Here is a 72089-nt window from a genome sequence, read left to right as displayed (position 1 = left end):
GGTAACGATTCCAACCAATCTTTGGCTTCTCCCTTTAAAGTCCAGGGAAATAACATGAGATATATCTGTTCATCCTCCACTTCTCGGATTTTAAATAGTGTGCAGATCCTATTAAAGGTACGTAGATGTTCATTTGGATCTTCCTTCGTCGTACCACTAAATTGGCATTGATTAGTCACCATGTGTAGAATTTGTCCTTTGATTTCATAATCTGGTGCATTAATGTCTGGATGAGTAATTGCGTGACCTTGGCCAGTGCGTTTAGCTCTCATTCGGTCTTCCATACTTAAAGGTTCCAGATTCTCCATAATTGAATTTGTTGAATCGGTATCACTAGATGATTCTGATTTAATGGTTCGTTCCTCAACAATCTCTGTTTGAATGATTGGTGGCTCCGGAGGAAAGTTTAATGGTTCAGGATCTACGAACCGTTCCTGAATATTCTCCGGATTCTCAATTGTGAGTTCGGGTTCAAAAAATGGATTATCGGAAATTTGAACTGAAGTACTTGGTCGACTGGATGATGATTCTAAAGAAAAATCAACGGCAGTAATATTTGCTAAATGTCTTGATCTAGTTACAGGTGGTGAACGTACAAAAGGTGGTGAACGTCTTGCTCGGTGCATTCACTGAATATCCTATTAGTTTTTAAAAGGAAAGAAAAATTATAATAAGTTATCCAATCAATAGACTTTTCTGATTTTGCCCACGTTTTGAATAGCCAAAAGATGCAGCAGAGGGGCAGGATTCGTTTGGTCTCAATATAATTGAGGACTGTTTGGCTCCAATAACCCGGTCCACGTACAAATCCAACTATTACTACGAACCAGAAAATTTTGATGTCTATCAATTTAACCACTTAAAATAAATTTTCGTAATTTTAAGAAATTTAGATAAGAAGTAGAATAAAAATCTATGTCCTAAAAACTAGAATAGCGAGAAATAAGAAAGAAAAAGAGCTCGTCGGAAAAAGGTTGAAAAAAAAAATGGTTGAAAAATAAAAGGTGACGGAAAAATAAAAGAAACTTATAAAAACTTAAAAATACTTGACTAACCTAACCTTATTACTACAACTAACTTAAAATTATAATCGCAAATTGATATTACTAATTGGAATGATAATTGATACATAGGTAAAAGGTGTCTAAAAATATTAAAGCTTACAAGAAAAACTAAATCCCAAATGGAAATAACTTAAAAAGAAACTAAAACTTAAAAAGGCGTCGCAAAATTATAAAGCACCTAAATCTTAGTCTAAAGAAAAAGCACTTAAGGAATTCTACGGCAAAGCCTAAAAATCTAGGAGTAAAAATGACTATGGCAAAAACTAAGTTTAAAATTAAATATGAGCGAAAAATACAAATATTACGCTACAACGATTAAAAAGGGACAAAATATAAAAATATACAAAAAGTTGTAAAAAGTACAATTTTTATAAAAATATTATTTTTATATTATTTATTTTATTAAACTATTAATTTTACAAATTAATTAAACTAATTTAACTAAAATATAAATTAAATAAAACTTAAATTAAAAATAAACTTAATTATAATAATAATAATAATTAGGGTTAATAATAATAATAATAATTAATAATAATCCGTAATAAATGCAGGATTAGGGCTTTGTCGCCTGTCAGAAAATCTCCGCGAGTTGCGATATTTAATGCATCAAACCCCGCGAGTCGCGGGGTTTAGAATTTCAACTGACAGGTTTAATTTCAACGCGTTTTTCTTTATTTATTTATTTTATTTTCTGTTTTTAAATATGTGTATTAATAAAACTTTATATTTAAAACTTAAATAAAAATAGAATCACTTTATAATTTTATAAATAAAAATCTTAAAACTAGATTTATATATATATATATTTTTTTATATTTATATGTTTTTAAATAAAAACAAAATACTTAAATAAAACTTATGTTTTTATAAAAACAAAGAAACTTTGTAAAACTTAAATATTTATCAAACTCCTAAAAATATTTATATTTTTGTTTTTCTTTTTATATTTTCGAATATTTAAAACGTTTTTTTTTTTTTTACAAAAAAGAATTTTAATAAAAGTAAACTAAAAATCTTTTTTTTTTATATTAGCGTTGCGCTTCTGGCTTTTAAGAGAAGTCCCCGGCAGCGGCGCCAAAAATACTTGATGCGGTAGCGGAGTGGTATATAATACTATTAAATTTTACAACGAAACACTATTAAATACGATACAATTTTACACAAGATATTTATTTATTTATAGAATGGATATACTTAAACCTTGCTACAACACTTATAGGCAGTGTACCTAATCGTACAGTAGTGTAGTTTTTAGTAAGTCCGGTTCGTTCCACAGGGAATCTTTTTTAAACAAAGCTCAACGCTATATTAGTTTACTTTTATAAAAATACAAATATATATATAAGTAATATTATTATTATAAAGGGGGGTTTTTACCGTTTAATGACCGGTTTGTCGATTTTAAAACTTTAGTCGCAGTTAAAACCAAATGTAAAATAAATACAAGACTTAAATTAAAGCGTAAAGTAAATAACGATAATGAAATTGCGAATAATAAAAGTGCGATAAAATAAACTTGCGATAATTAAAAAGGACAATAATTAAAAGTGCAATTAAATAACAATAAATAAAAGTGCGATAATTAGAAGTGCAATTAAATATAAAATAAAGGAAATTAAATATGAAATAAAAGAATTATGCTTATTTAAACTTCCGTAATCATGATGTTTGACGTGTTGATTTTAGTTTTATGCCCATGGGTTAATTGTCCTTTGTCCTGGATTATTTAATATGTCCGTCTGGTTTTTGTCCATAACAGTCCATCAGTCATAAATATAAAGTGCGAGTGTCCTCGTCAAATTATTCTTATACCCGAAGTTAAATATTCCAACTAATTGGGGATTCGAATTGTAACAAGGTTTTAATACTTTGTTTAATGAATACACCAGGTTATCGACTGCGTGTAAACCAAGGTTTTACTACTTTGTTAACAATTACACCAATTACCCTTGAATGTAATTCACCCCTGTTTCAACAAGTTTATTAACTATTAATCCATTTCCGTGTCCGGTTAAATGAACGATTATTCGTATATATAAATACCCCGCCCATCGTGTCCGATTGAGTGTATATGGTAATTTATAGGGACGCCCAATTGTAAATCTTTATATTAACATTAACAAACTATCATTTAGTTAAACAAATATAAAGCCCATTAATAGCCCATAGTCTAATTTCCACAAGTGTCGTTCTTTTGTCCAAACCCCAATTATGGTACAAAGCCCAATTACCCAATTTTAGTAATTAGCCCAACATCATGATTACTTCGTTTTAAATAAGCATAATAATAACTTAGCTACGAGACATTAATGTAAAAAGGTTGAACATAACTTACAATGATTAAAAATAGCGTAGCGTTACACGGACAGAATTTCGACTTACACCCTTACAATATTCGCTAACATACCCTTATTATTAGAATTATAATTAAAATTAAAATTAAAATATAAATTATAAATATAAATATATCGTATGAATGAGGAGAAAAAAGATGATGAAAATGATCAGATTTCGGTTTGCTTTATAGGGAGTTTCAAAACTGGGGGCTCCGCGACTCGCGGCCATTTTGGCCTTCAAACTCCGCGAGTCGCGGAGTTTACTTTTACAGCTCAGAGGAGTTTGGCTCTTTGTTTACCGACGGTTTAAATATAAATATAATATATTAAATAATTATAAGAATTATTTAAATATTATATTATATTTATGTGCATAGTTGACTTGTAATTTTTAGTCCGTTGCGTCGAGCGTTGAGAGTTGACTCTGGTCCCGGTTCCGGATTTTCGAACGTCCTTGCGTACAATTTAATATCTTGTACTTTGCGTTTTGAATCTTGTACTCTTGTAATTTCGAGACGTTTCTTATCAATAATTGGAACCTCTTTGATTGTCTTTTGTACTTTTGAGCTTTTTGGTCGTTTGCGTCTTCAATTCGTCGAATCTGTCTTTTGTCTTCACCTTTTATTATTTAAACGAATATCACTTGTAAATAGAACAATTTCAACTAAAAGCTTGTCTTTCTTGAGGAATAATGCTATGAAATATATGTTCGTTTTTAGCATTATCAAGCACTTAACTTTCAAGTTAGTCTCGTTTTCAACAGCAGCTCTCCACACTTTAAAAGTAGAAAACACATCAGATTTAACTTTGAGAAAGTAAACCCATACCTTTCTTGTGGAGTCATCAATGAAGGTGACATAGTAGCGGGAACCACCATGCGACTCAACCATTTTAGGACAATAAACATCGAAATGAACAAGTTCAAACTTCTTCTTCTTTGGCGCAATTCCCGATTTCCCGAATGATACCTTCTTTTGTTTCCCCATAGTACATGGCTCACAAAACCCGATATCCACTTTCTTCAAACCCGGAATCTTCCCATTAGAAACTAGCAACTTCATCCCCTTCTCACTCATATGCCCTAATCTTCGGTTCCATAGAGTAGAATCGGCCCCTACATTACTTGTCACATTAACCTCATCATCATCATCATCATCATCATCGAATACCTCGACATGTATAAAGTTCCCCTTTTATGTCCCGAAGCCACGACTTGACCATCCTTTTGAACACGCCACTTGCAATCAGTGAAGGTAGTATGATTACCTTCTTCATCCAATTGACCTATAGAGATAAGCTTCCTTTTCAAATCCAGAATATACCCCGCATCTTTCAAAGTCCAATTGGAACCATTGGATGTCTTCAATGTCACATCTCTAATGCCTTTTATGTCTAAGCGTTTGTCGTCCGCCAATCTCACTTTCCCCCGATACGCCTTAAAATTCTTCATCATATCCTTACTAGGATTAGCATGGAATGATGCGCTCGAATCCATGATCCAAGCTTCAACCAAATTTTCAACACAATACACCAAAGTGTCATCCGTATCCTCGAAAGTGAAGTTCACCCTAGCTTTATCCACCTTTGGATTATTACATTGAGTGCTAAAGTGACCCTTTTGATTGCAATTCCAACAAACCTCAGATTCTCAGTCCTTAGAGTTATATCTCTTTTTGAATTTCTTACCCTTCTTCCTACCCTTATCGTTCTTCCTGCCCCTGTCGGTATTTAAGAGAGACCTCGATGATTCCCCAGAATTCCTCCTACGAGTTTCTTCCCCGAGAATCAAATCCTTGATCCCCTCAAGTTTGAGCTTAGTAGTTCATGTGAAACTACTAACTGCAATGACTGTACACGACCAACTTTCAGGCAAAGACGAAAGCAAAATTAGTGCCTAAAGTTCATCATCAATCACAATCTCCACCGAGGCCAATCTTGTAATGAGATTGTTGAAATCCTTGATATGATCTGCAGCACACGCACCTTCTTTCATCTTTTGGTTGAACAATTGACGCATGAGAAAAACCTTATTAGCAACGTTAGGTTTTTCATACATGTTTGTAAGTGCCTTTAAGCACCCAAACCGTCTTTTTCCGTTTACTTTCCGTTTAATTATTTTAAGTCAATTATAACATCTCCCGTTAATATGCGTATTTAAAATGATTCGTTTAGTTAATTCACGCACCCGCTTTTAAACTTGAGGGACTATTTGTGCCAAATGACCAAACTTGATCACTAGGTCAACTAGTCAACCATCTTCTCCTCCACTCATTCATCACCTCCTCACTTTTGATACTTCCACTTTTTACTCTCAACTCCCAAATCAAAGATTCATCATCCATTTTAGATCTAGCAAGCTTACATAAAAACAAATTACATATTTGGAATCCTTGCATCTTTCTCTTCAATTCCATACCAACTTCATCTCTTTTGGGTAACTTTCTAAAAACTCTAGATCTTATGTTCTTAGTGTTTTTAACTTAAAAGTGTGTTAAGTAGTGTCTATGGCTCAAGTCTAACATGAATATGTGAATTATTTGCTCGATCATGTTATTTTGAGTAACTAGCATGAACTTGAAAATGGGTGTGTTTAATCTTGAGTTTTGGTTGATTAAATGTTGTTGTTATGTTTAAGTTCATGTACTAAATGTGTTACTAGCATCACTAGCTTCAATTTGATGTGTAAGTTGACTTAAAAAGACTCTATTAACATGATTGTTGAATTTATGATTTTTGGTTAGGGTTTGATAGCCTTAAATGTGAATTTTGATGCATTAAATGCTTTGCAATATTGTTTGTAAGTGTTTAATAGTATTGTATGCATAATTACCTACGAAACGGCGTATTATATGTGTGCATTTATTTCCTGAATCACCAAATTGCATTTATGAACTTGAATGTAATTAATAAGGAACATTTAATGTGAATTATGTTGTTGTAAATGTTTAGTTTAGTTATTGTTATGAGTTCAATTGAACTACTAGTAATGGGTGTATTCAAATGACATACAATAAGCGTTTCCCATGTTTGTTGACCATAATTTGTGTTTTGGTGAAATGTGGTTCGAGACTTGACTACTTGAAACTGCCCAGAAATCTGTCCAAGTGTCTTGCCGCGGCGCAGCCAAGATTGGCGCATCGCGACTCAAAGAGTGTTTTGAAATTTTCCTTAAACCAAGGTGTGAGGCATCAGGTAAGCCGAAGTGCCGCAGCGTTTTCACGTTTAATTCTAACTATGCTACGCACCTCCGATTAACATGTAACTTGTCTTAACATGCTCATATATGATTATATAACTCAGAAAAATTGTCCGAGACCCGACCCGAACGTGTTGACTTTTTCGTTGACTTTGACTTGACCAAAGTTGACTTTTATTCAAACTTAACCAATACTTTATTTAATCGTTATAACCTTTCTCTTATACTTGATTCTTGCATGAAACTTGACAACTTGATTCACATGCTATATAATCGAGTCGTAACGAGCCATATGACTAATTGAACAACTTTGACCGACCTTGTGTTTTACCGATATTGATATGACCTATTGTTTAGGTCGAGACTAGCATTCGTTCTTGCACACGTTTACTTTGTGAAGTACATTTATATTCGTGCACTCAAGGTAAGATCATAGTCCCACTTTTACTCTTTTATACTTATACTTGGGATGAGAAAACATAAACGTTTCGTTTTACGAAGTGAACACAAGTACGAAAACAAACATTCTACGTGCGAGTTAGAACAAAAATCCTCAAATCCAATTATCATTAGTTACACTTGTAGGGTGTAAGCGAGAACTTATGTTGTGTGGCCATACGGGTTTGACGAACCCTCATTCGGACGGTTCGCTACCGTTAGCAGATGAAATATATTTTCGGGTATGGTGTAGGTTCTAACACTATGATTCAGAGGTATCATTCAGTTAAGCCTTGATAATTGGGTGCTCGTGATACAAGCAACAAACTTTTGGAATGTAAACGATTTGGATAATCACTTTATACAAAATCTTGTGGTTCAATGCAATATACTTACTAAACCTATGATTTCACCAACATTTTCATTGACAGATTTTCTATGTTTTTCTCAGGTCCTTGAATGCTAAGTGATACATGCTTCCGCACACTATTTTGATACTTGCTTGGATGTGGAGTATACATGCATATATGGAGCGTCTTTTGACTTTACTTTAAATTGTGTCGCATAGGTTTCATTTGTACTTTAAACGTTGTAACGTACCTAGTTGTTAAACTACTTTTTTAAACTTTGAATCATCTTTACAATTGAAATGAATGCAACATATTTTGGTCAAACTTTGTTTCAAAGACTTATAACCACGTTACGGGACTTAAGTTGACAGCGCCGTCAATGACGATTGTGTCGGGTCATTACATGTGGTATCAGAGCGTTGGTTGTAGGGATTTAGAGTTCATTGGTGTCAACCCCGAGTCATAGGGTGCATTAATGAGTCTCGACTACAATCGGCATATAGACTTAAGTAGGACTTGCTTGACTACTTGTACATTTATACTTGAACTCTTCTATTCGTATCTAACTCCTATTTCATCTTAATCTTACGTTGTTTAATTTGATTGACAAGCCATCTTGACCTTATGAGGTAATGTCGAATGCACATGTGAATTAGGGTAATATAATTTCCGGGATTATATTACGGTGACTCATGTGGACATTCCGACATTATGACATAAAGAATTTAGGGCGAGTCAAGGAAATTTTTCTCTCTATCCTTATTCCATATCATGATTAGTATTATTGAGAATACGAATCAACGATATTCTTGTGTCTTGAAGGAACAATGGCTCGTCGAGGTCAACACAATACTCCTCCCGAAACTCCGAACAAGCTCTTCAACGAATGATAGCCATCGCCGTAGATGCAGCCATGGCCGGTCACTCCTCCAATAACAATAACAACAACCACAACAACAACAACAACCATGGAGCCGGTAATTCAAATGAGGGATGCTCCTACAAGAACTTCATGGGGTGCAAACCTCACACTTTCGATGCAACCAGGGGACCGGTTGCTCTCACCTGATGGTTTGAGCAAACTGAAGCCGTTTTTAGCATAAGCGGTTGTCGGGACCAAGAAAAAGTTAAGTATTCTACCCACACGTTCGCCGGTATCGCTCTCACATGGTGGAATACGTATGTGCAATCGGTGGGTACCGATGAAGCCCACGCACTCTCTTGGGCCGATTTAAGGGAAAAAATGATCACCGACTACTTCCCACGTGAAGAGACTCGAAGGCTCGAAAACGAGCTAAGAAGTTTAAAAGCAGTCTGAAATGACCTTAAAGCTGATAATTAATGGTTTGCCGAGCTAGCCCTAATGTGTCCGGCCCTCGTGACTCCCGAGTCCCTAAGAGTTGAACTTTACATGGATGGCCTCCCTAAGAGCATTAAACATGGGGTAATGTTATGCAAACCCGCTAACCTACAAGAGGCTTTAAAGATGGCCCACCAATTGATAGAAACGGTGGATGAAATTGATGTGCTGGCACCAAAGGCCGAGGATAAATCGGGTGGCAACAAAATAAAGTGGGAAGCCTCTCAATCAAGCAACTACAACAACAACAACTTCACCAAGAAGTCTTACACTTTCGACGGCAAGAAAGGTTATGCCGGGAATCTACCTTATTGTAACAAGTGCCACGAACATCATTTGGGTGAATGTGGCAAGCCATTTTGCAACAAATGTCAAAGAAGTGGCCATGTGGCCAACGAGTGTAGAAATACCGCTCCCGTCTCTCAAAAGGGGTCCAATGCACCAAAACCGGGTGTTTGCTATGAATGTGGCCAACCGGGTCATTATAAGAATGCATGCCCACAGAAGAAATCTAACCCCAATGCACGCGGCCGAGCTTTCAACATTAACACTTAGGAGGCCCGAGATGACAATGAGCTAGTCACGAGTACGTTTCTTCTCAACAACTCTTATGTCTCTTGCTTATTCGATTCGGGTGCCGATAAGAGCTTTGTATCCAAGACCTTGACTCATTCTTTTTGCACTCCACCACTCTCATTAGAAACTACTTACACCTTTAAAGTGGCCAACGGAAAACTATTGAGTGCCGACAAATTTTATCGGGGGTGTACGTTAAACTTATTGGGTAAAAAGTTTTAAATTGACTTAATACCTATAGAACTAGGGAGCTTCGATGTAATAATTGGTATGGATTGGTTAGCTAAAACAAAATCTTACATCCTTTGTGATCTTAAAGCGATTCAAATTCCTATCGAGAACGGTGAACCCTTGATTGTCTATGGAGATAAGAGTTGCACCGGGCTCAACCTCGTTTCGTGCCTTAAAGTTGAAAAATATCTTCGTAAAGGTTGTTTTGTGATCCTAGCCCACGTTAAGAAAGTCAAGATCGATGAGAAGCATATCGATGATGTGCCAATTGTTAGTGACTTTTCCGATGTTTTTCCCGAAGAATTTCCGGGTCTTCCACCTCATCGACCGGTTGAATTCCAAATCGATCTTATTCCGGGAGCCGCACCTATAGCATGTGCACCGTATAGACTTGCTGCATCTGAAATGCAAGAATTACAAAGTTAAATTCAAGAACTACTTGACCGTGGTTTTATCCGACCTAGCCATTCACCATGGGGTACTCCGATTTTATTCGTTAAAAAGAAATATGGATCCCTACAAATGTGCATCGATTATCGCGAACTAAATAAATTGATGGTCAAGAACCGATATCCTCTTCCTCGCATCGATGACCTCTTTGATCAACTACAAGGGTCTTGTGTATATTCAAAAATCGATCTCCGCTTGGGTTATCATCAACTAAGGGTTAAGGGGGAAGATGTCTCCAAAACTGCTTTCCGGACTCGTTATGGTAGTTACGAATTTCTTGTAATGTCATTTGGTCTAACTAATGCACCGGCGGTGTTCATGGATCTTATGAACCGCGTGTGCAAGTCGTATCTAGATAAATTCGTCATCGTGTTCATATATGATATTTAATCTACTCAAAATGCGAAGAAGAACACGAACAACACCTCTGACTCGTGCTTGAACTCTTGAGACAAGAACGATTCTATGCCAAATTCTTCAAGTGTGAATTTTGGTTAAAGGAAGTTCAATTTCTTGGTCATATTGTAAGCGATCAAGGTATTAAAGTCGATCCCGCAAAAATAGAAGCCATTAGTAAATGGGAAACCCCCACTACTCCTACTCATATTCGTTAATTTCTAGGCATCGCCGGTTATTATCGTAGATTCATCGAAGATTTCTCCTTGGTTGCACGTCCTTTGACCGCGTTAACTCACAAAGGAAAGAAATTCGTTTGGGTAACCGAACAAGAGTCCGCATTTCAAATCTTGAAGAAAAAGTTAACCACCACTCCTATCTTGTCTCTTCCCGAAGGCAATAATAATTTTGTTGTATATTGCGATGCCTCGAAACATGGTTTTGGGTGTGTGTTGATGCAACGAAATAAAGTCATTGCTTATGCCTCTTGACAATTGAAAATCCACGAACGGAACTACACAACACATGATCTCGAACTCGAAGTCGTTGTCTTTGCACTCAAAATGTGGAGACACTATCTTTACGGAACCAAAAGTACCATCTTCACCGACCACAAAAGTCTCCAACACATCTTCGATCAAAAGAAACTAAACATGAGACAACGATGGTGGATCGAAACATTGAATGATTATGATTGTGAACTTCGTTACCATCCCGGGAAGGCAAATGTAGTTGTCGATGCCTTGATCTGAAAGGAAAGAATGGTGGCTCTTCACGTCCGGGCCTTAAACATAACCATCCACACCAATCTCAATAGTCAAATTTCGTGTAGCCCAAGATGAAGCTCTCAAAGATGAGAATATTTCACATGAACACTTGAACGTTCTCGTCCCTTGATTCGAAGTTAAGGAGACCGGACTCCGATATTTCTCTGAAAGAATTTGGGAGCCTAGTTATGGGGACTTACGAAGCCTTATCCTAGATGAAGCCCATAAGTCAAGGTATTCGATTCATCCCGGTGCCGGTAAGATGTATTACGATCTCAAAACACAATATTGGTGGCCGAACATTAAAAGGGACGTTGCTACTTATGTTGGAAAATGTTTAACTTGTTCCAAGGTCAGAGCCGAACATCAAAGGCCGTCCGGGTTACTTCAACAACCTGAAATCCCACAATGGAAGTGGGAAAGAATAACGATGGACTTTATCACAAAACTACCAAAAACGGCGGGCGGTTATGATACCATTTGAGTTATTATTGACCGTCTCACCAAATCCGCCCACTTCCTAGCCATGAAAGAAACTGACAAAATGGATAAACTTGCATAACTTTACATAAAAGAGATTGTATCCCGTCACGGTGTACCATTATCGATTATTTCCGACCGAGATGCCCGTTTCGCTTCTAGATTTTGGGGTGCCTTACAAGAGTCCTTGGGAACACGCTTAGACATGAGTACCGCATATCATCCACAAACCGACGGATAAAGCGAATGTACGATTCAAACTTTGGAAGATATGTTACGAGCTTGCGTTATCGATTTCGAAAAAGCTTGGGAAAAACATTTGCCTCTAGCCGAATTCTCTTACAACAATAGTTATCATGCGAGTATCAACACCTCACCTTTCGAAGCGTTATATGGCCACAAATGTTGTTCTCCTATTTGTTGGGCCGAAGTGGGTGACAAATAAATCACCGGACCCGAACTCATTCATGAAACAACCGAGAAGATCGTTCAAATTCGAGAAAGGCACAGGACAGCCTGTAGTCGTCAAAAGAGCAATGCCGACATTAGACGTAAGGATCTCGAGTTCCAAGTGGGCGATCGTGTGATGTTAAAAGTCACACCTTGGAAAGGTGTAATCCGTTTCGGGAAACATGGAAAGCTAAATCCTCGATATATTGGTCCTTTTGAAATCTTGGAGCGTATTGGACCCGTTGCTTACCGTTTAGATCTTCCGACCCAATTGAGCTCCGTTTATCCTACTTTCCATGTATCAAACTTGAAGAAGTACCTTGCCGAACCCGAACTCGTCATCCCCCTCGAGGAGCTTACTATTGATGACAAACTTCATTTCGTAGAAGAACCGGTTGAAATTGTGGACCACTCCATCAGGACGATAAAACAAAGTAAAATCCCGATTGTCAAAATCCGTTGGAATGCCAAAAGAGGACCCGAGTTTACTTGGGAAAGACAAGATCAAATGCAAAGAAAGTACCCTCACTTATTCATAGAGTTGGCAACACAAGATCTCGAGGAAGAAACGACGACCACTACAACTACTTTAATATCGGGACGAAATTTCTTTTAAGGAGTAGGTAATGTAATGACCCGTCTTTTTCCGTTTACTTTCCGTTTAATTATTTTAAGTCTGTTATTTAATTATAACATCTCCCATTAATATGCGTATTTAAAATGATTCATTTAGTTAATTCACGCACCCGCTTTTAAAATCGAGGGACTATTTATGCCAAATGACCAAACTTGATCACTAGGTCAACTAGTCAACCATCTTCTCCTCCACTCATTCATCACCTCCTCACTTTTGATACATCCACTTTTTACTCTCAAATCCCAAATCAAAGATTCATCATCCATTTTAGATCTAGCAAACTTACATCAAATCAAATTACATATTTGGAATCCTTGCATCTTCCTCTTCAATTCCATACCAACTTCATCTCTTTTGGATAAGTTTCTAAAAACTCTAGATTTCATGTTCTTAGTGTTTTTAACTTAAAATTGTATTAATTAGTTTCTATGGCTCAAGTGTAACATGAATATGTGAATTATTTGTTCGATCTTGTTATTTTGAGTAACTAGCATGAACTTGAAAATGGGTGTGTTTAATCTTGAGTTTTGGTTGATTAAATGTTGTTGTTATGTTCAAGTTCATGTACTAAATGTGTTACTAGCATCACTAGCTTCAATTTGATGTGTAGGTTGACTTAAAAGACTCCATTAACATGATTGTTGAATTTATGATTTTTGGTTAGGGTTTGATAGCCTTAAATGTGAATTTTTGATGCATTAAATGCTTTGCAATGTTGTTTGTAAGTGTTTAATAGTATTGTATGCATAATTACCTACGAAACGGCATTTTATATGTGTGCATTTATTTCCCGAATCACCAAATTGTATTTATGAACTTGAATGTAATTAATGAGGAACATTTAATGCGAATTATGTTGTTGTAAATGTTTAGTTTAGTTATTGTTATGAGTTCAATCGAACTACTAGTAATGCGTGTTTTCAAATGACATACAATACTCCATGTTTGTTGACCATAATTTGTGTTTTGGTGAAATTGGTTCGAGACTTGACCACTTGAAACTGCCCAGAGATCTGTCCAAGTGTCTTGCCGCGGTGCGGCCAACCTTGGCACGATGCGACTCAAAGAGTGTTTTGAAATTTTCCTTAAACCAAGGTGTGAGGCATCAGGTAAGCCGAAGTGCTGCGGCGCGGTCAATCCTTGGCGCGACGCTGCATATGCCGGGATTGGGAGCTGTCCAACTTTGCGTTTTCACGTTTAATTCTAACAATGCTACGCACCTCCGATTAACATGTAACTTGTCCTAACATGCTCATATATGAATATATAACTCAGAAAAATTGTCCGTGACCCGACCCGAACATGTTGACTTTTTTGTTGACTTTAACTTGACAAAAGTTGACTTTTATTTAAACTTAACCAATACTTTATTTAATCGTTATAACCTTTCTCTTATACTTGATTCTTGCATGAAACTTGACAACTTGATTCACATGCTATATAATCGAGTCGTAACGAGCCATATGACTAATTGAACAACTTTGACCGACTTTGTGTTTTACCGATATTGATACGACCTATTGTTTAGGTCAAGACTAGCATTCGTTCTTGCATACGTTTACTTTCTAAAGTACATTTATATTCGTGCACTCAAGGTGAGATCATAGTCCCACTTTTACTCTTTTATACTTATACATGGGATGAGAAAACACAAACATTTCGTTTTACGAAGTGAACACAAGTACGAAAACAGACATTCTACGTGCGAGTTAGAACAAAAATCCTCAAGTCCAATTATCATTAGTTACATGTAAGCGAGAACTTATGTTGTGTGGCCATACTGGTTTGACGAACCCTCATTCGGACGGTTCGCTACCGTTAGCGGATGAAATATATTTTCGGGTATAGTGTAGGTTCGAACACTATGATTCAATGGTACCATTCAGTTAAGCCTTGATAATTGGGTGCTCGTGATACAAACAACTAACTTTTGGAATGTAAACGATTTGGATAATCACTTTATACAAAATCTTGTGGTTCAATGCAATATACTTACTAAACCTATGATTTCACCAACGTTTTCATTGACAGATTTTATATATTTTTCTCAGGTCCTTAAATGTTAAGTGATACATACTTCAGCACACTATTTTGATACTTGCTTGAATGTCGAGTATACATGCATACATAGAGCGTCTTTTGACTTTACTTTAAATTGTGTCGCATATGTTTCATTTGTACTTTAAACGTTGTAACCTAACTAGTTGTTAAACTACTTATGTAAACTTTGAAACATCTTTACATTTGAAATGAATGCGACATATTTTGGTCAAACTTTGTTTTAAAGACTTATGACCACGTTACGGGACCTAAGTTGACGGCGCCGTCAATGACGATTTTGTCGGATCGTTACACAAACATAGTCTTCTCGTTAATAAAGTTGTAAGCAACATTTTTTGCAAGAGACATCCTAACCGCCCCTAAAGCTTGGCGATCTAGGAGATCCCAATCTTCATGTTTAACGCTATCCAGCTTCTTCTCTTCAAGTGGTAAGTGTAATTTTTTCTGGTACAAATAGTCTTCTATTTGCATCTTCCAAAATCCAAAATCTTTCCCATCAAACCGATCAATCCTAAACTTTCCTTCGTCTGCCATCGCGCCCAATACGAACCTTATGCTCTAGATACCAGTTAATGACCACTAATCTAAAGATTGTGATCTCATAAATGAAAGGACCCATCCTAATCCATCAGGACGAATACATTACATTTGGTTACATCACGAGGTACTTGACCTCTATATGATACATTTTACAAACATTGCATTTGTTTTTAAAAGACAAACTTTCATTTCATCGAAATTTGCCAGCATGCATACCATTTCATAATATATCCAACTATAATTGACTTAATAATAATCTTGATGAACTCAACGACTCGAATGAAACGTCTTTTGAAATATGTCATGAATGACTCCAAGTAATATCTCTAAAATGAGCAAATGCACATCGGAAGATTTCTTTCATACCTGAGAATAAACATGCTTTAAAGTGTCAACCAAAAGGTTGGTGAGTTCATTAGTTTATCATAATCGATCATTTCCATCATTTTAATAGACCACAAGATTTCTATTTTCATTTTTCATTTTTCATAAACATCATCTCATATCAGGCATTTCGGGCAAACTGCATAGAGATAAAAATCATTCATATGGTGAACACCTGGTAATCGACAATAACAAAACACGTCTAGAATATCTCCATCATTCTGGAACTCTCATCGGACATGATAAAATCGAAGTACTAAAGCATCCGTAACCCGGATGGGGTTTGTTAGGCCCAATAGATCTATCTTTAGGACACGCGTCAATTAGGGTTTCTGTTCCCTAATTCTTAGATTACCAGACTAAAAGGGTGATATTCTATTTAATAATCCATCCATAGAATGTAGTTTCGATTACTTGTGTCTATTTCGTAAAACATTTATAAAAGCAGCGCATGTATTCTCAGTCCCAAAAATAATTGCAAAAGCATTTAAAAAGGGAGCAAATGAAACTCACAATACTGTATTTTGTAGTAAAAATACATATGACGAAACTGAACAATGCAGGGTTGGCCTTGGATTCACGAACCTATATCATTTGTATATTTATTAATATACATAATTGTAATCGAATAAGTATATATATATTTATTAGTGATATAATTTTTATATTAATAGCTTATATATATTTCGTTATTTAATTAAATGTGTTCATTTTTGATATATAATAAAAAAATAAATGTATTAATATAGATAGGTTTTGTATATAACATATATTTTTTTATATGTCTCATTTGTTTGTTAAAACTAATAATTGTAATAATACTAAGATAATATTTGAAATGGTAAAATTTGATAACAATACGTAAAATGATAAACTTAATAATAATAATAAGAGTATTAGTAATACTTTAATAGTACTACTGATAATATTAAGAATAATCCTACTTAATAATAATAATAGTAATGATAGTAATATAAACTATATTAATGTTACTAATTTTAATAATCATATTGATAATAATTAATAATACCATAATACTAATCAATAATAATAATAACAATTATACTAAATAATAATACTTATTGTTAATACTTAGTGATAATAATGATGATAATGAAAATATTAATTATACATATAATCATATTCTAATATTAATACAAGAATAATTATCTTAATAATAACAATAATTAATTATCATCCTAATAATTCATTAATAATAAGAATCGTAATAATAACAATAATAATAATAATAATAATCATAATAATAATAAATATAATGATAATAATAATACTTGTAATACTCAGTGAATTTACTTAGTAATAATAAAAATGATAATAATATTGATTATATTATAATTTTTAACCTAATAACAACACTAATTAATAACAACAAAAAAAAAATAATAACAAAATAATAATAATAATAATAATAATAATAATAATAATAATAATAATAATAATAATAATAATAATAATAATAATAATAATAATAATAATAATAATAATCATAATAAAATTTGAAAGAAAAAAAAAGTACTACCTTCCAAGCTTTTATATAAAAAAAAACGTCCCGAACCGGGTTCGAACCCGCGACCTCTCGTTCACACGATCAACCCTTAACCATTAGACCAAATCTGTTTTTCTGACTTAGATTGCTACCCAGATATATATTACTCGTATCTGTCTGTTTCCCTTTCCAACATCTTCCTCACAAAATTTAATTGGCCAAAAAATCATAAACTAGCCATAAAACAAATTAAATGTTTCCTTTAGAATCCTAGACTGAAACCGAAATCAATTGTCTGTATTTGAAATCAATTAAAACAGATAAGAAATAAAACAGATGCTGTAACAGTTTGTTCATGAACCCGTATGAACTTTATATCCAATTACAAATTCTAGGACATTTTAGACAAAAAGTTCTGAATGAAATAAGTTTCAAATTGTTCCAGGAAACTTTCTGGACCTTCAATTTAATCTAAAACATCGAAACAAACTCTAATTTCTTGATGAACAAAACGTTTGACTTTTGAGAAAAATAACTTTGACTTCTAAATTCGTGCTCGATATGAAAAATTGGCACTTGAAACTTTACAGACAGTTTAAACAAAGGATTTATAACATGATAGCATTATTGCATTTTAGCTTTTCATTCGAATTTAAGGTTTTCAAAATTTTTTTGACTCGAACAGAGTCTGACCTCTATAATCTTTAAAATTTGATTTCTAATTCATGAATTGCAGAGGTGGATAAATATAATGTGAATACTTACGTGGTTTAACAGTTAATTAGATCTTAATTGATTTATGAAGTTGACATAAATCGAACAACAGACATGAAGTACATCGCTTTTCAATTAGGAGAATAAAATAAATAAACTTATAGCAAAAATTCAACTGATTATACAATTGATACAGTGAAGTAACGAATTTAGTGATACAAACCAAAAATCGAATGCAGTTTGATTTGATCCATGACACATATTCTGATTCTATATATATACAATTTTTGCATAAATGTTATTAATAATTAATAATTATAATTATATTAATAATAATAATAATTAAAATACTAATAATAATAATAATAATAATCTTAATAATAATAATAATAATAATAATAATAATAATATTTAAAGTAATAATAGTAATATGTCTCAATAACAATAATTTTAGTGAAATTTATATTAATAATATTATTAATGATAATTACAATAATAATACTAATTATATTAATATTAATAATATTATTAGTAATAATAAATTATTTATATCAAATTTCATATCTATATATTATATATTAAAATAATAACATTCATAATACTGATATTATTATTATTACTATTAATATTTATTTTAATGATAATAATAGAAGTAATAATAACAACATTAACATAATAACTATATTTTATAATTACAGATATTAATATTACATTTTATTAATTATATAATATTTAATAATCTATACATTATTATAAAGCGCGTGCTATAAATCCTACGTGTCATCTTCTCAATTAATCTTAATTAAATAATCTTACGTGTCATTCTATTAAGTAAATCTGAATTAAATAATCTTACATGTCATTTTCTAAATTAAACCAAATTTAATAATGATTGAATAATTATAGTAATAGAATAAAAAAAGATAATGGATATATATGGAAAAAAAGATCCACGTATTATAGTTAGGAGGATTTAGAAAATGGATATAATAACTGGCATGGTTTGGGATTAATAAAGCACATTTTTATAAATAAAACATCCGTATAGTAAATATAAATAAATTCATTATTTAGAGTGCAATAAATTAAGAAGGGATACGTATGAGAATTTTGAGTAAAAATTATTTTTAAAAATATGTAATACGTAATTTTTATATATATGGTAGCTATATTATAATTTTTATAGATATATCAATATCAATATTCAATATTATAATTATACATGATAGAATAGATATAGATATAGATATATTAGATATTTAGATATATACATATATAACAGAAAGTTTTTGCTGACGTGTCGGTATGTAATTAAGAGTTATTTAAGGATGTTTATACATATATATCGTATCTATCATATGGTATAAGGAAACAATTCTAAAGAATGATACAATGAAATACTCATAATTTTTTATTTTTTGTATATATAAGGAATATTTTAATTACTAATTATTTAGTTTCTTAGGTTTTTAGTCATAGAAAGAATGATACATTGATAACTAAATAAAGAATTTATTTTGTTATTTTATTTTAACATTATACAGCACATTTAAAAGAAATATGATAGACAATTAGACACGTTCTTAGTTATTTTATACTCCGTAACATGAAATGTTTAATGAGTTAAATATAATATTATCTTTAAATCTTTTTGAATTTTATTCCTCGAATGACATGGCACTAAATTTTTTTAAGAGGCTCATGACACATTGAAAAAAAGGTTATGTGTCGAAAGGAGAAGTATGCTACATATATTGTTTTATTATATAGTCTTTTAGTTATATAAAAATAGTTAATAAATATTTATTTTTAAAATAGTTAATAGATAATATTGTTTATAGTCAATACGGAATGAATTAGTTGAAGAAATGGGCCTAGGAATTCAGTTGGTAGAGAAAGTCAATTTTTTTTTCCAACAATTGTTGTAGTTGTAGTCGTATTTAAAGGATAAATGATTATGAACTTGAACAATTAAAAATATAAGCATAGTGGCTTTTTATTTTAATAATTAAAATTTTAAAATTTACTGTAATAGATAATATTATGTAGTATATAATTTATTTATATATATAATTAAAAAGATATTAATGAAGAAAAATAAAAAAAATTACCACGGATTTTTAAACTCAAAAGAATAATTGTTTGAAAAAAACAAAAACCACTTCTAAATTTTGTTAACACCACGGGTTCTTAAATTCATAAGAATTTATGTTATATAAACATATAAAGGTAGGTGATGACTCACAATTGAAACTGTTTAAAAAATTCAAAATTTCAAGCATTTTTAACTATATTTTTTAACTACCGTGTAATGTACGGGCTTCATGCACCAACTATTTTGTAAAGTGTTAGCATTTTAGTAATTTTATCTTTTATTATCATTTTACTAAAAATATTAGCTCTAATAAATACTCCGTAATTGTTTGATAAACTTAATTAATTTTGCACGGTTATTTACTCATCCGTGCAACGCACGGGCTCTAAAACCTAGTTATATAATATATATTACATATACTTAATATTTATGCATTTTATATATAGTAATAGTTACATATATTAAACTACTATGTATACTAATGTTTTAAATATCAAGTCTTATATTGAATCAAATAAACTCATAATATAACATTTAAATATTTTGTTAATATTGACAATTTATATACATTCAATTTTTTTCTTCTCTATTTTTTTAATAACAGTTTTAGATAACATGTTTTAAATTATCTTAAGTTATCCTTCATAATAACTAAATCACATAATAGTTTAATTTATAATATATAATTATTTATATATATAATTATTTATTTATATATACATTTCTATTTACAATTAAAGGTTCGTGAATCGTCGAGAATAGACAAAAGTCAAATGATTTCATAAAACAGTTCAAAATTTTTTTTGTCACTCAACATTACAGATTTTGCTTATCGTGTCGAAATAATATAAATATTAAGTTTAAATTTGGTCAGAAATTTCCGGGTCGTCACAGTACCTACCCGTTAAAGAAATTTTGTCCCCGAAATTTGATCGAGGTTGTCATGGTTAACATTAGGAATGTTTTCATGACGAATATGAGTTAATAAATAGAGTTTTATCATAACCGAGTAATATAAAAATAATTTGATTTTGTGAAGAGTACGAGTGGAGCTATCTCAAAAGAGTGAAATGAGAAAATAGTGATTTGTCTAATCTTTTAACGTCATCATGGTTGATCTATGGAGTAAAGAAAATCTTTGTAATCTATACAAGATTTGATTCTTCGGCGATTAAGGAAATTAGGATCCGCTTTAAATACGATTATCTGTTTTGATTGCTTTGCCAAATATTTTACTATAAATTCACCCCCGTCGTTTTCTTACAACTCACACCTTCTATTCTTTTCTCCCTCAACTCATACTTTAAAGCATTCATTAATATCCTCCATCCAGTACTGATTCTTGATATATTCCTAACTTTCATATCCATCATTCTTCTTTTTCATCTAACACTGGAGGATTTATTTATTTTTACTATTACCTTGGGGTTATAGTAATTTTAATTCTCCCGTGCCTTTATGTTGCAATACGTATTGATATACACGGTTTGTAATTTACGTGTTGTTGTCAAGCTTTATATTTTCTTTTATATCCAAGAGTTCCATACTTTTGTCTCCTCTTCCCGACTTCAAGTCAAGTGAATAACGGTCCAAAATTCGTAGGTATGGGTTTCGAAATGAACATAGTTAATGTTCTAAGAAAAGAATTGTAATGGCACGATCTTGATTTGTCAAATTACCAGAATACCTCGGAAAAGACCGGATCATTAAGAAAATTATTTTCTTGATATGTTTAGAGGTTAAATAGAATACAAGAGTCATGTAACATGGCACATGATGACGTTATGATCTGTGAATCATCACGTTTCAATTAAAAACTCAGCATGAATTACTGTAATATAATCACGTTGATCAATTGTCATTATATTATACTAACTCATGCTTCAGTTCCCAACACTACTTCAAAAATATTCATATTTTAAACTCGAAGGTTTCAAAATTTAGAAACAAAAACAGTTTCCTTTATGATGTGATACAGATAACGTGAGGAGATAAATGATTTCAGATAAGAATAGTTATGAAAATATCTTTAGAAATATGGTGGATATTTATAATGAAAGATACTATGATATCTTAGAATTTCTAATATCAGAGGATGATGAAGAATATTGTCCGCAAGGGTTTATAGTCAGGAGCAAGGTATTCGTTAATGACTTCAGCAGATACTGAATCATTTAGATTCTTTGAAGGCAGGTTCAGTCTTTGTGATTTATCCACAGCCTCCTTCATACTTTGCTCAATTCGTTTTTCAATTCTAAAACTTCTCTTTTTCTGAGCTTTGCCAATACATTATTCTTTATCATCAAACTTTTTACTGTTACGGTTGTTTACAGTTTTTGATGCTTCATCAGCATTTTTCAAAATTTCGAGAATTGGTTAGCAGTTTAGGGTGTTTTTCAGAAACTTCACATTCGAAGTATGTAAGTCCAGAAGATAGACGTTATATGTACACATATAACTGTTGGCGTAGACCTGCTGCGAGATTTCAAAATACTGATTGCTGAATCCAGTAATTGGCATGACAATTTTGTTACAAGATGCGGATGAGTAAATGATAGGGTTTCGATAAAATGATTTTTCGGAGGGACTTCAGTCAAATAGTAACGAAGTTGCTGGTAAGTGTACTGCTAATATGATGGAACATAAACGGTTCCCCGGTAACGATGGCGAAAGAGCAACGTATATATCAAGGTTATAATAAGGCTGTTTCGACTGAAAAGTCGAAGTTGACTTGCTGGAGCTGTGACAAAACTGACTACTTTGGGAAGGGATTGCAAGGTTATTTTAGCTAATAAATGCCAAAGGGTCTGACACGAACACGTGTTAAATTATGACTTTGGTTTCGAGAGTTTTTCAGGTGTAAGACTGTGGTTAATATGTGGTTGGATCATCATCTTGATTGTTCATCATTTGAAGTGTTTTCAGGAATTTCGAAGGGTTTGAACACAGATTGTAATCGTTAATATACATTTGATGTTCTAACATAGTTTTGAAGTCAAAGTATAGCTTCGAAAGATGTAGGAGTCTAAGAGTGATGGTACTGGTTATATCTCAAATCAAAATTTCAAAATTAGTAATTGGAGTTGAATGAATACGGTTGTTTTGATTTCTATTAAAAGAATGTATACTGTTGTGAAAGTAGGGAGTATAGTTGATGAATGTTGAATCAGATTCGAAGAATGCAACATATTAATTGTGAATTTATATATCTCTCGGGTATTACCTACTCGTTAAATTTTTTTTTTCACAATTAATATTTTGTACAAAAGAATTTTTGTTACAGTCTTTATGAAAATATATATGTGTATATTTTCTTCGGATATAACATAGATTTAATGAGTTAATATTAAATTAAACTCATTTGATTTACGGTTGAAACTAGAATTGAATAATTCCTAAAACTTTAGAAATTACATAACTTTTACGGAGTATTTCTTCAATGTAGTTGAAATTATGAATCAATACTTCGTTATTTGTTGATGCATGATGTTGGTGTTCGTGGAATTCTTGTGAACTTCGCAAGATACGAATGATGTTATCTGAAAAGTTTCGAGTACATCGATGATGAAAGTGTAAAATCAAACATATATTTGAATAATACGCTTGATTATTATGAAATGGAATTCATTGAATTGAAACAGAGATTGTAGTTAACAATGGTTAAGTCGTTGACGAAGGATGTACATCATAGCATATTAGTAGTATGAATAACCGAGTAGTTAAGATTCACACATAATAGCTTAGTACGGAATGATTTATTATGGTTTAAAAATTTATATATATAAGATATACATATAAATTCTTCAGTGGCAATGAGTTAATACTTCATAACTCGTTATTTTAATATACATATTGGTGATTGTGTTGTCGATATTGTTGGTGGTTATGTAATTAATGGAGCTTATAGTGTTACAGGTGTTGTTGGTGTTGGTAATACTGACGGTGATGCTAGCAGTACTAGCGGTGCTAGTGATGCTGACGATACTGTTGATGCTGATGGTAAACAAGTCTAGTTTGTAATTCGTGCACCATCCTTGTCAGAGTTTCTATTCTTCCCTGTATCATTTCTATCCATCCATTCATCTTGGTTTACGGCTATGATTTGAATAAATAATCTCTAAAACTTTAAAGGTTACATATTCACCGTAGAATATTTCTCTGATGAAGTTATGAATCAATACTTCATCGTTTGTTGTTGTTGGTACTCCTTGGTGTCTATGGTGTGTGTGACGTTGATGCTCGAGGAATCGATTGTGATGTTAGAGTTTGGGGTGCGGATGTTGCTGTTGGTGGTGGTGATGGTACTGTTGCTGCCGGTGCTGCTGCTGGTACTTGTAACCTTTGCACTGTATTCTCCAAAGCCACTACCCGAGCGCGAAGCTCGTTGACTTCTTCTATTACACTGGGATGATCAGTGGTTCGAACGAGCGGATGAATAAGATCTAGAATTTGAAATAATATGTAGTCGTGACGAGATACTCTGGAAATGAGAGAGAAAATGGTGTCTCGAACAGGTTCGCCGGTAAGTGCTTCAGGTTCATCGCCAAGAGGGCAATGTAGTGGATGGAAGGGATCACTTTCTTTTTTTCTCCAATGACTAAGTAGACTACGAACCCATCCCCAATTCATCCAGAATAGATGATGGCTAATTGGTTGATCAATTCCGGTCACACTGCTTTCGGAGCTCGAGTGAAACTCCACATCAGAATTCGAGGGACTTGAACTAGTGGAGAGTTCCATTTCGTACAATTGAATAAAGGATTTTTCGATATAAAATGATTTCAGGCTATCGAATGATATTCTAATTACCTAGAATATCTATATATATAGAACAAAAGATTTCGTAGATTACGAAGGAATTTACGGAATATGTCAGGCAAAGTTTATAGTAGCAGATACGCTAAGATATGAATTAATAGATACGCTAAGATATGAATTTTGTCTTTACACTATTCTTGCAATCAATGCAGTAAGATGTGTCTAGACTAAGAATGATAAGCATGTAATTTCCGACAAAAATGATAAGCAAAGCTTTTGACATGCAGACACGGTCGAAGTTCAGACTCACTAATGCATCCTAACAACTATCAGTTAGACACACTAATGCAAGACCTGGTTCGCTAAGACCACCGCTCTGATACCAACTGAAAGGACCCGTCCTAATCCATCAGGACGAATACATTACATTTGGTTACATCGCGAGGTACTTGACCTCTATATGATACATTTTACAAAAATTGCATTCGTTTTTAAAAGACAAACTTTCATTTCATCGAAAGTTGCCGGCATGCATACCATTTCATAATATATCCAACTATAATTGACTTAATAATAATCTTGATGAACTCAACGTCTCGAATGCAATGTCTTTTGAAATATGTCATGAATGACTCCAAGTAATATCTCTAAAATGAGCAAATGCACAGCGGAAGATTTCTTTCATACCTGAGAATAAACATGCTTTAAAGTGTCAACCAAAAGGTTGGTGAGTTCATTAGTTTATCATAATCGATCATTTCTATCATTTTAATAGACCACAAGATTTCTATTTTCATTTTTCATAAACATCATCTCATATCAGGCATTTCGCACAAAATGCATAGAGATAGAAATCATTCATATGGTGAACACCTGGTAATCGACATTAATAAAACACGTCTAGAATATCCCCATCATTCCGGAACTCTCATCGGACATGATAAAATCGAAGTACTAAAGCATCCGTAACCCGGATGGGGTTTGTTAGGCCCAAAAGATCTATCTTTAGGATTCGCGTCAATTAGGGTTTCTGTTTCCTAATTCTTAGATTACCAGACTAAAAGGGTGATATTCGATTTAATAATCCATCCATAGAATGTAGTTTTGATTACTTGTGTCTATTTCGTAAAACATTTATAAAAGCAGCGCATGTATTCTCAGTCCCAAAAATATATTGCAAAAGCATTTAAAAAGGGAGCAAATGAAACTCACAATACTGTATTTTGTAGTAAAAATATATATGACGAAACTGAACAATGCAGGGTTGGCCTTGAATTCACGAACCTATATCATTTGTATATTTATTAATATACATAATTGTAATCGAATAAGTATATATATATTTATTAGTGATATAATTTTTATATTAATAGCTTATATATATTTCGTTATTTAATTAAATGTGTTCATTTTTGATATATAATAAAAAAATAAATGCATTAATATAGATAGGTTTTGTATATAACATATATTTTTATATATATCTCATTTGTTTGTTAAAACTAATAATTATAATAATACTAAGATAATATTTGAAATGGTAAAATTTGATAACAATACGTAAAATGATAAACTTAATAATAATAAGAGTATTAGTAATACTTTAATAGTACTACTGATAATATTAAGAATAATCCTACTTAATAATAATACTAGTAATGATAGTAATATAAACTATATTAATGTTACTAATTTTAATAATCATATTGATAATAATTAATAATACCATAATACTAATCAATAATAATAATAACAATTATACTAAATAATAATACTTATTGTTAATACTTAGTGATAATAATGATGATAATGATAATATTAATTATACATATAATCATATTCTAATATTAGTACAATAATAATTATCTTAATAATAACAATAATTAATTATCATCCTAATAATACATTAATAATAAGAATCGTAATAATAACAATAATAATAATAATAATAATAATCATAATAATAATAAATATAATGATAATAATAATACTTGTAATACTCAGTGAATTTACTTAGTAATAATAAAAATGATAATAATATTGATTATATTATAATTTTAACCTAATAACAACACTAATTAATAACAACAAAAATATTAATAACAAAATAATAATAATAATAATAATAATAATAATAATAAAAATAATAATAATAATAATAATAATAATAATATTAATAATAATAATCATAATAAAATTTGAAAGAAAAAAAAGAACTACCTTCCAAGCTTTTATATAAAAAAAAACGTCCCGAACCGGGCTCGAACCTGCGACCTCTCGTTCACACGATCAACCCTTAACCATTAGACCAAATCTGTTTTTCTGACTTAGATTGCTACCCAGATATATATTACTCGTATCTGTCTGTTTCCCTTTCCAACATCTTCCTCACAAAATTTAATTGGCCAAAAAATCATAAACTAGCCATAAAACAAATTAAATGTTTCCTTTAGAATCCTAGACTGAAACCAAAATCAATTGTCTGTATTTGAAATCAATTAAAATAGATAAGAAATAAAACAGATGATGTAACAGTTTGTTCATGAACCCATATGAACTTTATATCCAATTAAAAATTCTAGGACATCTTAGACAAAGAGTTCTGAATGAAATAAGTTTCAAATTGTTCCAGGAAACTTTCTGGACCTTCAATTTAATCTAAAACATCGAAACAAACTCTAATTTCTTGATGAACAAAACGTTTGACTTTTGAGAAAAATAACTTTGACTTCTAAATTCGTGCTCGATATGAAAAATTGGCACTTGAAACTTTACAGACAGTTTAAACGAAAGATTTATAACATGATAGCATTATTACATTTTAGCCTTTCATTCGAATTTAAGGTTTTCAAAAAAAATTTGACTCGAACAGAGTCTGACCTCTGTAATCTTTAAAATTTGATTTCTAATTCGTGAATTGCAGAGGTGGATAAATATAATGTGAATACTTACGTGGTTTAACAGTTAATTAGATCTTAATTGATTTATGAAGTTGACATAAATCGAACAACAGACATGAAGTACATTGCTTTTCAATTTGGAGAATAAAATAAATAAACTTATAGCAAAAATTCAACTGATTGTACAATTGATACAGTGAAGTAACGAACTGAAATGTCCCGTTCTTATTGATTAAAAACGTTCCATATTAATTGATTTCGTTGCGAGGTTTTGACCTCTATATGAGACGTTTTTCAAAGACTGCATTCATTTTAAAACAAACCATAACCTTTATTTCATCAATAAAGGTTTAAAAAGCTTTACGTAGATTATCAAATAATGATAATCTAAAATATCCTGTTTACACACGACCATTACATAATGGTTTACAATACAAATATGTTATAACAAAATAAGTTTCTTGAATGCAGTTTTTACACAATATCATACAAGCATGGACTCCAAATCTCATCCTTATTTAAGTATGCGACAGCGGAAGCTCTTAATAATCACCTGAGAATAAACATGCTTAAAACGTCAACAAAAATATTGGTGAGTTATAGGTTTAACCTATATATATCAAATCATAATAATAGACCACAAGATTTCATATTTCAATACACATCCCATACATAGAGATAAAAATCATTCATATGGTGAACACCTGGTAACCGACATTAACAAGATGCATATATAAGAATATCCCCATCATTCCGGGACACCCTTCAGATACGATATAAATTTCGAAGTACTAAAGCATCCGGTATTTTGGATGGGGCTTGTTGGGCCCGATAGATCTATCTTTAGGATTCGCGTCAATTAGGGTGTCTGTTCCCTAATTCTTAGATTACCAGACTTAATAAAAAGGGGCATATTCGATTTCGATAATTCAACCATAGAATGTAGTTTCACGTACTTGTGTCTATTTTGTAAATCATTTATAAAACCTGCATGTATTCTCATCCCAAAAATATTAGATTTTAAAAGTGGGACTATAACTCACTTTCACAGATTTTTACTTCGTTGGGAAGTAAGACTTGGCCACTGGTTGATTCACGAACCTATAACAATATATACATATATATCAAAGTATGTTCAAAATATATTTACAACACTTTTAATATATTTTGATGTTTTAAGTTTATTAAGTCAGCTGTCCTCGTTAGTAACCTACAACTAGTTGTCCACAGTTAGATGTACAGAAATAAATCGATAAATATTATCTTGAATCAATCTACGACCCAGTGTATACGTATCTCAGTATTGATCACAACTCAAACTATATATATTTTGGAATCAACCTCAACCCTGTATAGCTAACTCCAACATTCACATATAGAGTGTCTATGGTTGTTCCGAAATATATATAGATGTGTCGACATGATAGGTCGAAACATTGTATACGTGTCTATGGTATCTCAAGATTACATAATATACAATACAAGTTGATTAAGTTATGGTTGGAATAGATTTGTTACCAATTTTCACGTAGCTAAAATGAGAAAAATTATCCAATCTTGTTTTACCCATAACTTCTTCATTTTAAATCCGTTTTGAGTGAATCAAATTGTTATGGTTTCATATTGAACTCTATTTTATGAATCTAAATAGAAAAAGTATAGGTTTATAGTCGGAAAAATAAGTTACAAGTCGTTTTTGTAAAGGTAGTCATTTCAGTCGAAAGAACGACGTCTAGATGACCATTTTAGAAAACATACTTCCACTTTGAGTTTAACCATAATTTTTGGATATAGTTTCATGTTCATAATAAAAATCATTTTCTCAGAATAACAACTTTTAAATCAAAGTTTATCATAGTTTTTAATTAACTAACCCAAAACAGCCCGCGGTGTTACTACGACGGCGTAAATCCGGTTTTACGGTGTTTTTCGTGTTTCCAGGTTTTAAATCATTAAGTTAGCATATCATATAGATATAGAACATGTGTTTAGATAAATCCGGTTTTACTACCTTAAGTTCCTTGGATAAACCTACTGGAAAAGAGAAAAATGGATCTAGTTTCAACGGATCCTTGGATGGCTCGAAGTTCTTGAAGCAGAATCATGACACGAAAACAAGTTCAAGTAAGATCATCACTTGAAATAAGATTGTTATAGTTATAGAAATTGAACCAAAGTTTGAATATGATTATTACCTTGTATTAGAATGATAACCTACTGTAAGAAACAAAGATTTCTTGAGGTTGGATGATCACCTTACAAGATTGGAAGTGAGCTAGCAAACTTGAAAGTATTCTTGATTTTATGAAACTAGAACTTTTGGAATTTATGAAGAACACTTAGAACTTGAAGATAGAACTTGAGAGAGATCAATTAGATGAAGAAAATTGAAGAATGAAAGTGTTTGTAGGTGTTTTTGGTCGTTGGTGTATGGATTAGATATAAAGGATATGTTATTTTGTTTTCATGTAAATAAGTCATGAATGATTACTCATATTTTTGTAATTTTATGAGATATTTCATGCTAGTTGCCAAATGATGGTTCCCACATGTGTTAGGTGACTCACATGGGCTGCTAAGATCTGATCATTGGAGTGTATATACCAATAGTACATACATCTAAAAGCTGTGTATTGTACGAGTACGAATACGGGTGCATACGAGTAGAATTGTTGATGAAACTGAACGAGGATGTAATTGTAAGCATTTTTGTTAAGTAGAAGTATTTTGATAAGTGTCTTGAAGTCTTTCAAAAGTGTATGAATACATATTAAAACACTACATGTATATACATTTTAACTGAGTCGTTAAGTCATCGTTAGTCGTTACATGTAAATGTTGTTTTGAAACCTTTAGGTTAACGATCTTAAATGTTGTTAACCCAATGTTTATAATATCAAAAGAGATTTTAAATTATTATATTATCATGATATTATGATGTACGAATATCTCTTAATATGATATATATACATTAAATGTCGTTACAACGATAATCGTTACATATATGTCTCGTTTCAAAATCATTAAGTTAGTAGTCTTGTTTTTACATATGTAGTTCATTGTTAATATAATTAATGATATGTTTACTTATCATAACATCATGTTAACTGTATATATAACCATATATATGTCATCATATAGTTTTTACAAGTTTTAACGTTCGTGAATCACCGGTCAACATGGGTGGTCAATTGTCTATATGAAACATATTTCAATTAATCAAGTCTTAACAAGTTTGATTGCTTAACATGTTGGAAAAATTTAATCATGTAAATATCAATCTCAATTAATATATATAAACATGGAAAAGTTCGGGTCACTACAGTACCTACCCGTTAAATAAATTTCGTCCCGAAATTTTAAGCTGTTGAAGGTGTTGACGAATCTTCTGGAAATAGATGCGGGTATTTCTTCTTCATCTGATCTTCATGCTCCCAAGTGAACTCGGGTCCTCTACGAGCATTCCATTGAACCTTAACAATTGGTATCTTGTTTTGCTTAAGTCTTTTAACCTCACGATCCATTATTTCGACGGGTTCTTCGATGAATTGAAGTTTTTCGTTGATTTGGATTTCATCTAACGGAATAGTGAGATCTTCTTTAGCAAAACATTTCTTCAAATTCGAGACGTGGAAAGTGTTATGTACAGTCGCGAGTTGTTGAGGTAACTCAAGTCGGTAAGCTACTGGTCCGACACGATCAATAATCTTGAATGGTCCAATATACCTTGGATTTAATTTCCCTCGTTTACCAAATCGAACAACGCCTTTCCAAGGTGCAACTTTAAGCATGACCATCTCTCCAATTTCAAATTCTATATCTTTTCTTTTAATGTCAGCGTAGCTCTATTGTCGACTTTGGGCGGTTTTCAACCGTTGTTGAATTTGGATGATCTTCTCGGTAGTTTCTTGTATAATCTCCGGACCCGTAATCTGTCTATCCCCCACTTCACTCCAACAAATCGGAGACCTGCACTTTCTACCATAAAGTGCTTCAAACGGCGCCATCTCAATGCTTGAATGGTAGCTGTTGTTGTAGGAAAATTCTACTAACGGTAGATGTCGATCCCAACTGTTTCCGAAATCAATAACACATGCTCGTAGCATGTCTTTAAGCGTTTGTATCGTCCTTTCGCTCTACCCATCAGTTTGTGGATGATAGGCAGTACTCATGTCTAGACGAGTTCCTAATGCTTGCTGTAATGTCTGCCAGAATCTTGAAATAAATCTGCCATCCCTATCAGAGATAATAGAGATTGGTATTCCATGTCTGGAGATGACTTCCTTCAAATACAGTCGTGCTAACTTCTCCATCTTGTCATCTTCTCTTATTAGCAGGAAGTGTGCTGATTTGGTGAGACGATCAACTATTACCCAAATAGTATCAGAACCACTTGCAGTCCTTGGCAATTTAGTGATGAAATCTATGGTAATGTTTTCCCATTTCCATTCCGGGATTTCGGGTTGTTGAAGTAGACCTGATGGTTTCTGATGCTCAGCTTTGACCTTAGAACACGTCAAACATTCTCCTACGTATTTAGCAACATCGGCTTTCATACCCGGCCACCAAAAATGTTTCTTGAGATCCTTGTACATCTTCCCCGTTCCAGGATGTATTGAGTATCTGGTTTTATGAGCTTCTCTAAGTACCATTTCTCTCATATCTCCAAATTTTGGTACCCAAATCCTTTCAGCCCTATACCGGGTTCCGTCTTCCCGAATATTAAGATGCTTCTCCGATCCTTTGGGTATTTCATCCTTTAAATTTCCCTCTTTTAAAACTCCTTGTTGCGCCTCCTTTATTTGAGTAGTAAGGTTATTATGAATCATTATATTCATAGATTTTACTCGAATGGGTTCTCTGTCCTTCCTGCTCAAGGCATCGGCTACCACATTTGCCTTCCCCGGGTGGTAACGAATCTCAAAGTCGTAATCATTCAACAATTCAATCCACCTACGCTGCCTCATATTCAGTTGTTTCTGATTAAATATGTGTTGAAGACTTTTGTGGTCGGTATATATAATACTTTTGACCCCATATAAGTAGTGCCTCCAAGTCTTTAATGCAAAAACAACCGCGCCTAATTCCAAATCATGCGTCGTATAATTTTGTTCGTGAATCTTCAATTGTCTAGACGCATAAGCAATCACCTTCGTTCGTTGCATTAATACACAACTGAGACCTTGCTTTGATGCGTCACAATAAATCACAAAATCATCATTCCCTTCAGGCAATGACAATATAGGTGCCGTAGTTAGCTTTTTCTTCAATAACTGAAACGCTTTCTCTTGTTCATCATTCCATTCAAATTTCTTCCCTTTATGCGTTAATGCAGTCAAGGGTTTTGCTATTCTGGAAAAGTCTTGGATGAACCTTCTGTAGTAACCAGCTAGTCCTAAAAACTGGCGTATGTGTTTCGGAGTTTTCGGGGTTTCCCACTTTTCAACAGTTTCTATCTTTGCCGGATCCACCTTAATACCTTCTTTGTTCACTATGTGACCGAGGAATTGAACTTCTTCCAACCAAAATGCACACTTTGAAAACTTAGCGTACAATTCTTCCTTCCTCAATACTTCTAACACCTTTCTCAAATGTTCACCGTGTTCTTGGTCATTCTTTGAGTAAATAAGTATGTCATCAATGAAAACAATGACAAACTTGTCAAGGTATGGTCCACACACTCGGTTCATAAGGTCCATGAACACAGCTGGTGCATTAGTTAAACCAAATGGCATGACCATAAACTCGTAATGACCGTAACGTGTTCTGAAAGAAGTCTTTGGAATATCATCTTCTTTCACCCGCATTTGATGATACCCGGAACGTAAGTCAATCTTTGAATAAACAGACGAGCCTTGTAGTTGATCAAATAAGTTGTCGATTCTCGGTAGTGGGTAGCGGTTCTTGATGGTAAGTTTGTTCAACTCTCGGTAGTCGATACACAACCTGAATGTACCATCTTTCTTCTTGACAAACAAAACAGGAGCTCCCCACGGTGATGTGCTTGGTCGAATGAAACCACGCTCTAAAAGTTCTTGTAATTGGCTTTGCAGTTCTTTCATCTCACTGGGTGCGAGTCTGTAAGGAGCACGAGCTATTGGTGCAGCTCCTGGTACAAGATCTATTTGAAATTCAACGGATCGATGTGGGGGTAATCCCGGTAATTCTTTCGGAAATACATCGGGAAATTCTTTTGCAATGGGAACATCATTGATGCTCTTTTCTTCAGTTTGTACTTTCTCGACGTGTGCTAGAACAGCATAGCAACCTTTTCTTATTAGTTTTTGTGCCTTCAAATTACTAATAAGATGTAGCTTCGTGTTGCCCTTTTCTCCGTACACCATTAAGGGTTTTCCTTTTTCTCGTATAATGCGAATTGCATTTTTGTAACAGACGATCTCTGCTTTCACTTCTTTCAACCAGTCCATATCGATTATCACATCAAAACTCCCTAACTCTACTGGTATCAAATCAATCTTAAATGTTTCGCTAACCAATTTAATTTCTCGATTCCGACATATATTATCTGCTGAAATTAATTTACCATTTGCTAATTCGAGTAAAAATTTACTATCCAAAGGCGTCAATGGACAACTTAATTTAGCATAAAAATCTCTACTCATATAGCTCCTATCCGCACCCGAATCAAATAAAACGTAAGCAGATTTATTGTCAATAAGAAACGTACCCGTAACAAGCTCCGGGTCTTCCTGTGCCTCTGCCGCATTGATATTGAAAACTCTTCCGCGGCCTTGTCCATTCGTGTTCTCCTGGTTCGGGCAATTTCTAATAATGTGGCCCGGTTTTCCACATTTATAACAAACTACATTGGCATAACTTGCTCCGACACTACTTGCTCCGCCATTACTCGTTCCGACACCATTTATTCCTTTCATTCTATTAACCCCTGGTCCGTAGACCTCACACTTCGCCGCGCTATGACCATTTCTTTTACACTTGTTGCAAAATTTGGTGCAGAACCCCGAGTGATACTTTTCACACCTTTGGCATAGCTGCTTCTGATTGTTGTTGTTGTTGCGGTTATTATTGTTGTTGGGATGATTGTTGTAGTTGCTGTTGTTGTTGTTGTTGTTGGGCCGTTTGTTGTAGTTGCGATTGATGTTGCGATTGTTGGGAAAATTGTTGCGATTATTGTTGTAATTGCCGTTGTTGTTGTATTGGTGATTCTTATCACCGTTTTCCTCGCACTTTCTTTTGACTTGCTTCACATTGGCCTCTTCAGCAGTCTGTTCTTTAATTCTTTCTTCAATCTGGTTCACTAGTTTGTGAGCCATTCTACATGCCTGTTGTATGGAGGCGGGCTCGTGTGAACTTATGTCTTCTTGGATTCTTTCCGGTAATCCTTTCACAAAAGCGTCGATCTTCTCTTCCTCATCTTCGAATGCTCCCGGACACAATAGGCACAATTCTGTGAATCGTCTTTCGTACGTGGTAATATCAAATCCTTGGGTTCGTAACCCTCTAAGTTCTGTCTTGAGCTTATTGACCTCGGTTCTGGGACGGTACTTCTCGTTCATCAAGTGCTTGAATGCTGACCACGGTAGTGCGTACGCATCGTCTTGTCCCACTTGCTCTAGATAGGTATTCCACCATGTTAACGCAGAACATGTGAAGGTATGCGTAGCGTACTTCACTTTGTCCTCTTCAGTACACTTACTTATGGCAAACACCGATTCGACCTTCTCGGTCCACCGTTTCAATCCGATCGGTCCCTCGGTTCCATCAAATTCCAAAGGTTTGCAGGCAGTAAATTCTTTGTAGGTGCATCCTACACGATTTCCTGTACTGCTAGATCCAAGGTTATTGTTGGTATGTAGCGCAGCCTGTACTGCAGCTATGTTTGAAGCTAGAAAAGTACGGAATTCCTCTTCATTCATATTCACGGTGTGTCGAGTAGTCGGTGCCATTTCCTTCAAAATAGTCAAATGGAACAAGTTAATCATACTGAATATTAAGAGTAGTTAATAGTATTTCGTAGCATAATATGAACTCATTTATAAAAGCTTTTTCTTCATAATAGCGTTTTATAAGTTTAAATTCGGGTAGTACCTACCCGTTAAGTTCATACTTAGTAGCTAATATACAATTCAACTACTACAATTCTATATGAAAAACTGATTATAATAATATTTCGCGTTCAAACTTTTACACAATATTTTACAAACTTACAATACCGCTTATTTTACATATAGCATGAAATATAGCACACAATAAATTTGATACAAGATGGTTGTGAAGATAATTCTAGCTAGTACACAAGTCGTTCAGCAAAGGCAATAAAGACACGTAATTCATACGTCCAGAAACAAGTCATGCATTCTGGTTTTACTAGGATTACTTCCCATCCTTGGTCTTGTGGAACATAACCGTTATGGCCGTTGATAAGACAGCGTGTTGTAACGTCATCAAAGGGACGAGGGTTACGTAATGTCCAACAGTCCCGTAACAATCTAAAAACCTCATTTCTTACCCCAATTACCGACTCCGTCACTTGTGGAAACGTTTTGTTTAATAGTTGTAGCCCGATGTTCTTGTTCTCACTTTGGTGAGAAGCGAACATTACTAATCTGTAAGCATAACATGCTTCTTTATGTTGCATGTTAGCCGCTTTTTCTAAATCACGAAGTTCAATATTCGGATATATTGAGTCAAAATAATTTCTTAACCCATTGCGTAAAATGTAGTGACCCGAACTTTTCCATGTTTATATATATTAATTGAGATTGATATTTACATTATTAAATGTTTCCAACATGTTAAGCAATCAAACTTGTTAAGACTTGATTAATTGAAATATGTTTCATATAGACAATTGACCACCCAAGTTGACCGGTGATTCACGAACGTTAAAACTTGTAAAAACTATATGATGACATATATATGGATATATATATATAGTTAACATGATACTATGATAAGTAAACATATCATTAAGTATATTAACAATGAACTACATATGTAAAAACAAGACTACTAACTTAATGATTTTTAAACGAGACATATATGTAACAATTATCGTTGTAAAGACATTTAATGTATATATATCATATTAAGAGATATTCATACATGATAATATCATGATAATATAATAATTTAAAATCTCATTTGATATTATAAACATTGGGTTAACAACATTTAACAAGATCGTTAACCTAAAGGTTTCAAAACAACACTTACATGTAACGACTAACGATGACTTAACGACTCAGTTAAAATGTATATACATGTAGTGTTTTAATATGTATTTATACACTTTTGAAAGACTTCAATACACTTATCAAAATACTTCTACTTAACAAAAATGCTTACAATTACATCCTCGTTCAGTTTCATCAACAATTCTACTCGTATGCACCCGTATTCGTACTCGTACAATACACAGCTTTTAGATGTATGTACTATTGGTATATACACTCCAATGATCAGCTCTTAGCAGCCCATGTGAGTCACCTAACACATGTGGGAACCATCATTTGGCAACTAGCATGAAATATCTCATAAAATTACAAAAATATGAGTAATCATTCATGACTTATTTACATGAAAACAAAATTACATATCCTTTATATCTAATCCATACACCAACGACCAAAAACACCTACAAACACTTTCATTCTTCAATTTTCTTCATCTAATTGATCTCTCTCAAGTTCTATCTTCAAGTTCTAAGTGTTCTTCATAAATTCCAAAAGTTCTAGTTTCATAAAATCAAGAATACTTTCAAGTTTGCTAGCTCACTTCCAATCTTGTAAGGTGATCATCCAACCTCAAGAAATCTTTGTTTCTTACAGTAGGTTATCATTCTAATACAAGGTAATAATCATATTCAAACTTTGGTTCAATTTCTATAACTATAACAATCTTATTTCAAGTGATGATCTTACTTGAACTTGTTTTCGTGTCATGATTCTGCTTCAAGAACTTCGAGCCATCCAAGGATCCGTTGAAGATAGATCCATTTTTCACTTTTCCAGTAGGTTTATCCAAGGAACTTAAGGTAGTAATGATGTTCATAACATCATTCAATTGATACATATAAAGCTATCTTATTCGAAGGTTTAAACTTGTAATCACTAGAACATAGTTTAGTTAATTCTAAACTTGTTCGCAAACAAAAGTTAATCCTTCTAACTTGACTTTTAAAATCAACTAAACACATGTTCTATATCTATATGATATGCTAACTTAATGATTTAAAACCTGGAGACACGAAAAACACCGTAAAACCGGATTTACGCCGTCGTAGTAACACCGCGGGCTGTTTTGGGTTAGTTAATTAAAAACTATGATAAACTTTGATTTAAAAGTTGTTATTCTGAGAAAATTATTTTTATTATGAACATGAAACTATATCCAAAAATTATGGTTAAACTCAAAGTGGAAGTATGTTTTCTAAAATGGTCATCTAGACGTCGTTCTTTCGACTGAAATGACTACCTTTACAAAAATGACTTGTAACTTATTTTCCTGACTATAAACCTATACTTTTTATGTTTAGATTCATAAAATAGAGTTAAATATGAAACTATAGCAATTTGATTCACTCAAAACGGATTTAAAATGAAGAAGTTATGGGTAAAACAAGATTGGATAATTTTTCTCATTTTAGCTACGTGAAAATTTGTAACAAATCTATTCCAACCATAACTTAATCAACTTGTATTGTATATTATGTAATCTTGAGATACCATAGACACGTATACAATGTTTCGACCTATCATGTCGACACATCTATATATATTTCGGAACAACCATAGACACTCTATATGTGAATGTTGGAGTTAGCTATACAGGGTTGAGGTTGATTCCAAAATATATATAGTTTGAGTTGTGATCAATACTGAGATACGTATACACTGGGTCGTGGATTGATTCAAGATAATATTTATCGATTTATTTCTGTACATCTAACTGTGGACAACTAGTTGTAGGTTACTAACGAGGACAGCTGACTTAATAAACTTAAAACATCAAAATATATTAAAAGTGTTGTAAATATATTTTGAACATACTTTGATATATATGTATATATTGTTATAGGTTCGTGAATCAACCAGTGGCCAAGTCTTACTTCCCGACGAAGTAAAAATCTGTGAAAGTGAGTTATAGTCCCACTTTTAAAATCTAATATTTTTGGGATGAGAATACATGCAGGTTTTATAAATGATTTACAAAATAGACACAAGTACGTGAAACTACATTCTATGGTTGAATTATCGAAATCGAATATGCCCCTTTTTATTAAGTCTGGTAATCTAAGAATTAGGGAACAGACACCCTAATTGACGCGAATCCTAAAGATAGATCTATCGGGCCCAACAAGCCCCATCCAAAGTACCGGATGCTTTAGTACTTCGAAATTTATATCATGTCTGAAGGGTGTCCCGGAATGATGGGGATATTCTTATATATGCATCTTGTTAATGTCGGTTACCAGGTGTTCACCATATGAATGATTTTTATCTCTATGTATGGGATGTGTATTGAAATATGAAATCTTGTGGTCTATTGTTACGATTTGATATATATAGGTTAAACCTATAACTCACCAACATTTTTGTTGACATTTAAAGCATGTTTATTCTCAGGTGAATATTAAGAGCTTCCGCTGTTGCATACTAAAATAAGGACAAGATTTGGAGTCCATGTTTGTATGATATTGTGTAAAAACTACATTCAAGAAACTGATTTCGATGTAACATATTTGTATTGTAAACCATTATGTAATGGTCGTGTGTAAACAGGATATTTTAGATTATCATTATTTGATAATCTACGTAAAGCTTTTTAAACCTTTATTTATGAAATAAAGGTTATGGTTTGTTTTAAAAATGAATGCAGTCTTTGAAAAACGTCTCATATAGAGGTCAAAACCTCGCAACGAAATCAATTAATATGGAACGTTTTTAATCAATAAGAACGGGACATTTCAGTTGGTATCAGAGCGTTGGTCTTAGAGAACCAGAATTTTGCATTAGTGTGTCTTATCAAGTTTGTTAGGATGCATTAGTGAGTCTGGACTTCGACCGTGTTTACTTGAAAAATGATTGCTTAACAAATTTTGTTGGAAACTATATATTTTTAACATGTGAATATTATGTGATATATTAATCTCTTAACGCGTTTGATATTATGTGATAGATGTCTACCTCTAGAACAAGTCCCATTGACTCACCTAATAATAATGAAGAGTCAAATGTAAATTGGAATGATTCGTGGACTGATTCACAAGTTCCCGAAGAGGAACCGGAAGAAGAGTCGGAACCGGAAGAAGAATCGGAACCGGAAGAAGAATCGGAACCGGATGAAGAAATAGAACCGGTGGGGGAAATAATAAAACGGTTAAGTAAAAGAAAATCCTCAACCAACCGACCAAGGTTAATTATGGTCAATGGTGTTTCCGCCAAGGAAGCAAAATATTGGGAGGATTACCAATTCTCCGATGAATCGGATTCCGACGAGAATTCCGATGATGTTATAGAAATTACCCCAACTGAATTTAAAAAGGCAAAAGAAAATAATAAGGGAAAGGGCATACAAATAGAGAAATCTAATTCCAACCCCGATGAACTTTATATGTATCGTCAACGCCCGAAGTCCTTAAGTTGTAACAATGACCCGGGAACCTCTAAACCACCAGGTTTTTCTAAACCAATGTGGACAACGACAGCTCGTATTAGGGGAACATCATATATCCCTAGAAACTTGGCAAAACGAACCAAAACCGAAGAAGAAGAAACGAGCGAGTCGGAATAAGATAGTTGTATTCGTGTGGTGTAATATATGTAATATAGTGTTCTTATGCTTTATGATATATGTAAAAATTGCTTGTATTAATAAGTAATTTTTTTATGAATCTAACTCTTGTCTATTTTACAGTTTAAAAACACAAAATGGATAGACAACCCAATATTTTAAGAGACCTACCCGGAGACATGATTGATGAAATCTTGTCTAGAGTCGGCCAGAATTCCTCGGCACAACTATTTAAGGCGAGATCAGTTTGTAAGACATTTGAAGAACGTTCCAAGAATGTCTTGGTTTATAAGAGACTTTCGTTTGAAAGATGGGGGATATCACATTGGGAAACCCATAAGTTACGATGTGTTTACTTTGACGCATATATTGCGGGGAACCCAAATGCTATTTTACGCAACGGGTTAAGAAATTATTTTGACTCAATATATCCGAATATTGGACTTCGTGATTTAGAAAAAGCGGCTAACATGCAACATAAAGAAGCATGTTATGCTTACGGATTAGTAATGTTCGCTTCTCACCAAAGTGAGAACAAGAACATCGGGCTACAACTATTAAACAAAACGTTTCCACAAGTGACGGAGTCGGTAATTGGGGTAAGAAATGAGGTTTTTAGATTATTACGGGACTGTTGGACATTACGTAACCCTCGTCCCTTTGACGACGTTACAACACGCTGTCTTATCAACGGCCATAACGGTTATGTTGCACAAGACCAAGGATGGGAAGTAGTCCTAGTAAAACCAGAATGCATGACTTGTTTCTGGACGTATGAATTACGTGTCTTTATTGCCTTTGCTGAACGACTTGTGTACTAGCTAGAATTATCTTCACAACTATCTTGTATCAAAGTTATTGTGTGCTATATTTCATGCTTTATGTAAAATAAGCGGTATTGTAAGTTTGTAAAATATTGTATAAAAGTTTGAACGCGAAATATTATTATAATCTGTTTTTCATATAGAATTGTAGTAGTTGAATTGTATATTAGCTACTAAGTATGAACTTAACGGGTAGGTACTACCCGAATTTAAACTTATAAAATGCTAATATGAAGAAAAAGCTTTTATAAATGAGTTCATATTATGCTACGAAATACTATTAACTACTCTTAATATTCTGTATGATTAACTTGTTCCATTTAACTATTTTGAAGGAAATGGCACCGACTACTCGACACACCGTGAATATGAATGAAGAGGAATTCCGTACTTTTCTAGCTTCAAACATAGCCGCAGTACAGGCTGCGCTACATACCAACAATAACCTTGGATCTAGCAGTACAGGAAATCGTGTAGGATGCACCTACAAAGAATTCACTGCCTGCAAACCTTTGGAATTTGATGGAACCGAAGGACCAATCGGATTGAAACGGTGGACAGAGAAGGTCGAATCGGTGTTTGCCATAAGTAAGTGTACTGAAGAGGACAAAGTAAAGTACGCTACGCATACCTTCACAGGTTCTGCGTTAACATGGTGAAATACCTATCTAGAGCAAGTAGGACAAGACGATGCGTACGCACTACCGTGGTCAGCATTCAAGCACTTGATGAACGAGAAGTACCGTCCCAGAACCGAGGTCAATAAGCTCAAGACAGAACTTAGAGGGTTACGAACCCAAGGATTTGATATTACCACGTATGAAAGACGATTCACAGAATTGTGCCTATTGTGTCCGGGAGCGTTCGAAGATGAGGAAGAGAAGATCGACGCATTTGTGAAAGGATTACCGGAAAGAATCCAAGAAGATATAAGTTCACACGAGCCCGCCTCCATACAACAGGCATGTAGAATGGCTCACAAACTAGTGAACCAGATTGAAGAAAGAATTAAAGAACAGACTGCTGAAGAGGCCAATGTGAAGCAAGTCAAAAGAAAGTGGGAGGAAAACGGTGATAAGAATCACCAATACAACAACAACAGCAATTACAACAATAATCGCAACAATTATCCCAACAATCGCAACATCAATCGCAACTACAACAAACGACCCAACAACAACAACAACAACAACAACAACAGCAACTACAACAATCATCCCAACAACAATAATAACCGCAACAACAACAACAATCAGAAGCAGCTATGCCAAAGGTGTGAAAAGTATCACTCGGGGTTCTGCACCAAATTTTGCAATAAGTGTAAAAGAAATGGTCATAGCGCGGTGAAGTGTGAGGTCTACGGACTAGGGGTTAATAGAACGAAAGGAACAAATGGTGTCGGAACGAGTAATGGTGGAGCAAGTAGTGTCGGAGCAATTTATGCCAATGTAGTTTGTTATAAATGTGGAAAATCGGGCCACATTATTAGAAATTGCCCGAACCAGGAGAACACGAATGGACAAGGCCGCGGAAGAGTTTTCAATATTAATGCGGCAGAGGCACATGAAGACCCGGAGCTTGTTACGGGTACGTTTCTTATTGACAATAAATCTGCTTACGTTTTATTTGATTCGGGTGCGGATAGAAGCTATATGAGTAGAGATTTTTGTGCTAAATTAAGTTGTCCATTGACGCCTTTGGATAGTAAATTTTTACTCGAATTAGCAAATGGTAAATTAATTTCAGCAGATAATATATGTCGGAATCGAGAAATTAAACTGGTTAGCGAAACATTTAAGATTGACTTGATACCAGTAGAGTTAGGGAGTTTTGATGTGATAATCGGTATGGACTGGTTCAAAGAAGTGAAAGCAGAGATCGTTTGTTACAAAAATGCAATTCGCATTATACGAGAAAAAGGAAAACCCTTAATGGTGTACGGAGAAAAGGGCAACACGAAGCTACATCTTATTAGTAATTTGAAGGCACAAAAACTAATAAGAAAAGGTTGCTATGCTGTTCTAGCACACGTCGAGAAAGTACAAACTGAAGAAAAGAGCATCAATGATGTTCCCATTGCAAAAGAATTTCCTGATGTATTTCCGAAAGAATTACCGGGATTACCCCCACATCGATCCGTTGAATTTCAAATAGATCTTGTACCAGGAGCTGCACCAATAGCTCGTGCTCCTTACAGACTCGCACCCAGCGAGATGAAAGAACTGCAAAGCCAATTACAAGAACTTTTAGAGCGTGGTTTCATTCGACCAAGCACATCACCGTGGGGAGCTCCTGTTTTGTTTGTCAAGAAGAAAGATGGTACATTCAGGTTGTGTATCAACTACCGAGAGTTGAACAAACTTACCATCAAGAACCGCTACCCACTACCGAGAATCGACGGCTTATTTGATCAACTACAAGGCTCGTCTGTTTATTCAAAGATTGACTTACGTTCCGGGTATCATCAAATGCGGGTGAAAGAAGATGATATTCCAAAGACTGCTTTCAGAACACGTTACGATCATTACGAGTTTATGGTCATGCCGTTTGGTTTAACTAATGCACCAGCCGTGTTCATGGACCTTATGAACCGAGTGTGTGGACCATACCTTGACAAGTTTGTCATTGTTTTCATTGATGACATACTTATTTACTCAAAGAATGACCAAGAACACGGTGAACATTTGAGAAAGGTGTTAGAAGTATTGAGGAAGGAAGAATTGTACGCTAAGTTTTCAAAGTGTGCATTTTGGTTGGAAGAAGTTCAATTCCTCGGTCACATAGTGAACAAAGAAGGTATTAAGGTGGATCCGGCAAAGATAGAAACTGTTGAAAAGTGGGAAACCCCGAAAACTCCGAAACACATACGCCAGTTTTTAGGACTAGCTGGTTACTACAGAAGGTTCATCCAAGACTTTTCCAGAATAGCAAAACCCTTGACTGCATTAACGCATAAAGGGAAGAAATTTGAATGGAATGATGAACAAGAGAAAGCGTTTCAGTTATTGAAGAAAAAGCTAACTACGGCACCTATATTGTCATTGCCTGAAGGGAATGATGATTTTGTGATTTATTGTGATGCATCAAAGCAAGGTCTCGGTTGTGTATTAATGCAACGAACGAAGGTGATTGCTTATGCGTCTAGACAATTGAAGATTCACGAACAAAATTATACGACGCATGATTTGTAATTAGGCGCGGTTGTTTTTGCATTAAAGACTTGGAGGCACTACTTATATGGGGTCAAAAGTATTATATATACCGACCACAAAAGTCTTCAACACATATTTAATCAGAAACAACTGAATATGAGGCAGCGTAGGTGGATTGAATTGTTGAATGATTACGACTTTGAGATTCGTTATCACCCGGGGAAGGCAAATGTGGTAGCCGATGCCTTGAGCAGGAAGGACAGAGAACCCATTCGAGTAAAATCTATGAATATAATGATTCATAATAACCTTACTACTCAAATAAAGGAGGCGCAACAAGGAGTTTTAAAAGAGGGAAATTTAAAGGAAGAAATACCCAAAGGATCGGAGAAACATCTTAATATTCGGGAAGACGGAACCCGGTATAGGGCTGAAAGGATTTGGGTACCAAAATTTGGAGATATGAGAGAAATGGTACTTAGAGAAGCTCATAAAACCAGATACTCAATACATCCTGGAACGGGGAAGATGTACAAGGATCTCAAGAAACATTTTTGGTGGCCGGGTATGAAAGCCGATGTTGCTAAATACGTAGGAGAATGTTTGACGTGTTCTAAGGTCAAAGCTGAGCATCAGAAACCATCAGGTCTACTTCAACAACCCGAAATCCCGGAATGGAAATGGGAAAACATTACCATGGATTTCATCACTAAATTGCCAAGGACTGCAAGTGGTTTTGATACTATTTGGGTAATAGTTGACCGTCTCACCAAATCAGCACACTTCTTGCCAATAAGAGAAGATGACAAGATGGAGAAGTTAGCATGACTGTATTTGAAGGAAGTCATCTCCAGACATGGAATACCAATCTCTATTATCTCTGATAGGGATGGTAGATTTATTTCAAGATTCTGGCAGACATTACATCAAGCATTAGGAACTCGTCTAGACATGAGTACTGCCTATCATCCACAAACTGATGGGCAGAGCGAAAGGACGATACAAACGCTTGAAGACATGCTACGAGCATGTGTTATTGATTTCGGAAACAGTTGGGATCGACATCTACCGTTAGCAGAATTTTCCTACAACAACAGCTACCATTCAAGCATTGAGATGGCGCCGTTTGAAGCACTTTATGGTAGAAAGTGCAGGTCTCCGATTTGTTGGAGTGAAGTGGGGGATAGACAGATTACGGGTCCGGAGATTATACAAGAAACTACCGAGAAGATCATCCAAATTCAACAACGGTTGAAAACCGCCCAAAGTCGACAAAAGAGCTACGCTGACATTAAAAGAAAAGATATAGAATTTGAAATTGGAGAGATGGTCATGCTTAAAGTTGCACCTTGGAAAGGCGTTGTTCGATTTGGTAAACGAGGGAAATTAAATCCAAGGTATATTGGACCATTCAAGATTATTGATCGTGTCGGACCAGTAGCTTACCGACTTGAGTTACCTCAACAACTCGCGGCTGTACATAACACTTTCCACGTCTCGAATTTGAAGAAATGTTTTGCTAAAGAAGATCTCACTATTCCGTTAGATGAAATCCAAATCAACGAAAAACTTCAATTCATCGAAGAACCCGTCGAAATAATGGATCGTGAGGTTAAAAGACTTAAGCAAAACAAGATACCAATTGTTAAGGTTCGATGGAATGCTCGTAGAGGACCCAAGTTCACCTGGGAGCGTGAAGATCAGATGAAGAAGAAATACCCGCGTCTATTTCTAGAAGATTCGTCAACACCTTCAACTGTTTAAAATTTCGGGACGAAATTTATTTAACGGGTAGGTACTGTAGTGACCCGAACTTTTCCATGTTTATATATATTAATTGAGATTTATATTTACATTATTAAATGTTTCCAACATGTTAAGCAATCAAACTTGTTAAGACTTGATTAATTGAAATATGTTTCATATAGACAATTGACCACCCAAGTTAACCGGTGATTCACGAACGTTAAAACTTGTAAAAACTATATGATGACATATATATGGATATATATATAGTTAACATGATACTATTATAAGTAAACATATCATTAAGTATATTAACAATGAACTACATATGTAAAAACAAGACTACTAACTTAATGATTTTTAAACGAGACATATATGTAACGATTATCGTTGTAAAGACATTTAATGTATATATATCATATTAAGAGATATTCATACATGATAATATCATGATAATATAATAATTTAAAATCTCATTTGATATTATAAACATTGGGTTAACAACATTTAACAAGATCGTTAACCTAAAGGTTTCAAAACAACACTTACATGTAACGACTAACGATGACTTAACGACTCAGTTAAAATGTATATACATGTAGTGTTTTAATATGTATTTATACACTTTTGAAAGACTTCAATACACTTATCAAAATACTTCTACTTAACAAAAATGCTTACAATTACATCCTCGTTCAGTTTCATCAACAATTCTACTCGTATGCACCCGTATTCGTACTCGTACAATACACAGCTTTTAGATGTATGTACTATTGGTATATACACTCCAATGATCAGCTCTTAGCAGCCCATGTGAGTCACCTAACACATGTGGGAACCATCATTTGGCAACTAGCATGAAATATCTCATAAAATTACAAAAATATGAGTAATCATTCATGACTTATTTACATGAAAACAAAATTACATATCCTTTATATCTAATCCATACACCAACGACCAAAAACACCTACAAACACTTTAATTCTTCAATTTTCTTCATCTAATTGATCTCTCTCAAGTTCTATCTTCAAGTTCTAAGTGTTCTTCATAAATTCCAAAAGTTCTAGTTTCATAAAATCAAGAATACTTTCAAGTTTGCTAGCTCACTTCCAATCTTGTAAGGTGATCATCCAACCTCAAGAAATCTTTGTTTCTTACAGTAGGTTATCATTATAATACAAGGTAATAATCATATTCAAACTTTGGTTCAATTTCTATAACTATAACAATCTTATTTCAAGTGATGATCTTACTTGAACTTGTTTTCGTGTCATGATTCTGCTTCAAGAACTTCGAGCCATCCAAGGATCCGTTGAAGATAGATCCATTTTTCACTTTTCCAGTAGGTTTATCCAAGGAACTTAAGGTAGTAATGATGTTCATAACATCATTCAATTGATACATATAAAGCTATCTTATTCGAAGGTTTAAACTTGTAATCACTAGAACATAGTTTAGTTAATTCTAAACTTGTTCGCAAACAAAAGTTAATCCTTCTAACTTGACTTTTAAAATCAACTAAACACATGTTCTATATCTATATGATATGCTAACTTAATGATTTAAAACCTGGAGACACGAAAAACACCGTAAAACCGGATTTACGCAGTCGTAGTAACACCGCGGGCTGTTTTGGGTTAGTTAATTAAAAACTATGATAAACTTTGATTTAAAAGTTGTTATTCTGAGAAAATTATTTTTATTATGAACATGAAACTATATCCAAAAATTATGGTTAAACTCAAAGTGGAAGTATGTTTTCTAAAATGGTCATCTAGACGTCGTTCTTTCGACTGAAATGACTACCTTTACAAAAATGACTTGTAACTTATTTTTCTGACTATAAACCTATACTTTTTCTGTTTAGATTCATAAAATAGAGTTCAATATGAAACTATAGCAATTTGATTCACTCAAAACGAATTTAAAATGAAGAAGTTATGGGTAAAACAAGATTGGATAATTTTTCTCATTTTAGCTACGTGAAAATTTGTAACAAATCTATTCCAACCATAACTTAATCAACTTGTATTGTATATTATGTAATCTTGAGATACCATAGACACGTATACAATGTTTCGACCTATCATGTCGACACATCTATATATATTTCGGAACAACCATAGACACTCTATATGTGAATGTTGGAGTTAGCTATACAGGGTTGAGGTTGATTCCAAAATATATATAGTTTGAGTTGTGATCAATACTGAGATACGTATACACTGGGTCGTGGATTGATTCAAGATAATATTTATCGATTTATTTCTGTACATCTAACTGTGGACAACTAGTTGTAGGTTACTAACGAGGACAGCTGACTTAATAAACTTAAAACATCAAAATATATTAAAAGTGTTGTAAATATATTTTGAACATACTTTGATATATATGTATATATTGTTATAGGTTCGTGAATCAACCAGTGGCCAAGTCTTACTTCCCGACGAAGTAAAAATCTGTGAAAGTGAGTTATAGTCCCACTTTTAAAATCTAATATTTTTGGGATGAGAATACATGCAGGTTTTATAAATGATTTACAAAATAGACACAAGTACGTGAAACTACATTCTATGGTTGAATTATCGAAATCGAATATGCCCCTTTTTATTAAGTCTGGTAATCTAAGAATTAGGGAACAGACACCCTAATTGACGCGAATCCTAAAGATAGATCTATCGGGCCCAACAAGCCCCATCCAAAGTACCGGATGCTTTAGTACTTCGAAATTTATATCATGTCCGAAGGGTGTCCCGGAATGATGGGGATATTCTTATATATGCATCTTGTTAATGTCGGTTACCAGGTGTTCACCATATGAATGATTTTTATCTCTATGTATGGGATGTGTATTGAAATATGAAATCTTGTGGTCTATTGTTACGATTTGATATATATAGGTTAAACCTATAACTCACCAACATTTTTGTTGACATTTAAAGCATGTTTATTCTCAGGTGAATATTAAGAGCTTCCGCTGTTGCATACTAAAATAAGGACAAGATTTGGAGTCCATGTTTGTATGATATTGTGTAAAAACTGCATTCAAGAAACTGATTTCGATGTAACATATTTGTATTGTAAACCATTATGTAATGGTCGTGTGTAAACAGGATATTTTAGATTATCATTATTTGATAATCTACGTAAAGCTTTTTAAACCTTTATTTATGAAATAAAGGTTATGGTTTGTTTTAAAAATGAATGCAGTCTTTGAAAAACGTCTCATATAGAGGTCAAAACCTCGCAACGAAATCAATTAATATGGAACGTTTTTAATCAATAAGAACGGGACATTTCATAAAATAGCATTTGGGTTCCCCGCAATATATGCGTCAAAGTAAACACATCGTAACTTATGGATTTCCCAATGTGATATCCCCCATCTTTCGAACGAAAGCCTTTTATAAACCAAGGCATTCTTGGAACGTTCTTCGAATGTCTTACAAACTGATCTCGCCTTAAATAGTTGTGCCGAAGAATTCTGACCGACTCTAGACAAGATTTCATCAATCATGTCTCCGGGTAGGTATCTTAAAATATTGGGTTGTCTATCCATTTTGTGTTTTTATACTGTAAAATAGACAAGAGTTAGATTCATAAAAAAATACTTATTAATACAAGCAATTTTTACATATATCATAAAGCATAAGCACACTATATTACATATATTACACCACACGAATACAACTATCTTATTCCGACTCGCTTGTTTCTTCTTCTTCGGTTTTGGTTCGTTTTGCCAAGTTTCTAGGGATATATGATGTTCCCCTAATACGAGCCGTCGTTTTCCACATTGGTTTAGAAAAACCTGGTGGTTTAGAGGTTTCCGGGTCATTGTTACAACTTAAGGACTTCGGGGGTTGACGATACATATAAAGTTCATCGGGGTTGGAATTAGATTTCTCTATTTTTATGCCCTTTCCCTTATTATTTTCTTTTGCCTTTTTAAATTCAGTTGGGGTAATTTCTATAACATCATCGGAATTCTCGTCGGAATCCGATTCATCAGAGAATTGGTAATCCTCCCAATATTTTGCTTCCTTGGCGGAAACACCATTGACCATAATTAACCTTGGTCGGTTAGTTGAGGATTTTCTTTTACTTAACCGTCTTTCGTTGGGAAGTAATATTTTTGGGATGAGAATACATGCAGGTTTTATAAATGATTTACAAAATAGACTCAAGTACGTGAAACTACATTCTATGGTTGAATTATCGAAATCGAATATGCCCCTTTTTATTAAGTCTGGTAATCTAAGAATTAGGGAACAGACACCCTAATTGACGCGAATCCTAAAGATAGATCTATTGGGCCTAACAAACCCCATCCAAAGTACTGGATGCTTTAGTACTTCGAAATTTATATCATATCCGAAGGGTGTCCCGGAATGATGGGGATATTCTTATATATGCATCTTGTTAATGTCGGTTACCAGGTGTTCACCATATGAATGAATTTTTATCTCTATGTATGGGATGTGTATTGAAATATGAAATCTTGTGGTCTATTGTTACGATTTGATATATATAGGTTAAACCTATAACTCACCAATATTTTTGTTGACGTTTAAAGCATGTTTATTCTCAGGTGAATATTAAAAGCTTCCGGTCCCACAGCGAGGTTTTGCCCTCTATATGATACGTTTTGATAAACATTGCATTCATTTTTAATGACATACTTTCTATATATAAAAAGTTTACCAAAAATGTAGACATTTCTCAAATATATATGTCAACTTATACAAAATAACTAAATTGTCAAATTATTTAATAATAGATAATAACAATAATTTTTCAATGCAATGTCTTTTTGAAAATATGGCATGAAAGACTCCATGCAACACCTTGATCAGATAACAAGCAGATAGCGGAAGCACTTTAACACCTGAGAATAAACATGCTAAAAGTGTCAACACAAAGGTTGGTGAGTTCATAGTTTAATATTGCGCATAATCTGTATATAAAGGTGGATCACAAGATTTCAGTTATTTCATCCAAAACGTTTATTAAAATATTCTACGAAATTGAGCACTCTGGTAACTAAACTTTAATGTCTATATAATAAGTACCCCTGTTTTAACATACATGCAACCATCATGTACAATACACGCAATCCAACGTGTACTAAACTCAAATAGTATACGTCTATTTTATAGTTCAGGCTAGGGTTTCTATACCTGGAACAGACGGGGATGTCAAGCCCTATGGATCCATATATAACTACTCGCGCCCACCAGTTCTTATAACCGGCAGTTACTAGTTACCAAAGCTAAGGGATTTTCGGTTCAAACTCAGTGTAGAATTTAGTATGTACTTGTATCCATTGCGTTTAAAATAGAGTGCATGTATTCTCAGCCCAAAAATATAGATTGCAAAAGCAATTAAAAAGGGAGCAAATGAAACTCACCTGATAACTTCTGAAATAAATCACAGAGATGTGATCGAATATCGGAATGCAAGTAACTGTAGACCTCAACCTAGGGAACATATGTTGGTCAATAAGTGTCTAATAAGCTAGGTCGGTCAATAGGGTAAGTATAGTCCTATTGCTCAAGTCCGACTCATAAATTTAGCAAAAGTCAACAAAAGTCAACGCAAGTCAAAGTAAGTCAAACATAAGTCAAACGCAAGTCAAACACAGTCAACATGGTTAACACAAGTCAACAATCTCATAATATTACACAAGTTGGTCAAATAGTCAAACATAGGTCAAACTTAAGTTATTCATTTTTACTTGGAAAAAATATTATTTACATATATGTATTTTTAGGTATTTTGTAGCTGATTTCGGATCCCACTAAATTCGATATCATACTTAGGTCGTGACCATTGGAAAGTATGTCATCCCACCTTTCTATAAACAGTTTATTTGACAAAAATGGAGTTACGGTTTGAAAGTTATGGCATCGCGAAAACAGTCTTCCGAAACATAAACTGCTGATAAAATGTTCTAAATCAGCAACAATTACCCATTTTCACGCTTGTTTTAAACCTGTTTAGCCTCAACAAAATCATACATATAATATATCGTTTTAAAGCTTGTCGTAAATACTTTCAATACCAAATAATAGTTTTTATCCAAACTTAACGGAGTTCAAATTACAAGTTCACAAAGTAGGCCCAAGAGTCATTTTTGACACTTAACCAAGACTAAAAGTCAGCCCCAACATCTTGTTTTCATGCTCGTTTTAAACTAGTTTTGACTCGACAAAATCATACATATCTTATATCATTTTGAAGCATCTCATATCTAATTTCTGACCCAATTAATAGCTTTCACCATAACTTAATCATTTACAATTTACGAGCCTACAAAGTGAGCACGAGAGTCATTTTGACACTTTCACTAAAATAATAAAAAAATTTCCATTGACAACTCAAATTCCAAACTATAATACTTGAGCATGTAAAAATCATGTCATAAGTTTAAAAATAATATTTTAGACGTGTTATATACCTTTGATCCTCAAAATTTCGCATATTGGTCAAAGTAGACACGTATGACCCAAATGGGTCATAAATACCCATTTTGACCAAAACATGCCAAAACTCATTTTTAAAACATTACAATCTTCAAACTTACTTAAATTGATATATCAGACGTGTCCAAGTTGACCGTTTCCCATTTTGACATTTTTAGGCTCAAACGGGTCAAGTGTCCAAACGGGCGGTTTAAATTACATAGTTTATACTTATACAAAATTACCACTTTAGAACACACCACACTATATGAAATAGTTAATATAAGTGTATTAAGTTTATAACAAAAAGTCTCAAGTATCTAATATTGGTCATTATGTTTATAACACGAAATACCTGCAAAAACACAAGTTTAAAACGCGGTTTACAGCAGCAACTTCTGTGATTTCTAGAAAAATCATCACAACTCCAAATCAGTCACCACCAATTGGAGATGCGGCGTTTTTAAGTGAAGAATATACAGAAAAATTCCCATAACCTGGTACGACCCAGATCAGACCCAGTTACAGAAAACGTTAACAGTGGTTCGTGCAGTTTTCAGAATTCAAACAACATTTTTATTAAAATGTACCAAACTTTGAACGAGCGTATAGGGTTCAAGAAAAATCGAAATGACCCGATTCTTGAGTCTAAATTCAATAGCTTTTCGACGTCTACAATCCTATCAACCCAGGTTTTTAATTACACCTCGTTAACCATGTCAAAAACGTACTTTTTCAGCCTATCCGAAAGGTACCTTATTCTAATCCTAACTTTTGACTCACAAATCGAATCCGCGCGATATCTAAATGAAAACTTAATAATTTTTTAAGCTCTTTTCAAATATCATCATGTCAAGAACAGATTGTAAACTCAAATTTTCCAGAATCTCAATTTCAAAAACGAATTTTCAAACCGAATTCAATTAATCATAACTTTTGATCTAGAAATCGAATTCATGCAATATCTATATGAAAAATTAACTATTTTTCAAGAGCTATTCAATTATATAACTTTTATATACTGATTATAACATATTCATATCAGTATCATACAATATAAAAACGGGATTTAACAATAATTCAACAAACGATCATATTATCGACTAAAATCAAGCATACAAACATGGACTTGAGCACTAGACACTATATCCACCCTAATATGTAACAAAAATATGAAAACCCAAAATTTAGAGTTTTTGAAACTTACTCTAATCAAGAAATTGTTGGTATAGATGTGTAGAGCTCTTCGAGAGGAATGCGAATATGTGAAAAATTTTATGATCAATCGATTTCTTGAAGGTGTTCTTGAGGATGAAAGATTGATGATGATGATGAATAGTAATGGGTGTTCTAAAGGAGGAAGAATGTGTGTACATGTGTGTCTGATGAAATGAATTTGGATAAGGGTATATAATTAGATTAGGTAAGTCACGGGTTTTAATTAGGTAGTCACAGGTTATACTATATAGTCACGGATTATAATTAAATTTTTATCCGCTAGCTAAAATCCAATGTATTTTATCTTAATATGATTCAAGAATTGGTTAATTTTATATTTATAAAAATTATATATATCTATATTGTTTGAAATCTTTTAAACTCTTGACGTCATACCTAGTTTGTGTGTTTCATAAAATACTTATTTATTATATTTTACATTAAATAAATATTTGTCCTTTATTGAAACATGAATGTTTAAACTAATTTTTCTCAAGTTTAATTTAAGAATATCCTAATTAATTAAAATGATTTCTAAAACTTAATTATTATATAAATTATTATTTAAAATATGTATTCATACGTTTCGTTGTCTGAAAAGACATTTTTCCTGGTTTCACTAACCGTAGTGTTTTAAAAAAAAAATTAAAAAGTAGTATAAAAATTTCTTACAACCTGGATCTAAATTGTAACTAGAAATAGATACAAATCTAGTGATGTTAAAATTCAATTTAATCATTTATTATATATTTTTATTTATCAATTTATTATATGTATATATATATATATATATATATATATATATATATATATATATATATATATATATATATATATATATATATATATATATATATATATATTTTAAAGTATTTATATATCTTTTATAAGTTAGTAGTTTCAATTTTTAACTTTATTATTACTAATCTTCAAAAAAAATTTAGTGATAAATTAACACATATCAAAAGTATTCTGTTCTTAAATATATATAAAAAAAAATTAGCTTGGAAAAATCATTGAATTTAATAAATGGTTGTTAAGTTTTTAACGAAAAAAAGTCGGGTTATTACATTACCTACCCGTTAAAGAAAATTTCGTCCCGGAATTTTGTGTGGTGCGATTAAACGGCGTTTAAAAACAAGTGAGGATAGAAATGTTTGTATTGACGTAGAAAGATCGAGCATCTTGTAGTTAAGTATGGAAGTTGGGTAAAACGGGATCATATTCCTTTGATGACGTATACCTTTGAATAAACTGCTCGGAGTGCAAGTATGATATGACAAAGATGAGAAGAAAATTACGTGTGATTCAAATGATGTCACATATAGAGTATCAGTATATTCAGATGTCAGTAGAGAAAATAAAGGGATCATGTAACATGGTACATGGTGAAGGTAAGGTTGATCAAGTTTTACCCCCATCACGTTCCATTAGAACTTCCGCATGACTTACTGTGATATAATAACGTCGATCAACGGTTATTATATTACACTAACTCATGCTTCCATTACAACACTACTCTAAAATATTTATGGATATAAAACAAGTGTCGTTTTCCAGAATTTATAAATCAAAATAATTTCAAAAAGGGGTGTACTAAAAATAGTACGAGAATATAATATTTATTAATAATATTGAAAGGGTAATGACGTAAGAATGTCTTTGAAACTATTGAGAATCTTCGTGAGTCGGAAAAGACTTCTTCTGAATCACAATTCGAGATGTCCGGAATTTATGAATCGAAGCACATAAGCACATAACACAAATGATATCTATAAAGTTATATAAGTAATAACTCACGTAGGAATGTCGGGAATTTCAAAAGTCCTGAATGACGCTTCCTGGATTTTCAATAACCGGGGTGTTGAAAATGAACTCGCCTGAGCATGAGAAGGCTTGTAATCAAAAGGATAAATACTTTCTCACCGATAGTAATAATAATAATATTATATTAATGTCAGAATAGCTGTTGTTGTAGGCGCGGTTGTTTTTGCATTAAAGACTTGGAGGCCCTACTTATATGGGGTCAAAAGTATTATATATACCGACCACAAAAGTCTTCAACACATATTTAATCAGAAACAACTGAATATGAGGCAGCGTAGGTGGATTGAATTGTTGAATGATTACGACTTTGAGATTCGTTACCACCCGGGGAAGGCAAATGTGGTAGCCGATGCCTTGAGCAGGAAGGACAGAGAACCCATTCGAGTAAAATCTATGAATATAATGATTCATAATAACCTTACTACTCAAATAAAGGAGGCGCAACAAGGAGTTTTAAAAGAGGGAAATTTAAAGGATGAAATACCCAAAAGATCGGAGAAGCATCTTAATATTCGGGAAGACGGAACCCGGTATAGGGCTGAAAGGATTTGGGTACCAAAATTTGGAGATATGAGAGAAATGGTACTTAGAGAAGCTCATAAAACCAGATACTCAATACATCCTGGAACGGGGAAGATGTACAAGGATCTCAAGAAACATTTTTGGTGGCCGGGTATGAAAGCCGATGTTGCTAAATACGTAGGAGAATGTTTGACGTGTTCTAAGGTCAAAGCTGAGCATCAGAAACCATCAGGTCTACTTCAACAACCCGAAATCCCGGAATAGAAATGGGAAAACATTACCATAGATTTCATCACTAAATTGCCAAGGACTGCAAGTGGTTTTGATACTATTTGGTTAATAGTTGATCGTCTCACCAAATCAGCACACTTCCTGCCAATAAGAGAAGATGACAAGATGGAGAAGTTAGCACGACTGTATTTGAAGGAAGTCATCTCCAGACATGGAATACCAATCTCTATTATCTCTGATAGGGATGGCAGATTTATTTCAAGATTCTGGCAGACATTACAGCAAGCATTAGGAACTCGTCTAGACATGAGTACTGCCTATCATCCACAAACTGATGGGCAGAGCGAAAGGACGATACAAACGCTTAAATACATGCTACGAGCATGTGTTATTGATTTCGGAAACAGTTGGGATCGACATCTACCGTTAGTAGAATTTTGCTACAACAACAGCTACCATTCAAGAATTGAGATGGCGCCGTTTGAAGCACTTTATGGTAGAAAGTGCAGGTCTCCGATTTGTTGGAGTGAAGTGGGGGATAGACAGATTACGGGTCCGGAGATTATACAAGAAACTACCGAGAAGATCATCCAAATTCAACAACGGTTGAAAACCGCCCAAAGTCGACAAAAGAGCTACGCTGACATTAAAAGAAAAGATATAGAATTTGAAATTAGAGAGATGGTCATGCTTAAAGTTGCACCTTGGAAAGGCGTTGTTCGATTTGGTAAACGAGGGAAATTAAATCCAAGGTATATTGGACCATTCAAGATTATTGATCGTGTCGGACCAGTAGCTTACCGACTTGAGTTACCTCAACAACTCGTGGCTGTACATAACACTTTCCACGTCTCGAATTTGAAGAAATGTTTTGCTAAAGAAGATCTCACTATTCCGTTAGATGAAATCCAAATCAACGAAAAACTTTAATTCATCGAAGAACCCGTCGAAATAATGGATCGTGAGGTTAAAAGACTTAAGCAAAACAAGATACCAATTGTTAAGGTTAGATGGAATGCTCGTAGAGGACCCGAGTTCACCTGGGAGCGTGAAGATCAGATGAAGAAGAAATACCCGCATCTATTTCCAGAAGATTCGTCAACACCTTCAACAGCTTAAAATTTCGGGACGAAATTTATTTAACGGGTAGGTACTGTAGTGACCCGAACTTTTCCATGTTTATATATATTAATTGAGATTGATATTTACATGATTAAATTTTTCCAACATGTTAAGCAATCAAACTTGTTAAGACTTGATTAATTGAAATATGTTTCATATAGACAATTGACCACCCAAGTTGACCGGTGATTCACGAACGTTAAAACTTGTAAAAACTATATGATGACATATATATGGTTATATATACAGTTAACATGATATTATGATAAGTAAACATATCATTAATTATATTAACAATGAACTACATATGTAAAAACAAGACTACTAACTTAATGATTTTGAAACGAGACATATATGTAACGATTATCGTTGTAACGACATTTAATGTATATATATCATATTAAGAGATATTCGTACATCATAATATCATGATAATATAATAATTTAAAATCTCTTTTGATATTATAAACATTGGGTTAACAACATTTAAGATCGTTAACCTAAAGGTTTCAAAACAACATTTACATGTAACGACTAACGATGACTTAACGACTCAGTTAAAATGTATATACATGTAGTGTTTTAATATGTATTCATACACTTTTGAAAGACTTCAAGACACTTATCAAAATACTTCTACTTAACAAAAATGCTTACAATTACATCCTCGTTCAGTTTCATCAACAATTCTACTCGTATGCACCCGTATTCGTACTCGTACAATACACAGCTTTTAGATGTATGTACTATTGGTATATACACTCCAATGATCAGCTCTTAGCAGCCCATGTGAGTCATCTAACACATGTGGGAACCATCATTTGGAAACTAGCATGAAATATCTCATAAAATTACAAAAATATGAGTAATCATTCATGACTTATTTACATGAAAACAAAATAACATATCCTTTATATCTAATCCATACACCAACGACCAAAAACACCTACAAACACTTTCATTCTTCAATTTTCTTCATCTAATTGATCTCTCTCAAGTTCTATCTTCAAGTTCTAAGTGTTCTTCATAAATTCCAAAAGTTCTAGTTTCATAAAATCAAGAATACTTTCAAGTTTGCTAGCTCACTTCCAATCTTGTAAGGTGATCATCCAACCTCAAGAAATCTTTGTTTCTTACAGTAGGTTATCATTCTAATACAAGGTAATAATCATATTCAAACTTTGGTTCAATTTCTATAACTATAACAATCTTATTTCAAGTGATGATCTTACTTGAACTTGTTTTCGTGTCATGATTCTGCTTCAAGAACTTCGAGCCATCCAAGGATCCGTTGAAGCTAGATCCATTTTTCTCTTTTCCAGTAGGTTTATCCAAGGAACTTAAGGTAGTAATGATGTTCATAACATCATTCGATTCATATATATAAAGCTATCTTATTCGAAGGTTTAAATTGTAATCACTAGAACATGGTTTAGTTAATTCTAAACTTGTTCGCAAACAAAAGTTAATCCTTCTAACTTGAATTTTAAAATAAACTAAACACATGTTCTATATCTATATGATATGCTAACTTAATGATTTAAAACCTGGAAACACGAAAAACACCGTAAAACCGGATTTACGCCGTCGTAGTAACACCGCGGGCTGTTTTGGGTTAGTTAATTAAAAACTATGATAAACTTTGATTTAAAAGTTGTTATTCTGAGAAAATGATTTTTATTATGAACATGAAACTATATCCAAAAATTATGGTTAAACTCAAAGTGGAAGTATGTTTTCTAAAATGGTCATCTAGACGTCGTTCTTTCGACTGAAATGACTACCTTTACAAAAATGACTTGTAACTTATTTTTCCGACTATAAACCTATACTTTTTCTATTTAGATTCATAAAAAAGAGTTCAATATGAAACCATAGCAATTTGATTCACTCAAAACGGATTTAAAATGAAGAAGTTATGGGTAAAACAAGATTGGATAATTTTTCTCATTTTAGCTACGTGAAAATTGGTAACAAATCTATTCCAACCATAACTTAATCAACTTGTATTGTATATTATGTAATCTTGAGATACCATAGACACGTATACAATGTTTCGACCTATCATGTCGACACATCGATATATATTTCGGAACAACCATAGACACTCTATATGTGAATGTTGGAGTTAGCTATACAGGGTTGAGGTTGATTCCAAAATATATATAGTTTGAGTTGTGATCAATACTGAGATACGTATACATTGGGTCGTGGATTGATTCAAGATAATATTTATCGATTTATTTCTGTACATCTAACTGTGGACAACTAGTTGTAGGTTACTAACGAGGACAGCTGACTTAATAAACTTAAAACATCAAAATATATTAAAAGTGTTGTAAATATATTTTGAACATACTTTGATATATATGTATATATTGTTATAGGTTCGTGAATCAACCAGTGGCCAAGTCTTACTTCCCAACGAAGTAAAAATCTGTGAAAGTGAGTTATAGTCCCACTTTTAAAATCTAATATTTTTGGGATGAGAATACATGCAGGTTTTATAAATGATTTACAAAATAGACACAAGTATGTGAAACTACATTCTATGGTTGAATTATCGAAATCGAATATGCCCCTTTTTATTAAGTCTGGTAATCTAAGAATTAGGGAACAGACACCCTAATTGACGCGAATCCTAAAGATAGATCTTTCGGGCCCAACAAGCCCCATCCAAAGTACCGGATGCTTTAGTACTTCGAAATTTATATCATATCCGAAGGGTGTCCCGGAAAACCTATATATATCAAATCATAATAATAGACCACAAGATTTCATATTTCAATACACATCCCATACATAGAGATAAAAATCATTCATATGGTGAACACCTGGTAACCGACATTAACAAGATGCATATATAAGAATATCCCCATCATTCCGGGACACCCTTCGGATATGATATAAATTTCGAAGTACTAAAGCATCCAGTACTTTGGATGGGGTTTGTTAGGCCCAATAGATCTATCTTTAGGATTCGTGTCAATTAGGGTGTCTGTTCCCTAATTCTTAGATTACCAGACTTAATAAAAAGGGGCATATTCGATTTCGATAATTCAACCATAGAATGTAGTTTCACGTACTTGTGTCTATTTTGTAAATCATTTATAAAACCTGCATGTATTCTCATCCCAAAAATATTAGATTTTAAAAGTGGGACTATAACTCACCAACATTTTTGTTGACGTTTTAAGCATGTTTATTCTCAGGTGATTATTTAGAGCTTCCGCTGTCGCATACTTAAATAAGGACGAGATTTGGAGTCCATGCTTGTATGATATTGTGTAAAAACTGCATTCACGAAACTTATTTTGTTGTAACATATTTGTATTGTAAACCATTATGTAATGGTCGTGTGTAAACAGGATATTTTAGATTATCATTATTTGATAATCTACGTAAAGCTTTTTAAACCTTTATTGATGAAATAAAGGTTATGGTTTGTTTTAAAATGAATGCAGTCTTTGAAAAATGTCTCATATAGAGGTCAAAACCTCGCAACGAAATCAATTAATATGGAACGTTTTTAATCAATAAGAACGGGACATTTCAGTGTAAAACAGTTATAAAAGCAGCGCATGTATTCTCAGTTCACAATATATTTCAAAAGCATTTAATAAAGCAGTTATAAAAACAGCGCATGTATTCTCAGTCCCAAAAATATAAAGAGTAAAAGGGAGCAAATGAACTCACGCATATAATTATTGTAAAATAGTTAATAAAACATTTGCATGTATTCTCAGCCCCAAAAATGTAAAGAGTAAAATGGATCAAATGAAACTCACACATATAAATATTGTAAAATAGTTAATAAAGCATTTGCATGTATTCTCAGCCCAAAAATGTATATAAAAAGGGAATAATGAAACTCACTATAATGTATTTTGTAGTAAAAATACATATGACGACATTGAACAATGCAGGGTTGGCCTCGGATTCACGAACCTATATCAAGTATTAACACATTATAGTATAAATCAATTAAGTTTATATATTTGTTATGTATTAATTATTCTTATAATATATTATGATACTTATTTGATATTTAATTAATGTTATATCAATAACATTAGTTGAAACATAATTTTTATGTAATATTAGTGTATTTTATGTTATAATATAATTACATATATATCTTTTGTTTTACAAAATTAATAATCGTAGAAATACCTGACTAAGGGTAATAATAATAATACTAATAGTATGATACTAGTAATAATAATGATAATAATGATTATCATACTTATATGGTGATAATAATATTTATAATACTAATAATAACAATCATAATAACAATACTATTAAATGATCATAAATTCTTATTTTAGTAATAATAATAGTAATAATTATATTACTACTAATAATAACATAACAATAATAATAATAATATTAATTTTAGAAATGAGAACTACCTTCAAAGAGCTTTTCTAAAAAAAACTGCCCCAAACAGGGCTCGAACTCGAGACCTCTCGCCCATCCGCAAACACCCTTAACCATTCTGCCATCCATGTTTTTATGACTTATAAGGCAACCCAAACATATATATCTAGTATTTCTTTCATCTTAGTTCATCATCTTCTTCACCAAGTTTAAAATCAAACGGGGGCAAAAACTCAACAACAATCGATTGGGTTTTCATTTATGACTTGTAAACAACATGAAACAAAAAAAAAATGTGTTCATGATATAAAAAAAATGAGAAAAAAAAACACACAAAATCCTACTGCTTTGCTAGTAGCTAGGAAAAAAAAAAATTGTTTTCAATTTTGAGTTCGTTTTGAACAATCTTTACAACATGAAACATGTTTCAAATCATTCCTAAAATCTATCAAAATCATCAATTTAACTTAAAACATCAAAACAAGCTCTAATTTTTCCAAGAACAAAACAGTTGACTTTTGACAATTTAACTTTGACTCGCAAATTCGAATTCGTTATTAAGAATTGGAACTTGAGATTCTGCAGGAAGTTTAAGTAAATGATTCCTAACAACAGCTACCATTCAAGCATTGAGATGGCGCCGTTTGAAGCACTTTATGGTAGAAAGTGCAGGTCTCCGATTTTTTGGAGTGAAGTGGGGGATAGACAGATTACGGGTCCGGAGATTATACAAGAAACTACCGAGAAGATCATCCAAATTCAACAACGGTTGAAAACCGCCCAAAGTCGACAAAAGAGCTACGCTGACATTAAAAGAAAAGATATAGAATTTGAAATTGGAGAGATGGTCATGCTTAAAGTTGCACCTTGGAAAGGCGTTGTTCGATTTGGTAAACGAGGGAAATTAAATCCAAGGTATATTGGACCATTCAAGATTATTGATCGTGTCGGACCAGTAGCTTACCGACTTGAGTTACCTCAACAACTCGCGGCTGTACATAACACTTTCCACGTCTCGAATTTGAAGAAATGTTTTGCTAAAGAAGATCTCACTATTCCGTTAGATGAAATCCAAATCAACGAAAAACTTCAATTCATCGAAGAACCCGTCGAAATAATGGATCGTGAGGTTAAAAGACTTAAGCAAAACAAGATATCAATTGTTAAGGTTCGATGGAATGCTCGTAGAGGACCCGAGTTCACCTGGGAGCGTGAAGATCAGATGAAGAAGAAATACCCGCATCTATTTCCAGAAGATTCGTCAACACCTTCAACAGCTTAAAATTTCGGGACGAAATTTATTTAACGGGTAGGTACTGTAGTGACCCGAACTTTTCCATGTTTATATATATTAATTGAGATTGATATTTACATGATTAAATGTTTCCAACATGTTAAGCAATCAAACTTGTTAAGACTTGATTAATTGAAATATGTTTCATATAGACAATTGACCACCCAAGTTGACCGGTGATTCACGAACGTTAAAACTTGTAAAAACTATATGATGACATATATATGGTTATATATACAGTTAACATGATATTATGATAAGTAAACATATCATTAATTATATTAACAATGAACTACATATGTAAAAACAAGACTACTAACTTAATGATTTTGAAACGAGACATATATGTAACGATTATCGTTGTAACGACATTTAATGTATATATATCATATTAAGAGATATTCGTACATCATAATATCATGATAATATAATAATTTAAAATCTCTTTTTATATTATAAACATTGGGTTAACAACATTTAAGATCGTTAACCTAAAGGTTTCAAAACAACATTTACATGTAACGACTAACGATGACTTAACGACTCAGTTAAAATGTATATACATGTAGTGTTTTAATATGTATTCATACACTTTTGAAAGACTTCAAGACACTTATCAAAATACTTCTACTTAACAAAAATGCTTACAATTACACCCTCGTTCAGTTTCATCAACAATTCTACTCGTATGCACCCGTATTCGTACTCGTACAATACACAGCTTTTAGATGTATGTACTATTGGTATATACACTCCAATGATCAGCTCTTAGCAGCCCATGTGAGTCACCTAACATATGTGGGAACCATCATTTGGCAACTAGCATGAAATATCTCATAAAATTACAAAAATATGAGTAATCATTCATGACTTATTTACATGAAAACAAAATAACATATCCTTTATATCTAATCCATACACCAACGACCAAAAACACCTACAAACACTTTCATTCTTCAATTTTCTTCATCTAATTGATCTCTCTCAAGTTCTATCTTCAAGTTCTAAGTGTTCTTCATAAATTCCAAAAGTTCTAGTTTCATAAAATCAAGAATACTTTCAAGTTTGCTAGCTCACTTCCAATCTTGTAAGGTGATCATCCAACCTCAAGAAATCTTTGTTTCTTACAGTAGGTTATCATTCTAATACAAGGTAATAATCATATTTAAACTTTGGTTCAATTTATATAACTATAACAATCTTATTTCAAGTGATGATCTTACTTGAACTTGTTTTCGTGTCATGATTCTGCTTCAAGAACTTCGAGCCATCCAAGGATCCGTTGAAGCTAGATCCATTTTTCTCTTTTCCAGTAGGTTTATCCAAGGAACTTAAGGTAGTAATGATGTTCATAACATCATTCGATTCATACATATAAAGCTATCTTATTCGAAGGTTTAAATTGTAATCACTAGAACATGGTTTAGTTAATTCTAAACTTGTTCGCAAACAAAAGTTAATCCTTCTAACTTGAATTTTAAAATAAACTAAACACATGTTCTATATCTATATGATATGCTAACTTAATGATTTAAAACCTGGAAACACGAAAAACACCGTAAAACCGGATTTACGCCGTCGTAGTAACACCGAGGGCTGTTTTGGGTTAGTTAATTAAAAACTATGATAAACTTTGATTTAAAAGTTGTTATTTTGAGAAAATGATTTTTATTATGAACATGAAACTATATCCAAAAATTATGGTTAAACTCAAAGTGGAAGTATGTTTTCTAAAATGGTCATCTAGACGTCGTTCTTTCGACTGAAATGACTACCTTTACAAAAACGACTTGTAACTTATTTTTCCGACTATAAACCTATACTTTTTCTATTTAGATTCATAAAATAGAGTTCAATATGAAACCATAGCAATTTGATTCACTCAAAACGGATTTAAAATGAAGAAGTTATGGGTAAAACAAGATTGGATAATTTTTCTCATTTTAGCTACGTGAAAATTGGTAACAAATCTATTCCAACCATAACTTAATCAACTTGTATTGTATATTATGTAATCTTGAGATACCATAGACACGTATACAATGTTTCGACATATCATGTCGACACATCTATATATATTTCGGAACAACCATAGACACTCTATATGTGAATGTTGGAGTTAGCTATACAGGGTTGAGGTTGATTCCAAAATATATATAGTTTGAGTTGTGATCAATACTAAGATACGTATACACTGGGTCGTGGATTGATTCAAGATAATATTTATCGATTTATTTCTGTACATCTAACTGTGGACAACTAGTTGTAGGTTACTAACGAGGACAGCTGACTTAATAAACTTAAAACATCAAAATATATTAAAAGTGTTGTAAATATATTTTGAACATACTTTGATATATATGTATATATTGTTATAGGTTCGTGAATCAACCAGTGGCCAAGTCTTACTTCCCAACGAAGTAAAAATCTGTGAAAGTGAGTTATAGTCCCACTTTTAAAATCTAATATTTTTGGGATGAGAATACATGCAGGTTTTATAAATGATTTACAAAATAGACACAAGTACGTGAAACTACATTCTATGGTTGAATTATCAAAATCGAATATGCCCCTTTTTATTAAGTCTGGTAATCTAAGAATTAGGGAACAGACACCCTAATTGACGCTAATCCTAAAGATAGATCTATCGGGCCCAACAAGCCCCATCCAAAGTACCGGATGCTTTAGTACTTCGAAATTTATATCATATCCGAAGAGTGTCCCGGAATGATGGGGATATTCTTATATATGCATCTTGTTAATGTCGGTTACCAGGTGTTCACCATATGAATGATTTTTATCTCTATGTATGGGATGTGTATTGAAATATGAAATCTTGTGGTCTATTATTATGATTTGATATATATAGGTTAAACCTATAACTCACCAACATTTTTGTTGACGTTTTAAGCATGTTTATTCTCAGGTGATTATTAAGAGCTTCCGCTGTCGCATACTTAAATAAGGACGAGATTTGGAGTCCATGCTTGTATGATATTGTGTAAAAACTGCATTCACGAAACTTATTTTGTTGTAACATATTTGTATTGTAAACCATTATGTAATGGTCGTGTGTAAACAGGATATTTTAGATTATCATTATTTGATAATCTACGTAAAGCTTTTTAAACCTTTATTGATGAAATAAAGGTTATGGTTTGTTTTAAAATGAATGCAGTCTTTGAAAAATGTCTCATATAGAGGTCAAAACCTCGCAACGAAATCAATTAATATGGAACGTTTTTAATCAATAAGAACGGGACATTTCAGTTTCCTCCTTCGGACATGATATAAATTTCGAAGTACTAAAGCATCGGGTACTTTGGATGGGGCTTGTTGGGCCCGATAGATCTATCTTTAGAGTTCGCGTCAATTAGGGTGTCTGTTCCCTAATTCTTAGGTTACCAGACTTAATAAAAAGGGCATATTCGATTAGATAATCCAACCATAGAATGTAGTTTCGATTACTTGTGTCTATTTCATAAAGCATTTATTAAACAGCGCATGTATTCTCAGTCCCAAAAATATATATAGCAAAAGCATTTAAAAAGGGAGCAAATGAAACTCACGCATATAAATATTGTAAAACAGTTAATAAAGCATTTGCATGTATTCTCAGCCCAAAAACGTAAAGAGTAAAAGGGAGCAAATGAAACTCACGCATATAAATATTGTAAAATAGTTAATAAAGCATTTGCATGTATTCTCAGCCCAAAAACGTAAAGAGTAAAAGGGAACAAATGAAACTCACGCATATAAATATTGTAAAACAGTTAATAAAGCATTTGCATGTATTCTCAGCCCAAAAACGTAAAGAGTAAAAGGGAGCAAATGAAACTCACGCATATAAATATTGTAAAACAGTTAATAAAGCATTTGCATGTATTCTCAGCCCAAAAACGTAAAGAGTAAAAGGGAGCAAATGAAACTCACGCATATAAATATTGTAAAACAGTTAATAAAGCATTTGCATGTATTCTCAGCCCAAAAACGTAAAGAGTAAAAGGGAGCAAATGAAACTCACGCATATAAATATTGTAAAACAGTTAATAAAGCATTTGCATGTATTCTCAGCCCAAAAACGTAAAGAGTAAAAGGGAGCAAATGAAACTCACGCATATAAATATTGTAAAACAGTTAATAAAGCATTTGCATTGTTTTCACAATTGATAATATATTTTGGTGCAATTTCTATAACTATAACAATCTTATTTTAAGTGATGATCTTACTTGAACTTGTTTTCGTGTCATGATTCTGCTTCAAGAACTTCGAGCCATCCAAGGATCCATTGAAGCTAGATCCATTTTTCTCTTTTCCAGTAGGTTTATCCAAGGAACTTAAGGTAGTAATGATGTTCATAACATCATTCGATTCATACATATAAAGCTATCTTATTCGAAGGTTTAAACTTGTAATCACTAGAACATAGTTTAGTTAATTCTAAACTTGTTCGCAAACAAAAGTTAATCCTTCTAACTTGACTTTTAAAATAAACTAAACACATGTTCTATATCTATATGATATGCTAACTTAATGATTTAAAACCTGGAAACACGAAAAACACCGTAAAACCGGATTTACGCCGTCGTAGTAACACAGCGGGCTGTTTTGGGTTAGTTAATTAAAAACTATGATAAACTTTGATTTAAAAGTTGTTATTCTGAGAAAATGATTTTTATTATGAACATGAAACTATATCCAAAAATTATGGTTAAACTCAAAGTGGAAGTATGTTTTCTAAAATGATCATCTAGACGTCGTTCTTTCGACTGAAATGACTACCTTTACAAAAACGACTTGTAACTTATTTTTCCGACTATAAACCTATACTTTTTCTATTTAGATTCATAAAATAGGGTTCAATATGGAACCATAGCAATTTGATTCACTCAAAACGGATTTAAAATGAAGAAGTTATGGGTAAAACAAGATTGGATAATTTTTCTTATTTTAGCTACGTGAAAATTGGTAACAAATCTATTCCAACCATAACTTAATCAACTTGTATTGTATATTATGTAATCTTGAGATACCATAGACACGTATACAATGTTTCGACCTATCATGTCGACACATCTATATATATTTCGGAACAACCATAGACACTCTATATGTGAATGTTGGAGTTAGCTATACAGGGTTGAGGTTGATTCCAAAATATATATAGTTTGAGTTGTGATCAATACTGAGATACGTATACACTGGGTCGTGGATTGATTCAAGATAATATTTATTGATTTATTTCTGTACATCTAACTGTGGACAACTAGTTGTAGGTTACTAACGAGGACAGCTGACTTAATAAACTTAAAACATCAAAATATATTAAAAGTGTTGTAAATATATTTTGAACATACTTTGATATATATGTATATATTGTTATAGGTTCATGAATCAACCAGTGGCCAAGTCTTACTTCCCGACGAAGTAAAAATCTGTGAAAGTGAGTTATAGTCCCACTTTTAAAATCTAATATTTTTGGGATGAGAATACATGCAGGTTTTATAAATGATTTACAAAATAGACACAAGTACGTGAAACTACATTCTATGGTTGAATTATCGAAATCGAATATGCCCCTTTTTATTAAGTCTGGTAATCTAAGAATTAGGGAACAGACACCCTAATTGACGCGAATCCTAAAGATAGATCTATTGGGCTTAACAAACCCCATCCAAAGTACCGGATGCTTTAGTACTTCGAAATTTATATCATATCCGAAGGGTGTCCCGGAATGATGGGGATATTCTTATATATGCATCTTGTTAATGTCGGTTACCAGGTGTTCACCATATGAATGATTTTTATCTCTATGTATGGGATGTGTATTGAAATATGAAATCTTGTGGTCTATTATTATGATTTGATATATATAGGTTAAACCTATAACTCACCAACATTTTTGTTGACGTTTTAAGCATGTTTATTCTCAGGTGATTATTAAGAGCTTCCGCTGTCGCATACTTAAATAAGGACGAGATTTGGAGTCCATGCTTGTATGATATTGTGTAAAAACTGCATTCAAGAAACTTATTTTGTTGTAACATATTTGTATTGTAAACCATTATGTAATGGTCGTGTGTAAACAGGATATTTTAGATTATCATTATTTGATAATCTACGTAAAGCTTTTTAAACCTTTATTGATGAAATAAAGGTTATGGTTTGTTTTAAAATGAATGCAGTCTTTGAAAAACGTCTCATATAGAGGTCAAAACCTCGCAACGAAATCAATTAATATGGAACGTTTTTAATCAATAATTGATACAGTGAAGTAACGAATTTAGTGATACAAACCAAAAATCGAATGCAGTTAGATTTGATACATGACACATATTATGATTATATATATATATATATATATATATATATATATATATATATATATATATATATATATACGATTTTTGCATAAATGGTATTAATAATTAATAATTATAATTATATTAATAATAATTAAAATACTAATAATAATAATAATAATCTTAATAATATTAATAATTAATAATAATAATAATAATAATATTAAAAGTAATAATAGTAATATGTCTCAATAACAATAATTTTAGTGAAATTTATATTAATAATATTATTAATGATAATTACAATAATAATACTAATTATATTAATATTAATAATATTATTAGTAATAATAAATTATTTATATCAAATTTCATATCTATATATTATATATTAAAATAATAACATTCATAATACTGATATTATTATTATTACTATTAATATTTATTTTAATGATAATAATAGAAGTAATAATAACAACATTAACATAATAACTATATTTTATAATTACAGATATTAATATTACATTTTATTAATTATATAATATTTAATAATTATATAATATATATTACATATACTTAATATTTATGCATTTTATATATAGTAATAGTTACATATATTAAACTACTATGTATACTAATATTTTAAATATCAAGTCTTATATTGAATCAAATAAACTTATAATATAACATTTAAATACTTTATTAATATTGACAATTTATATACATTCAATTTTTTTCTTCTCTATTTTTTTTAATAACAGTTTTAGATAACTTGTTTTAAATTATCTTAAGTTATCCTTCATAATAACTAAATCACATAATAGTTTAATTTATAATATATAATTATTTATATATATATATTTATTTATATGTACATTTCTATTTACAATTAAAGGTTCGTGAATAGTCGAGAATAGTCAAAAGTCAAATGATTTCATAAAACAGTTCAAATTTTTTTTTGTGACTCAATATTACAAATTTTGCTTATCGTGTCGAAATAATATAAATATTAAGTTTAAATTTGGTCGGAAATTTTCGGGTCGTCACAACAAATGACAAACGGACAGAATAAATGCAAGAAAAGTAAATGACACAAGATATTACGTGGTTATATGCAATCGGTGTGAATGCTTTAGTCCACGGCCAACTAGAGAGCTTTTTTTATTGATTTTTCATGATTAGGGTTACATATTACAATAGGTATATTTATAGTGCTAATCAAAATTAGGAAACAAATTGAATAACTTGCTGGCTACGCACACTGTCGTGTTTCGCGACACTTTGTCGCGTCCCGCGACAAACTGCATCAAAACGTGACAAAGTGGTTCAGAACGTGACAGCTTCTGACACCCAATTCTGCCATATTTGTCTCGTTTCAGTGCACTTTATCACTTTCTAGTCGTGTCGCGTTTTGCGACAAACATCACTCAAATCCGATACCAGAACTCGACAATTTCTTATTTTGATCTTCTTTGCAACTATCCAACATATATTTGGTGCAAGATCAAGAAAAATAGCCTAAGCTTGGCTCAAAAATAGCCTTTGCGCTATATTACATTATTGCCCGAAACAACATGATAAGTGCAATGAAAATTTTGTGCAAAAGTATATTAGCAAAAATTCGCGGTGTTCGAAACCGCTAAAGTTAGCAAAAATTCGCGGTGTTCGAAACCACTAAAGTTAGCAAAAATTCGCGGTGTTCGAACCCTCTAAAGTTAGAAAAATTTCGCGGTGTCCGAAACCGCTCAAATTAAAGCAAAAGTAAATGAATAGCGCATAGCACTATCTTTGGCATACCTTCATTTGATTAATTGCGCACAAACATGAAAAGTCAACTTTGCAATATTCTTATTTGTGCTATAAGCACATCACTAAATGGTTTAAGACCAAGGCTACAAATACATATAATTTGGTGCATAATGCATAAAGTCTTGAAGGCTAAACAATATGATCTTATAGTCAAATGCACATTGGCAAGATAGGCTTAAAATATGCCATGTGCTACATATTATATTAACATAAGTTTCAATTGACTTGTTTCATGTATGCATCGCGCAAATTTCTTAAGAATATGGCAAATATGCGTAAGCCCATAAATGAATCACAAACAAATTTTATCAAGTACAAACGTGTACTCTATTTTTTGTAAGTGTGAACCACTTGGCGTATTTTAAAATGCATATTTGCCTAAGGATCACTTTGGCGGACTTAGAAGATTCATAATATATAAAAGATTGTTTCGCAATAGTACATATTTGTTATGTGCACAATAACAAATATGAAAATTGCAAAGGAGAAGTCTACAAAGTATGAATATATAACAAAGTGCTTGATGTGTTCCAGGTGGGGTACGAAATACTATATATTTTTAATACGAAATACGTTACAAATTACACAAGTTTTAATTATTTATTTACAGATGGGATATACCTAAACCTTTCTACAATACTATAGGCAGTGTACCTAATCGTAGAGTAGTATAGTTTTTAGTAAGTCCGGTTCGTTCCAAAGGGAGACGACTTATTTTACA

The sequence above is a fragment of the Rutidosis leptorrhynchoides genome, chromosome 5 (assembly GCF_046630445.1).
Source record: "Rutidosis leptorrhynchoides isolate AG116_Rl617_1_P2 chromosome 5, CSIRO_AGI_Rlap_v1, whole genome shotgun sequence".
Taxonomy (NCBI): domain Eukaryota; kingdom Viridiplantae; phylum Streptophyta; class Magnoliopsida; order Asterales; family Asteraceae; genus Rutidosis; species Rutidosis leptorrhynchoides.
Note: the sequence above shows the minus strand (reverse complement) of the source record.